Raw genomic sequence first — 72,089 nt, 5'->3', positions numbered from 1 at the left:
CAAGAAGCTAATCTAGAGTGTGAGATCTCATCTATCTTCAACTTGTTCTTGTTGCTTTGCTTTCTTGTCGGCTAACGCTTTCCTCTGATGCCCTTATTTTGTGAACTTTGGAGATGATGCCGGTTCTTCACCTTTTCTGAATGTCAGTTCTCATCACTTTGCTTGGTTTGCTGGGAACATGGCTTTCTTCTTTAAATCTTTCAATGGTTTCTTCAGTGGTATGGCTTTTCATCAGAATTGTTATGTTGGGCATGCCATAACGTTCTCAAACTGCTTCTTTTGAGATGCGTTCCTTCTTCCTTTTGAATCGCGCGCTTGCCTTTGCAGCCTTCTGCTTCTTGGTGCTGGGGATTTTATTGTTTCCTGCTTGGGGATCTCTGTTGTAACCTTCCGTCTTCAGGTGGGGGGCTACTGATTCCAAAATCTAGAGCTAAAAAGTATTCCCGCATTTTACTGGTGGGCGACCTAGAACTTAAATGTATTCCCGCATTATACTGGTGGGCGACCTAGAATTTAAATGTATTCCCGCATTATACTGGTGGGCGACCTAGAACTTAAATGTATTCCCGCATTATACTGGTGGGCGACCTAGAACTTAAATGTATTCCCGCATTATACTGGTGGGCGACCTAGAACTTAAATGTATTCCCGCATTATACTGGTGGGCGACCTAGAACTTAAATGTATTCCTGCATTATACTGGTGGGCGACCTAGAACTTAAAAGTATTCCCGCATTATACTGGTGGGCGACCTAGAACTTAAATGTATTCCCGCATTATACTGGTGGGCGACCTAGAACTTAAATGTATTCCCGCATTATACTGGTGGGCGACCTAGAACTTAAAAGTATTCCCGCATTATACTGGTGGGCGACCTAGAACTTAAATGTATTCCCGCATTATACTGGTGGGCGACCTAGAACTTAAAAGTATTCCCGCATTATACTGGTGGGCGACCTAGAACTTAAAAGTATTCCCGCATTATACTGGTGGGCGACCTAGAACTTAAATGTATTCCCGCATTATACTGGTGGGCAACCTAGAACTTAAAAGTATTCCCGCATTATATTGGTGGGCGACCTAGAACTTAAAAGTATTCTCGCATTATACTGGTGGGCGACCTAGAACTTAAATGTATTCCCGCATTATATTGGTGGGCGACCTAGAACTTAAATGTATTCCCGCATTATACTGGTGGGCGACCTAGATCTTAAATGTATTCCCGCATTATACTGGTGGGCGACCTAGAACTTAAAAGTATTCCCGCATTATACTGGTGGGCGACCTAGAACTTAAAAGTATTCCCGCATTATACTGGTGGGCAACCTAGAACTTAAATGTATTCCCGCATTATACTGGTGGGCGACCTAGAACTTAAAAGTATTCCCGCATTATACTGGTGGGCGACCTAGAACTTAAATGTATTCCCGCATTATACTGGTGGGCGACCTAGAACTTAAAAGTATTGAAATTGTTTCCCCGTTCTTCCGAGAAAATTTTCGACAATTGGCAGAAAATTTTCTGCCTCGGTTCTTTGGTGATTTCCCTGGCGTTGTGTTTTGCTGCCCTTATCAATCCTTTGTTTTCCTGCAGCAGATAAAAGGATTTAGTTAGTTTTGATCGTGGTGGTAGAGGGTGCCTTTCCGGCGGATGATTTTTCCCTCTCTTCCCCTTTTCTTGCTCTATGTCCCCATAATTGGTTGGCGGGCAAAGTTGCCTATTGGGGGGTCTCTAGCCTGCTGGGGATTGGTTTTCAATTTATCCCCTTTTCTGCTTTCTCTTTAAGCACATGCTGTGGGAGTCTGCTTTTGACTCCCGAAACCACTCCCTTTAGGAGCGTACTTCCTCCAAAATTGCCGGGCCCGAACATTGCATTGCCTGGGATCGGCCTCTAAGACTGTTTGTTTTATCCTGCATTGGATGAATTCCCCTCCGGTTTCTGGTAGTAAGCTTTGAAAAATCCTTTTCAAGACAAATTTTAGGAAGAGAAATAACAGCTAGAAAAGGAGAAAATCTTTCTGAACCCATATTTGGTGGGGGAGAAGAAACTCAGAAGAACTTATCTGGAGGACATGATTGGTCCCCGTGATCATGACGTGCACCATAGATTCCCGACCTAGTCTATTTGTATCAATCGATTTGCCCGGTGGTCTGACTTGCTGGGGATGATAAATGACTGTCCATTTCGTTGCAAATGTGGTAGTTTTTTGTTGATCTATCTTGTCGCCTCATAGTGCCCTTTGAGGGGTTTTCACTAATGAGACTCTCTCTTTTCTCTCATCTCCAGGCGCCTTATGGTGCCTGTGAAGGTTTTCACCAATAAGACTCTCTCATTTCATATCCCTCATCTTACATCGCCTCTCGGTGCCTGTGAAGGTTTTCACTAATAAGACTCTCTCATTTTATTTCTTTCGAGGAATCGGGGCGTTGTAGATACGACCCTCTCTTCTGGAGATTCCTTTGACTATCAATTCATTCCCAGTCTTACGATCCTCTTCTTTGCTGGGGATCGGTGTATTATTCTCGGTCTCATTTGCCTGACTCGACATCTCTTGAACATTGATCGGGAGGTCTTTTGGACGTTGATGTTGGTTTTGGTGTGGAGTTAAAGAAAGGCTATGAGATTGAAAATAATTTGATCGGTGATGTGCTACAACTTTTGGAATCAAACCTTTGTTGGAACTTAAAACATAACCTCTGCCCCAGTTTTCTTGCTTGGGGAATTTATTTTTTTACACTTATGTTGCGCTATGTGCGTTACGCACGCTGTGCCTATTATGCACACTATGTACATTATGCATCCTATATTCACTATGATGCATACTATGACCGAGCCGTGAGGCGCCTACATATCCTCTTTGAGGAATCAGGTCAAACGTAGTTCCCAACGGTTTTGTATTTCTTATGATTTTATCTTCTTCTTTTTTCTTTTTCATTTTCTTTTTCTTTTCTTCTTTTTTTTTTCTTTCTTTTCATTTTCTTTTTCTTTTCTTCTTCTCTTTTTTTTCTTTTTTTTTCATGCTCTTTTCTTTTCTTTTTCTCTCTTTTTTTCATGTCTTTTCCATTAGTGATTCCAAAAGAGGGGTATGAAAGAATAACTTTAAGCTCAAAGGGGGAAACAAGGGTTAAAAAGTGTTTGGATAGAAGAAAGAATTGCCTCCGTCATCTCATTATCCAATAAATGCCAAATACAAACAAGTAAACCAAAAATTGCCATAATTAAATAAATTACGCATAATATCTCTTGACCGTATCTGAATTGATAGCCATGTCGACACATCTACCTTCGACATCTGTCAAACACAAAGCACCGTTGGACAATACTCTGGTCACGATATAAGGCCCTTGCCAATTTGGGGCGAATTTGCCTTTTGCCTCGACCTGATGTGGGAGGATCTTCTTCAATACCTGCTGCCCTACTTCAAACTTCCTGGGGCGCACCTTCTTATTATATGTTCTTGCCATTCTCTTCTAGTACAGCTGACCATGACACACTGCTGCCAATCTTTTCTCATCTATCAGGCTCAACTGTTCCAATCGAGCTTTTACCCATTCATTATCATCAATCCCGGCTTCAGCGATAATTCGGAGGGATGGAATTTCGACCTCTGCCGGTAGTACGGCTTCAGTTCCGTACACCAACAAATAAGGGGTTGTGCCTATGGAAGTTCGGACCGTAGTGCGGTAACCCAACAAAGCAAAGGGTAATCTCTCGTGCCATTGTCTGGACCCTTCCACCATTTTTCGCAGTATCTTCTTGATATTCTTATTGGCTGCTTCGACTGCTCCATTTGCCTTGGGACGATATGGGGTGGAATTGCGGTGTGTAATCTTGAATTGTTGGCATACTTCTCTCATCAAGCTGCTATTAAGATTCGCACCGTTATCCGTGATGATCACTTTTGGGATCCCAAATCTGCAGATGATATGGGAGTGAACAAAGTCCACCACTGCCTTCTTGGTTACTGATTTGAAGGTTTTAGCCTCAACCCATTTGGTGAAGTAATCAATGGTCACTAGAATGAACCTATGACCGTTGGATGCTGCCGGCTCGATGGGCCCAATGACATCCCTGCCCCATGCCACAAACGGCCAGGGTGCTGACATCGTATGTAACTCTGTTGGCGGAGAATGAATCAAATCTCCATGTATCTGGCACTGATGGCATTTCCTCACGAAAGTGATACAATCGTGTTCCATGGTGAGCCAATAACACCCTGTTCGAAGGATCTTTCTTGCCAATACATATCCGCTCATGTGTGGCCCACAAACTCCAGCATGTACCTCTGTCATAACCTTTGCTGCTTGACTGGCATCTATGCATCTCAACAGTCCCAAATTCGGGGTTCTTTTGTACAGTATTCCTCCGCTGAGGAAGAAACCATTCGACAAACGCCGAAGGGCTCTTTTTTGGTCTCCAGAGGCATGTTCTGGATATATCCCCATTCTGAGGTATTCCTTGATATCATGAAACCAGGGTTCGCCATCTGCTTCTTCTTCTACGGCATTGCAGTAGGCGTGCTGATCACGGACCTGGATGTGCAGAGGATCAACATACATTTTGTCAGGGTGGTGCAACATTGATGCTAAGGTGGCCAAGGCATCCGCAACCTCATTGTGAACTCTCGGGATGTGTTTGAACTTTACCGATCGAAATTGCTTGCTCAGATCATGCAAGCATTGTCGGTATGGTATGAGTTTTAGATCTCGTGTTTCCCATTCACCCTGAATTTGATGTACCAAGAGGTCCGAGTCTCCCAAGACCAAGACGTCTTGGACATCCATGTCAGCAGCCAAGCGTAGACCCAGAATGCAAGCCTCATACTCGGCCATATTGTTGGTGCAATAGAAGCGTAGTTGAGCCGTGACAGGATAATGCCGTCCTGTTTCAGAAATGAGTATTGCTCCTATTCCAACCCCTTTTGCGTTTGCAGCTCCATCGAAGAAAAGTTTCCAACCCGGTTCCTCAGGTAATTCCACCTCATTTGTATGCATCACCTCTTCGTTAGGAAAATACGTTCTTAAGGGCTCGTATTTTTCATCAACGGGATTCTCTGCCAAATGGTCTGCCAGCGCCTGGGCTTTCATGGTCGTCCTCGTTACATAGACGATATCAAACTCTGTGAGCAGAATTTGCCATTTTGCTAACTTTCCCGTGGGCATAGGTTTCTGAAAGATATACTTCAATGGGTCTAAACGGGATATGAGATAAGTAGTATATGAAGACAGGTAGTGCTTCAACTTCTGAGCTACCCAAGTTAGGGCGCAGCATGTTTACTCGAGTTGAGTGTACTTGACCTCATGCACTGTGAATTTCTTGCTAAGATAGTAGATGGCTTGCTCCTTCCTTCTTGTGTCGTCATGTTGCCCCAACACACAACCAAATGAATTTTCCAAGACCGTCAGGTAAAGAATTAGGGGCTTCCCGGGCTTAGGCGGGACCAATACGGGTGGATTAGACAGATACCCTTTGATTCGATCGAAAGCCTCCTGACACTCTGCCGTCTAACCTACCGCAACATCCTTTCTCAGCAACCGAAATATGGGCTCGCAAGTTGCTGTGAGTTGAGCGATGAACCTGCTGATGTAATTGAGTCTACCCAGCAAACTCATTACCTCTGTTTTGTTCCTTGGCGGTGGCAAATCTCGGATGGATTCAATTTTGGATGGGTCTAGCTCAATCCCCCATCGACTGACGATGAATCCTAGCAACTTTCCTGATGGAACCCCGAATGCGCATTTGGCCGGGTTAAGCTTGATATCATACCTCCGGAGTCTTTGGAAAAATCTCCTTAGGTCTGCTACATGGTCCTCCTGACGCCAAGATTTGATGATCACATCATCGACGTACACCTCGATTTCTTTGTGTATCATGTCGTGAAACACAGCAGTCATTGCTCGCATGTACGTTGCCCCGGCGTTCTTTAATCCGAACGGCATTACCCGATAGCAGTAGGTTCCCCATGGCGTAATAAACGCTGTCTTCTCAGCATCCTCCTCGTCCATTAGGATTTGATGATAACCCGCATAGCAATCCACAAAGGATCCGATCTCGCGCCCAGCGCAATTATCGATCAGGATATGAATGTTGGGTAGCGGAAAATTGTCCTTGGGACTTGCTTTGTTGAGGTTGCGGTAGTCAACGCACACCCTGATTTTTCCATCCTTCTTTGGGACTGGTACCACATTAGCCAACCACTCGGGATACCGAGTGACCCGAATGACCTTCGATTGCAACTGCTTAATCACTTCTTCTTTGATCTTTACACTCATTTCTGTTTTAAATTTCCTTAGTTTTTGCTTGACCGGAGGGTATGCCGGGTCAGTGGGCAATTTGTGAATCACTAAATTGGTGCTTAATCCAGGCATATCATCATATGACCATGCAAAAACATCTTTGAATTCCATGAGAGTTTTGATCAATTCTGCTCTGACATTCGGCTCAATGTGGATGCTAATTTTGGTCTCTTGGACGTTATCAGCGTCTCCTAGATTCACACCGTCGGTGTCATTTAGGTTAGGCTTGGGTTTCTTTTCAAATTGGCACAGTTCTCGGTTTATTTCTTCGAAGGCTTCACCTTCGTCTCATTATTCATCGTCACAAACGACCTCTTGCATCATTGAGTCAGATTCAGATTGATTTATTAGACTAGGTCGAGGATACGCTGTGCATGCCATGTCATTAGAACCAGTAAAAAGAGAACTGTTCAGAAAGAAAAAGAACAAAACAAAATTAAAATGGTACAAAGGAAAAGAACTTTATTAAACTTGCGGGATAAAAAGGGTTCACACTTTTACAAAAACGAAAGTAAAATTTGGATTACACCCTTGAATAATCCGGACAAAACAAAACACACAAAACATAAATCAAAGCCTACTACCAAGACTCCCCTCGGACAGGAAGAGGAGTAACCGTCCAATTGTTGGTCTTGGCCTCAGGCCCCACAAACTGTATCTCTGCTCTGCTGGAACCTTCTCCAGCTTCCACCATACTGACATCCGCGAATAGTCTCTCAAAACTCTGATTCAGGTCTTCATTTATACCGATCAAAGGTCCTCGAATCTTTGGGACCGGCGACCCCTTGGCACTTGCTTTGACAAAAGACTTTGAGAGGCGTGGCACTGGTTTAGGCAGAAACCAGACCCTCTTCTTCATTTTTCGCGCTTGCTTCCTGTCTGCTGCGGTTGGTTTGAACCCCAATCCGAAAGTTTCCAGATTCTTAGGAAGGGATACAGGTTGGACTATCCCTTGAAGCTCGACTCCCAGGCCTTTTCCCGGCACGAATCCGTTTCCCAGCATTTCTGAAACCATCATGACTGTTGCGGCAGCTACCCTAGGGTGCGGGATGATTTCTCCTTCAGAAATTTTGTTGGCCGACCCTGTATTGAAAATCTGGTAGACCCAAGGACCTTTGTCATCAGCGGTCTCTATGAAAGGTACAATGGTTCCGCCCATGGTGCAAGTTGTATCCTCGCCGTGTAACACGACCTCTTGTCTTTCACACTCAAACTTCACCGTCTGATGTAGGGTGGAAGGCACTGCTTTGGCTGCATGAATCCAGGGTCGTCCTAACAGCAGGTTATAAGAAACTGTGGCATCTAATATCTGGAATTCCATGGTAAACAGGACTGGACCAATGGTCAGTTCAAGTACAACATCCCCCACAGTGGCTGTTCCATTTCCGTCAAACCCCCGGACACAGATGCTATTCTTCCTGATTCTTCCGCGGTCGATCTTTAACTGGTCCAGAGTGGATAATGGACAAATATTGGCGCTTGAGCCGTTATCCACCAATACTCGAGTTACCACCGAGTCTTCACATTTGACAGCTAGGTATAGAGCTTTGTTATGCTCCGTACCTTCCACCGGCAGGTCATCATCTGAGAATGTTACCCTGTTCACCTCGAAAATCTTGCTGGCAATGGTTTCCAGGTGGTTTACAGAAATCTCACTGGGTACATGAGCCTCGTTCAATATCTTCAACAGGGCCCGACGATGTTCCTCAGAATGGAGGAGTAATGACAACAGTGAGATCTGGGCCGGTGTTTTTCTCAGCTGCTCGACCACAGAATAGTCCTGTACTTTCATTTTCCTCAGGAATTCTTCAGCCTCTTCTTCGGACACTGGCTTCTTGGTTGCCACTGGGTTGGTTTTTCTTAGCTCCACCGGAGCAAAACATCGACCTGATCGAGTCAGCCCTTGCGCTTCACAACTGACTTCTTCCACCTGCTTTCCTTTGTACATCACCACCGCCTTTTCATATTTCCAAGGCACAGCCCTGCTGTCAATCATTGGCAGCTGGACCACAGGCTTTATGGTCACCCGTTCTCTACACACCCTTTTCAATACGACTGCCGGTGAGGGCGAGATCCCTGGTATTACCAACTTGCTTGGCTCGGGTTTGCTTGTCATGGCGGACGGGCTCTTTCCCAATATCACTACCGGCTTGATGCCTTCTCCCTGCGACTGTACACTCGTTCTTCTATTGGTTAAGACTTCTTTCGGGGCGGCCTGGATCATCATCACTGTTTGTGAGGGTTTTCTTAATTCTCCTCCCTCACACACCAACTCAATCATGTGAGTTTCGTGGTGCGCTGGCAGTGGGTTTTGGTTGATGTTAGGAGCCTCCGGTGTCTAGACCTTGATCTTATTGGTGTCAATAAGATCTTGTATGGCATGCCTTAATTTCCAGCACTTCTCGGTATCATGCCCGAGCATCCCTGAACAGTATTCACAACTGATTGATCGATCCAAATTCTGAGGTGGGGGATTTGGTTCTCGAGTCTGGACAGGACTAACCAAACCCAATTGCCGCAGCTTGTGGAACAAAGCGGTGTAGGTTTCTCCCAGCTCTGTGAAGGTTCTCTGCTTCCGCAACCTGTCATTCCTAGCATCTGGATTTCCCCGAAAGCCTATCCCTGAAGGGTTTCTATATGCCCTTGGTGGAGGGTAGGTGTTTTGCGGTGGGTAGTTATTATGTGGAGCTGGGTATGTGTTGTGGGGGGCCGGTGCGCGCCATTGTGGGCGAACCGGAGGCTGAGTGTATGCCTGGGCTTGGTGTACGGAACAATGTGGTTCTCGAGGTGGATAGAAATTTTGTGGTGGGCTGTATGGGTATTCTGACCTGTGAGGTCTGGGTTGGTTGTAGTGTGGCCTGCCAGCCCTGGACCAACTGCCTGCCTCGATCGTGGCAACCTCTTCTTTCTTTCTTCTCAACGCACCTCCCGTGCCGTTTTGAATGGCCTGGGTTGTGGCCTTGAGTGCCGAATAGTTCAAGATCTTGTCAGACCTCAAACCCTCTTCTATCATGACCCCTATCTTGACCACCTCGTTGAAAGATTTTCCAACTGTTGTCACCAAGTGACCAAAGTAGGTTGGATCCAATGTCTGCAAGAAATAGTCCACCATCTCTCCCACTCTCATGGGAGGATCGACTCTAGCTGCTTGTTCTCTCCAGCGGAACCCGAACTCGCGAAAACTTTTCCCGGGTTTCTTCCCAGTTCTCAACAATGTGAGACGGTCAGGGACTATCTCGAGATTGTACTGGAAATGACCTGCAAAAGCCTGCGCCAGATCATCCCACGTGTACCACCTGCTGAAATCCTGCCTGGTATACCATTCTAGTGCAGATCCGCTCAGACTTTGGCCGAAATAAGCTATCAACAGCTCATCCTTGCCGCCTGCCCCTCTCATTTTGCTACAGAATCCCCGCAAATGTGCCATGGGATCACCGTGCCCTTCATATAAATCAAACTTAGGCATCTTAAAACCAGCCGGGAGTTGGACGTCTGGGAAAGGACACAGATCTTTGTATGCTACACTGATTTGATTGCCCAATCCGTGCAAGTTCCTGAAGGACTGCTCCAGGCTTTTGAACGTTCTCAACACTTCATCTTGTTCAGGGGCCCTAACCGGCTTCTCAACCTCTGCCGGTACTTCCAAATGGGGATTGTAATCCTGTGGTTCGGGTGCATGGAATGTAGGCTCAGGGGGATAGTATTGGGTATCGTGAGCCTGAAACAATGGCTCACTGGTCGTTCTCTGCAAAGGGGCTGATGTGGGTCCCACAAAGATGGGAATATTGGGTGTTGGGAGAGGTTGATGGGGTGGTGGAGCTTGGGAATCATGAGGGCTTCTTTCTTGATGATAAAGGGGATTTGGACGGCTTGTGGAAGGGCCAGAGTGAGGGTATTCCGGCATGTGTCCCAGCGTTTCAGGGCTCTTTTGTGTTTTGGCTAGGGCTAGCTGCATTGCATTCATCTCTAGTCTCATCCTTTCAATCTTTTCCATCGCTTCTTTTAGCAACTGGCCCATTGGCCTTTCTTCCTCATTACTATTCTCTGAAGTAGTCATGCTTGTTGCTACCGGTCCTTTGGATCTGGTTTGGTATGAGTGTGTTGCCAGAGTTTTTTAACAACTAACTTGTCTGAATCAGACAATAACAAACTTCGTTAGCGTTAGAGTTTAACAGATTTGATCATAACACACAGAGGATACAATGCACCTAGGCAGTTAACCGTTTCTACATGCTTTGCTTCAAACAACATGCGTCATCCCGGTTTGCTCATTCGTCCCTTTAAAGTATTTTGGGAAACCCTGCGTTTTATTTTATTTGCATTTTCTTTTCTTTATTTTATTAAAAGCGGTCGAATCTTATGGGGATTGCCTACGTATTACGTCCCCGCATGAATCAGACCAAGCGTAGTTCTGCCACGAAGTAAAGACACATAGAAATTCTTCCGGAGTTGCTTAATTTCATTATCAAAATTTGCTATTACACATTGCTTTAAACAAAATAGCAACAGTACAGATTCCACGGTTTTAAACTTGGTTTGAGGAAAAGAAAACAACATATGGGGAAACAACAAACAAAACGACCAGGACTCGATCAACAACTAATTTTCCAACTTAGGGACCCACGAGGCATCTTTCGGCCCTTTTGCGGCCCTAGGTGTAAGGTCTCTTTGCAAGCTCTTCAACTCGTTCATAATCCGGTGGACGCAGCCCATGATGGAAGCAATGAGGGTTTCCCGAGGCGTTTGCTCGCATGCCAAACATTTTATGTAGATGTAATGCCCGATTTTGTCAATTCTTGCTCGAATATTGTCCCTTTCTGCGAACAACTGCCTTATCTGTCGGCTCTTTAATCCTAGCGTTTGTGCATTGGTGGCGAGCTGATCCTGGAACATATCCATTTGCCTTTCCATCTTTGTTATTGTATTGTAATAGCGTCTCCTGTCGGTTTGGGCATCTTGTGTTTTCTTGAAGATCCGCTCTTGCAGGGCGGAATTTGTTTCCTTCGCTGCTTTGATGCTCAGTTCACAATTCCTCATGACTTGCTGTAGGCGCTTCCTCCGGGCCATTGTACCTTCTGCCCATTTGACCCTCATCCTTGCTATGCAAGCCTCTGATTGGTCTAATTCTTCTTGGCTCTGGATGACCTGATTTCTCAAACTGGCTATCAATCTTTCGTCGGAGCAGCGCTTCTGTCGGTCGATGTTATTCTTACTGGCTTGTCAAAGGCGGGCCTTCAGGGTTTGGTTCTCTTGGGCTAGCTTGTCTTTTTCAGCCTGCTCTTGGGCGACTTGCACGTTGTTTTCGAATACAATCCTTTCAACTTGTCGCTTCAGCTTCCTGATTTCAACCAGGTAACCTTCTTCTCTTGCGAGCCAGTCCCATTGTTCTTGCGATGACTCAACAAATTCTTGGAGGTGAGGCCGTTTGGTGGGCCGTTTCGCAATGTTCTTCTTGTTACGCCAAGTGAGATAGGCCGGCGAGACTTCACCCCTAGACACATCATTTACCCGGGTATTTGCCGTCAAGTACTGGCATTCACTCCATATGCAACGAACTGTCTTTTCAGGAAATTGGCCGTCACTGCTGACCTCGACTGCATAAGTGCTGAGATCTTCGTCCGGGTGTAGTACTTGACATCTTCCCAACTGTCTCATTACCCTGTAAGGGGCATAAGGTTGAATACCCCTGAGTCCCATCAAGAGGAAGTAAGGACCAGTGGCGGGCATGTATATGATTTCTTCCACAGAAAGCCAACCCAAAGTCCAGTTTATTTGGTCTGCGGTGATGACCCGGAGATAGGATATCCATTATTCAAACCCTCCCAGTGATCGGAAACCTGAAACCCTTAGGCTATAACCCTCGATGCAGCCCCCATTTGTAGACATGTAGCGCATAAATAGGTGCTTTTTCTACGTTGTTTACCTTAGTTACTGGGGGCTTGTATGAATCGTTATTGGTTTGATACCAATAATGGTAGTCGTTTCAGTATCTTAAGGATACATATGTATCCACAATTGAAAATAAATTGATAGTACTATATATCCTGTTACTGAGGATGGTGACACAAGTGTTCGATCATCCACATCTGTAACAACAAGTTGCACCCTTCGAAGAAGTCTGCTCCGGCCTTACAAGCCGTGAGAGCTCGGTATATTTCTGACATTATCATAGGAGCAAGGATGCTTTTATCGTTGGTAATCAGGATTTTGACGATTCCAGCCACCTTCAGGTCGATATTTCTATCTTTTCGGGGAAACACCACAAGGCCCAAAAATGCCACCATAAAAGCGAACCGCCTATGCTCATTCCATTTTACCAGATTTCCCCTGCTGCAAATACCACTTTCTGGATCATTAAATCCTCCTTTGCTCCCGTACCTCTGGTATATGAATTGTAGGGTAGAAAAACCTCTATCCAGTTCAGCGTATGGGACTCCTTTGCTTATCTTCAACAGATCCATGAATTTGTGTGAATTCACAGCCCTTGGAGCGATCAGGTATTTGTGTCTCAAACCTTCAGTGACGTCCATGTAACCCGCCATTTCTTCTAAGGTTGGGGTGAGTTCAAAATCTGAGAAACGAAACACGTTGTGGGCCGGATCCCAAAATGTAACCAAAGCCTTTATGATGTCGCACCGAGGCCTGACTTTCAACAAATCAACCAAACCTCCCAGGTGCAGTTTGACCTTGTCTTGCTCTGACTTTTCCAAATCCTCCCACCATAATCGCACTTCCAGGGGGATTTTGCTTCTAACTGTTACCGGCAAACTTGGACTCATGCTCATTCTGCATGTTTATTGGGGTGATTAAGCAAAGATCCAGACTCATTGGACTCAAATACACAAATTGACACACTATTTTTCTAGAAAAACGAAATTTTGGTTGTTTCTGAAAAGTACGATGTTACCTTAAAAACTTTCGTTATTTGGATTGTACCTATATTTTGAAAAACAAGTTGAGCCCGATGGGGGTTGCCTACGTATCTTGCACCCTGCGAGAATCGAACTGACGTAGTTCAGGCATAAGCCGAAATTTGGAGACACACTATTTTTCTCTTAGAAATGAATCAAAGACCCTTACTAAAACAAATTAATAAGACACACATTTTTTTTTTCAAAATTCTGGCAGAGTTTTAACCATTTTCTGGGTATTGATCTTTCAAAAATAATTATCTCCTTATCCGTTATTTAGAAACCGGTCAGCATGCAAGCCTTGAAACAAGTAAATGCATAAAGCAAGCAGGATGCAGCAGGATGGTCTTTTCATATCAGGTTGCTAGTCCTAGACGGACCCAACCCCTGTGTTGAGTCCCCTAAGTCAAATGCACATGATGCAAATAAACGTTCCTACTAGGGATCCTGGCATGTGGCTTTGTTATACTAAGTTCAGAACCTGGGTGTTTGTTCTAGACCTGGCTTACCCGAGCGGACAACTCGAGCCAAGGATGGGAGCTGTGTACCGGTAACCAAAAGGCCATCCGATTTTGCAACTCCTCCGAATCCTCGTTCTATTTTGGCATATGACACTAACAGAAAGAAGCCACGACCAGCGTGCGCTCCTCAAGAGAGAAGAGAAGGGTTTCGGCACAGTTTATATATACAGTCCAAATAATATCAAAGCAGTAAAAGCAGCATTTAGCACATTAGGCTCAAACACGAAAAAAACCAGATAATAAATAAAGCCAAATAATAACAATTATTTCAAGCTCGAATTCTTAACCCTGAACCAGTGGTTCTGGGTTACCGATCCCCAGCAGAGTCGTCAGAGCTGTCACACCTCCTTTTTACGCACCCGCGGGGGCGCAGGGAGTTTTTTCCAATTAAAGGACAATCGAAACGGAATTGGTTTAATTATTTCAGAGTCGCCACTTGGGAGATTTAGGGTGTCCCAAGTCACCAATTTTAATCCCGAATCGAGGAAAAGAATGACTCTATATTACAGTCTGCGTACCAAAAATCCGGATAAGGAATTCTGTTAACCCGGGAGAAGGTGTTAGGCATTCCCGAGTTCCGTGGTTCTAGCACGGTCGCTCAACTGTTATATTTGGCTTATTTATCTGATTTTAAATACAATATGAACTTATGTGCAAACTTTATCTTTCAACCGCTTTTATCATTTACTGTTATTTTTTATCAAGAATTGCAACGTTATAAAATGTATCTCGAACTGCGTTACAATCAATGTACCCGTGGTCATCGACACACTTTGACTCTGTTGAGATTTGGATTTGGGTCACATCAATGTGCACCCGAGTTTAAGCAAATTAAATTATTAAAGACGCGCTTAAAGCGACTAGCGTATTTATTTTGGGTAGGACCGTGGAATTTTACTAAAACGGTCCATCCCGACGTCTAAACAATTTTAAAGCAAATGTTTACTGAGGGCCCCGCAATTTGGCGAGGCTCACCTCATTCTTGTTTTTAAAAGGAATTTGCGATGTCATGGACGTGCATTCCGAACCACGTCACAATCACTGTACCCGTGATTAGAAACACATTTCGAATCCGTCGAGATTTGGATTTGGGTCATATAAATGCGCACCCGAATTTAAGAAGGTAAAATTATTAGGTACGCGCTTAAAGAGACTATCGCGTTATTATTCTGGGAAGGTCGTGAGATTTGCTAAACGACCCACCTTGGGGACTGAATGCTTCAATATATACATTTAACGAGGGCCCCGCAATTTGTACGCTTTTCTTTATTTTTGTCGAGGCTCATCTCGTCCTTATTTTACAAGGATATCCTATAGCAACTACGTTTCTTGTTGCGTTTGTCTCTACTAGTTGAAAACAGTATATAGTCCTAGTAAATTATGTGCTTGCAAGTTATCTATAACAACATTCAGAAAAGCTTGAAAATCAGAAATGAGGCTGCATGTACAGTCAGCCGAACAAATAATCCCGGGCCCAAATCCAGCCCATGCGTAATAGGCCAGACCTGGGCCACTGCTCGTTCGATGCGGGCCCGCCTGGTCTGTTTTGACCTGGGCTCGACCTTTATGAGGTTGAGGCCCTGAATTTGTGTTTTTTGTTTTAAAGGTGTGGCTTATCAATTATAATGAGGCAGTTTATCAAAAGAAATGAACTTAGCTAACAATGGATGGCTTCATGCTTAGCATGTATTAAAGAATATGCTACACGATTATACTAAGTCTAAGATACAACCCAACACATTGAGAATACTAGCAGCATACGTATACAAACTGATATTCAATTACCATGCATTGATATCTACTAGGCGTGCAAGCTACTTCCAGCATCCAAACAAGAATAAAATTATTCTACATTACATGATATTTAATGCAACAATCTATGTATAAAAGACATTCTTCAGGTTTTCTCATTTGTATTCATCCTCAATTTTCCAATTACATCTGACAGTGTATTAGGTGTGTACCTGGTATAGAGAACAAAAGAAGAAAGGAATGGTCAGTCGAGCAGTATGCCACAAACACAGCAGCAGCAGATGCACAGCAATAGCACAGCAACAAACCAACAACCAAAATTGTTTTCCACAGTCCACAAACAACCAACAATAATTCCCAGAACAAAAGAAACCAGCAGATAGTCGAGCACCAAACAAACAATCCCAGGAAAGAGTAAGGAAACAACAGGAGGGACAAAGTGTTCAATGCAGCAGACCAACAGTTTGACAATCACAAGCAGCTCAGTCAATGCCAAAGAAACAGAACTTGGCCAAGACAGCTTGACCAATATGAACTCTTATATAGCTCTCAGACAGTGTTTGGTTACAATGTTTTTGAAACTCTCTTATGTTTTCAGTCTTTTTCTTTAAACTCACAAAACCTTTCTCAAGACTAAGAATTCCAGCCTCAAGACTCAAAATTCTCCTCCCCCCTTATGTTCTGAAACAGCTTCTTTATAGGCTAATCGACCTAGTGCAGCTAAACTGCCTGCCCTGCCAATTGGCAGACTGCCCATACCCTTTAAGCCCATGCCTAAGCATCTTTTGGTGCCAACCATTTGCTCCCCATGCCTGGTTTATTCTTTAATCCAGGATTATGGGCTTATTTTAGTATTCCTTTTAAACCCATGCCCTCATGTTTTGTTCCCCATTGTCACTAGGTTACTCATATTTTAATTACCACTTGACATATTCTGAAATTATCCCCTAATCAGACCTTGTCTTATGCCAAGATTACCCTTATACCTTGCATATTACTGTATTACCCTAACTCTTAATAGTTAGTATATAAACCTTTCTGATTTCAGCCAATACCTGAATACTAGCTAATTAAACTCAAACTGCTTTCAGGCTGATTTGTTAGATTCCTAAAGCTAATTTCCAATTCTCTGCCTGAGTTCAGGCAATGATTCAAACTTTAAGCAAACAGGGGTGCCAATTAAATGGTATGAGTTGGCCACATTGGGAGCCAAGCCTGACCAACTCACAACCAATTGATCCAATATGCAGTCAAGGGTGTAAACTATAATCGACGTGCTACTATATCAGGCTTACAAACAACATCATAAAATAAAAGAAACAGGCACAGTAATCGTACTGAAATGTAGACTCCTGATTTTTCAATCTTTCAAGTGAATTCAGTTGACGACACTTATTTAGATGACTACACAAACTATAATATACAGCAAACAACCAATAAAACCAACAAACAAACTCATCATTAACTTAAAACGGACACAAACATGGACAGATGAGTCACAAAACAAAACAAACCAGAACATGAACGACAGATAGATTTTAGGAGGACAAAAGAAAAAGGAAAAATACCTCAGGGGAATGAAACTAAGATCGACACAAGCTCGAACTTGGACCAGGTTATTTGGGGTCTAATGGAATTTAACCGAAGTGTTCTCAACTGAGAACACTTTGGTAAAAGTCTGCTAGACCCTGATCCTGCCACTGATTCGAACAAAACCCATAGATCTGAATCCTAGGGCTCTTGAGGTTCGATTTGGGAACCGTTCAATTCCAGTCAGATTCGAACGGAACCAAAGCCACTCAGGGGGTGAGGGAGGTCAGGAGGGGCTGTGGTGTGAGTTTGGGGTCAATCGGTGTAGATCTAGTTTTTGCTCGAATCTTCGTTTGAAGATTCGAGAAGCTACGGGTTGATTCGAGGTGAGCGGTTAACGGATTTGTGTTCAGGGTGGCTGGGTGCATCGGGGATGTTATTTTGGTGGTCATCGGAACTGTAGTTACCGGGCTCATGGGGGAAAAACCTAGGCTGCTAGGGGTTTGAGAGGAAAGGGGTCCTGGGGAAGATGGTGAACAGTGGCTGAAGGGGGATGTGGCTTGGGGCGTGGGGGTAAGGGGTCAGGTTTATATACGGGGAGGGTGACTCAATCCTGGCCGTTGGATTGATCACAATTGATTGTCAGGATTGGGGAGGCTTATCAATACGGTGCCATTTTGGTTAAGTAGGGGGTTGGTTAAAATGGGAGTGGGTCGGGTCATGAGGGCTAATAAGGGCCATCGGATCACTGGAAATGAACGGCTCAGATTAATCATCCCTGAAACGACGTAGTTTTGGTGTTGAACTACGTCGTTTTGATGGCCTGGGGAATGGGTCGCTTGGGCTGCTTTTGGGCTTAGAATATTCAAAACAAACAGGCCCAAATCCGGTTAATTTTGCACTCTTTTCTTTTTGTTCCTTTTTTCTAATTTTAAAATTAAATAAATAGAAATAATAAAAACTGACATTAAAACAATCATTAATTTAAACCTTTAACACAGTTATCACTCACATATTGAAATATTCAAGTAGGTTTAAATCACCACCTAGATGCATTTCATATTTTTGTGGATTTTCTTTTAACGACCGAATTATGATTTTAATTACCCTGACATACATGCTTTGTATTTTGATCGGTAAGATTAGATGCAAAATGGACAGACCCACAAATGATTAACAACACATGTCACGGAAAACTCGAAACATTGTATAGCGCAGTCATTTGTCACTATTTTTATTTTCTTTTGGAGCGACTGCTGGTAAAGCAAAAATCACGTGCTTACAGACGCAACAAAGCAACAGGAACGATCAAGGTCACCAAACCGACCGTCATTTCCGAACTAACAATTGTTCTTTGTCTGAAAAGTTGAAACAGGTATAATCCAAGACAACCGTGTAAGAAGCAGGTGTCGCCCAAAGAAGAAGGTACATGGGTACAAGAAATATTTTGACAATAAGGAATTCACTCGAAAGGTAAGTTTCTACGAGACTCCCTTTTATCTGCTACTAAAACAAGAAAATCCAAAAAAAAGAGGCTAGCTAGCATTCTCGAACTTTACCCCCCAACCAGTCAGCATTAGGGTTTTAAACCCTAAACTGAACTTTTCCCTTTCAGTCAGCATTAGGGTTTTAAACCCTAAACTAAACTTTTCCATTTAGTCAGCATCAGGGTTTTAAACCCTGAACTGAACTCTTTCATTCAGTCAACATTAGGGTTTTAAACCCTAAACTGAACTTTTTCCTTTAGTCAGCATTAGGGTTTTAAACCCTAGACTGAACTTTTTCCTTTAATCAGCATTAGGGTTTTAAACCCTAAACTGAACTTTTTCCTTTAATCAGCATTAGGGTTTTAAACCCTAAACTGAACTTTTCCTTTAGTCAGCATTAGGGTTTTAAACCCTAAACTGAACTTTTTCCATTCAGCCATCATTAGGGTTTTAAACCCTAAACTGAGCTTTTCCATGCAGTCAGCATTAGGGTTTTAAACCCTAAACTGAATTTTCCCTTTAGTCAGCATTAGGGTTTTAAACCCTAAACTGAACTTTTTCCATTCAGCCAGCATTAGGGTTTTAAACCCTAAACTGAGCTTTTCCATACAGTCAGCATTAGGGTTTTAAACCCTAAACTGAATTTTTCCTTTTAGTCAGCATTAGGGTTTTAAACCCTAAACTGAACTTTTCCTTTACTCAGCATTAGGGTTTTAAATCCTAAACTGAACTCTTTCATTCAGCCAGCATTAGGGTTTTAAACCCTAAACTGAGCTTTTCCATGCAGTCAACATTAGGGTTTTAAACCCTAAACTGAATTTTCCCTTTAGTCAGCATTAGGGTTTTAAACCCTAAACTGAACTTTTCCTTTAGTCAGCATTAGGGTTTTAAACCCTAAACTGAATTTTTCCATTAGTCAGCATTAGGGTTTTAAACCCTAAACTGAACTTTTTTCCATTCAGCCAGCATTAGGGTTTTAAACCCTAAACTGAGCTTTTCCATGCAATCAGCATTAGGGTTTTAAACCCTAAACTGAATATTTCCTTTAGTCAGCATTAGGGTTTTAAACCCTAAACTGAATTTTTTTTCCATTCAGTCAGCATTAGGGTTTTAAACCCTAAACTGAACTCTTTCCTTTCAGTCAGCATTAGGGTTTTAAACCCTAAACTGAACTTTTCCTTTAGTCAGCATTAGGGTTTTAAACCCTAAACTGAACTTTTTCCTTTAGTCAGCATTAGGGTTTTAAACCCTAAACTGAACTCTTTCCTTTCAGTCAGCATTAGGGTTTTAAACCCTAAACTGAACTTTTCCTTTAGTCAGCATTAGGGTTTTAAACCCTAAACTGAACTTTTTCCATTTAGTCAGCATTAGGGTTTTAAACCCTAAACTGAATTTTTCCTTTAGTCAGCATTAGGGTTTTAAACCCTAAACTGAACTTTTCCTTTAGTCAGCATTAGGGTTTTAAACCCTAAACTGATTTTTTTCTTTAATCAGCATTAGGGTTTTAAATCCTAAACTGAACTTTTTCCATTCAATCAGCATTAGGGTTTTAAACCCTAAACTGAATTTTTCCTTTAGTCAGCATTAGGGTTTTAAACCCTAAACTGAACTTTTTTCCATTCAGCCAGCATTAGGGTTTTAAACCCTAAACTGAGCTTTTCCATGCAATCAGCATTAGGGTTTTAAACCCTAAACTGAATTTTTTCTTTAGTCAGCATTAGGGTTTTAAACCCTAAACTGAACTTTTTTCCATTCAGCCAGCATTAGGGTTTTAAACCCTAAACTGAGCTTTTCCATGCAATCAGCATTAGGGTTTTAAACCCTAAACTGAATTTTTCCATGCAATCAGCATTAGGGTTTTAAACCCTAAACTGAATTTTTCCTTTAGTCAGCATTAGGGTTTTAAACCCTAAACTGAATTTTTTCCCATTCAGTCAGCATTAGGGTTTTATACCCTAAACTGAACTTTTTTCCATTCAGCCAGCATTAGGGTTTTAAACCCTAAACTAAGCTTTTCCATGCAATCAGCATTAGGGTTTTAAACCCTAAACTGAATTTTTCCTTTAGTCAGCATTAGGGTTTTAAACCCTAAACTGAACTTTTTTCCTTTAGTCAGCATTAGGGTTTTAAACCCTAAACTGAGCTTTTCCATGCAATCAGCATTAGGGTTTTAAACCCTAAACTGAACTCTTTCCTTTCAGTCAGCATTAGGGTTTTAAACCCTAAACTGAATTTTTCCTTTAGTCAGCATTAGGGTTTTAAACCCTAAACTGAACTTTTTTCCATTCAGCCAGCATTAGGGTTTTAAACCCTAAACTGAGCTTTTCCATGCAATCAGCATTAGGGTTTTAAACCCTAGACTGAACTTTTTCCATTCAGCCAGCATTAGGGTTTTAAACCCTAAACTGAGCTTTTCCATGCAATCAGCATTATGGTTTTAAACCCTAAACTGAACTCTTTCCTTTCAGTCAACATTAGGGTTTTAAACCCTAAACTGAACTTTTCCTTTAGTCAGCATTAGGGTTTTAAACCCTAAACTGAACTCTTTCCTTTCAGTCAGCATTAGGGTTTTAAACCCTAAACTGAACTTTTTTCCTTTAGTCAGCATTAGGGTTTTAAACCCTAAACTGAACTTTTCCTTTAGTCAGCATTAGGGCCCCAACCCTAAACTAAACTTTTCCCCAGTTGGTCAGTATTAGAGTTTCAACTCTAAAACTGAACTTCTCCCCAGCTAGTTGGTATTAGGGCTTCAATTCTGAACTAAGCATTCATATCTTCTTTCATCAATTTTATGAACTTCTTGGCGAATAATTCACGAAATTTTCCTAGTGAAACTGGGGCAAAAAATTTCGTTCGTTTGTTTTTCCCGCAGGTCTAACCTCGAGCCACACGGATCGAAATGACCCACGAGATGAGTCTCAACTTAGAATCTAAGAAGAAAAAGACAAAAAGAAGATATCCCGAGATATTCGGAAAGGCGAGAGGCGGATCGTTCAAAGGTTTGATCAAGGTCCCGAGTTCTACCAACCCCGTCCTATTCAGTATCGCAGAAATAAATAGGCGCCTACAACTTGCAAGCATCAAGATTCAGATCGGAGTCTACAAGTAGAATCAGCTAAGACCCAAGATCAAGTCGCAAAAGAATCATAGATAGGAATCTTGTAACTAGCAGTTGACATGCATATAAGTGTTTAGTTCAGTTTCAATTTTTCTTTGGTTGTAATAAGGCGGTCAGTAAAGCATCGGTGACAACAGCAACAGCAATAACAACAAGCATTGCAATCCCATGGTAGTCCCAGCTACCCAAAGTTTCCCGAACTACATTAACCTGATTCCCCTTTAGCCAGGGATATGTAGGAAACCTTTGAAGCAGAGGTTTGGTTAAATCTTTTTCAAAAAAAAAATGCTTCACACGGAGTACTCGGATAGGCAAAAATCGCTCACTTTATCTTTGCGCGAAAACCCTTCGTGTCTTCGGGCAAAGAGGGGCAGCTGTAAGCACGTGATTTTTGCCCTATATGAGAAATACTCCCAGAAAATGCAAAATAAAATGATTTTCCTTGGTGTGCAATTTTGAGTATTTTTGTGATATTTTTGAATAATTATTTGTATTTGTCTGTGTTTGCTTATTTGTTAAATTAATAAAAAATATAAAAATATGTCGCATTTTGCATGTAGGATTTCATTCTACAATTGTTAGTAATTAAATTAGTTTTACAAAAATTAAAAATTACAAAAATAGGCATCTTTTGCATTTTTAGCATTTAATGTCCAAATGAATAATTTTATACTTAATTATTACTTAATTGTGCGTTAATTGTTATTGGGAGTTAATTTGCGCTTTTATAACTTAATTTAGTTCTTAATAATAATTTAAGTATTTTTATAATTTAGTTTTAGAAAATAAAAGAAGAAAAGAGAACAAAAATACAAAGAAAAATCGGATTGGGCCACTTCTTCAAAATTCAACCCCAGGCCCAAATATTTGTCCAACCTTCTCCATGACCCAGTCCATCTCCACATGGGTCGACCCGGTCCGCCCCATTAACCCAATCCATAACCCAATACCCCTATCTTGCATTTCAAAGACACAAAACAAAAGAAAAAAAAAGAAAAAGAACAAAAAAAACCTTAAAAAGAGACCTAAACCATCCGCCCCCATTTTTGGGTTTCTTCTTCTCCAAAACACCAAACACCCCAAGCCATCCATGGCTACCTCCCCTTCCGCACGAGCAGCTCCCATGGCTGCCTCCCTATCAACAACACATCCCTCGCATCCAAGTAAACCCCGCGACTGCTGCGTCGACGTTAAGCTTGGGTTTGAAGCTCGACGTCCATGGCAGTCTTTGCCCCCGACCTCGTTCCAGCTTCATCGTTCATGGCTGAGTTGCATGTGTTTACTTGGACGCAAGTTGCATCTGTTCCAGCTCGTCGTCCATGGATTCTTCACGAGCGAACGCACCCAGCTGCTCCTGTTTCGCGTCATCCATGGCTGCCGTAGCTGCTCCTTCTGCTTTTAGCTTTCGTCGTCCAAACGAACCTCCGGGGTTGCGTCGTCTGCCTCGCCAAACTTCGTCGTCTACAAGCAAGCCGAACGCACCCCAGCTGATCCTGTTTCATCCCTTCCGTTGCGCCGAACTGCTGTTACTGCTTCGGCGCTGCTTGGTTCGCTCCTTAAATTCGTTCATCGTCGTGTGGTCGAACTTTGGCCGAGGTTCGTCGAGTCAGTCCATACACTCTTCGTTTCAGTCCGGTTAGTAGTTTTTGAGTTTTATGTTTGTCCGTATTTCGTTTTGATATTTCTCGAATCTAAAATCGTTAGAAATGATTTTTTTTTTGTTTTGTTCATGTTCATGTGTTCTTGTTAAATTAATTTTTTCAGATTTTAAATGAAAGATTAATTAATTTGAATCATGCATATTGTTGTTTGTATTATTGTCTCTTTGTTCATCCATTAATGGTCTAAATTAACCAGGATTGGTTCCTGATATGGTTGATTTATTTCCATTAATTTGGAGTTTGTGTTGTTCATCATGTTCATGTAAATTGTTGTTGAAGATTGTTGAGAAATTGGTCATCTTGACTATATTTTGGTTGAGTTATGATTAATTGATTGTTTAGAGCAGAGGGGTAATTTGGTAAATTGTATTGCATTCGGGGGTAGATTTGTAATTGCAATAAGGTCGGAGGGGTAGTTTGGTAATTGAACATTATTTTGATTCTTTATGTTAAGCATGGGGGACAAATATAATGGGGTGGGGTTTTTGATGTACTTGTTTAATATAATGGGGGACAAGACAAAACATAATGGGGAGGAATCTTGTACTTGTTTAATGTAGGCATGGGGGACATATTGTAATGGGTTGGTAATGTGGCATTTATTTAATGTAGGCATGGGGGACAAAGTTTTAAAATAAAGAAGACATTTGATAGTGGGACAAAGCATGCCATTGGGGGAATAATTTGGGGGTTGGGAATTGAAGACTTGTCTTGCTACATTGGGGGGAGACTTGAGAGTTTTAAGAGAGATTTTTTGGGGGGAGAGAAAAAGAGTTGAATATTATTGAGAGGATTTTTAGAGAGAGTTGACAGATTCTTTTTACACTTGAGAGTTGACATACTTTTATACTGGGAGAGAGTTTGTGATAGTAAAAGAGAAAGACAATTTGAACTTTCACTCGAACAATTCTGTTTGCTCTTCTTCGAGTGTCATTCAAAAGTCAGAAACTACTGCATCTCGTATCTTTTCTCTCTTCTGCTTTGACTGCGATTGTACTTTTGCACTGCTGAGTTTTCAATCTGTTACTGGGTTATTCTACTGGTTTTTACTGGTTTTGCGGTGTTGCTGAACCTGCTGTTGCCGCGTTATTATTGTCGCTGACTCCTACTTCTTTTGTTCTTGTACTGCTGTTTCCAGGTACACATTTGTACACTCTTGGCTTGAAGCGAAAAATGAAATTAATCAGGCTTTGTTCCTGTTGAATCCGAACTGTTTAGATTTGTTGTTTGAATATAATTTTCCTTTCTTTATATAAAAATGTAGTCGATTTATTAATAAGTAATGGATTGCATATGTATAACTTCTTCATCTAATAATGTTAGTTGAATTAATCTGTTTTTGATATTATTGTGTATCTATCTCATGCTCTAGTATTAGTAAATAATAGAATGTAGAATTAAAGCAGTTTTTCCTTGTACAAACGCGATCGCAATTTTCCGTTCACATTAGTCGTAACTTAATAAATAAGTTACGTTTTTCAGCATGTAAATAATTAAGAAATTTTCTTTTATTTTAGAGATGAACTTAATAGAAAATATAGTCACTGTAGGTTTATCCTTTTAAATAAAAATGAGACGAGCCTCGACAAACAAAAATGCACAAGCTGCGGGGCCCTCTAAATGTATATATTAAAATACTTAGAATTCGGGACAGGCCGTTTAGCGAATTTTACGGCCTTCCCAAAATAACAATACGCTAGTTGCTTTAGGCGCACCTTTAATAATTTAACCTTCTTAAACACGGGTGCACATTGATGTGACCCAAATCCGAATCTCAACGGAGTCAAAATGTGTCGACGACCACGGGTGCATTGATTGTGACGTGGTTCGAGATGCATTTTCACTACGTTGCAATTCTATAAAAATAAATGATAATAATAAAAGCAGTTTAAACTTAATAAAAGCACGTAAGTCATAACATATATTTAAATCAGATATTTAGCCATTATACCAATTTAAGCGACCGTGCTAGAACCACGGGATTCGAGGGTGCCTAACACCTTCCCTCGGGTCAACAAAATTCCTTACTTAGAATTTCTGGTTCGCAGACTTCATTTGGAAAAGTCGAATATTTTCCTCGATTTGGGATTCAAGATAAACCGGTGACTTGGGACACCAAAAGCCAAACCTTTCCCAAGTGGCGACTCTGAATTAAATAAATAATCCCATTTCGAATATTGTCACTTAAATTGGAAAAACTCCCTCGCGCATTTAACCCTTTGGGGCGGGCGCGCAAAAAGGAGGTGTGACAAAATAAAAAGTATTTTTAATTATTAAAATTCAGACATTATTATTGAGAACAATAGAATAAAATGTGAAATAAAAATAACATTTGAAGAGTAATAAAATATATATCTTCTATTACATTACAAAATGAAAGCAGTAGATAAAACTATTAAATAAAGTAATATGCTAATAAAATATTTCATTAACAATACAATTATACTAAATATTGGATAATGTAATAAAGAAAAATACATAACAAAAAGTTATTCGATGCCTATATAAGCCCCTTTAATTTAATAGAGATTTTATTCATTAAGATTTAGATAATTATTGCAAATAATAGAATAAAATTTAAAATAAACAAATATTTCAAGAGTAATAAAATATATATCTTCTACTATATTACAAAAAGAAAATAGAAAACAAAAATATTAAACAAAGTAATATACTAATAAAAACTTCTATTAACAATGCAATAATTCTAAATATTTGACAATATAATAAAAAGTACAGAAAAAGTTATTCGATGCCTATATAAGTCCATTTGATTTATATAGATTTTATTCATTAAATTTAGATAATGTTATTTAGAACAATAGAATAAAATTTAAAATAAAAAAATACTTAAAGAGTAATAAAATATATGTCTTCTATTATATTACAAAAAGAAAGTAGTAGCCAAAAATATTAAATAAAGTAATATGCTAATAATTTGTTTAGTAACAATGTAATAATACTAAACATTCGATAACGTAATAAAGAAAATATAAAACCAAAAAGTTATTTGATGACTATATAAGTTTCTTTGACTTAATTGAGATTTTATTTATTAAAATTTAGATAATATTATTGAGAACAATAAAAAATAATTTCAAGAGTAACAAAATATATATCTTCTATTATATTACAAAAAGAAAGTAGCAAACAAAAATATTAAACAAAGCAATATACTAATAAAATTTTCTATTAACAATGTAATAATACTAAATATTGGATAATATAATAAAAAATATAAAACAAAAGAGTTATTCGATGCCTATATTTTCTTTTTTAAAATAAAAAGTTTGTTTATTCATTAAAATTCAATCAATATTATTGAGAAAATAGAATAAACTTTAAAATAAAAAATATTTCAAGAGTAATAAAATATATATCTTCTATTATATTACAAAAAGAAAGTAGCAGACAAAAATATTAAACAAAGTAATATGCTAATAAAAATCTTTATTAACAATGAAATAATACTAAATATTGGATAATATAATTTAAAAAAGTACAAAACAAAAACGTTATTCGATGCTTATATAAGTTTGTCTATTATCTGAATTTTAATGAATAAAATCTCATATTTATAAATATGATGAAATTAATATTTATTAAAATAATACGATCTAATATGTTCAAACAAACCCGATCATAATTTAATTTAATTTATATTTTTTAACATTGACCGTGTACGACTACTAGTTATTACGGAGAAGGTATGTTTGATTGGGAATTGGCGTGGCTCTCGACTATGTACATGTTCTATTTTGAGAATTTTTTTAAAAATCACTATTGTTTAGTGACTATTAACTTGTTATAGCTATCATTTGCTTAATTACTTCCTATAACTATCTTTTCAATTGTTATGGGATGTATTCGATGTATTCAAGTTACTGTATTCACGAATACAATAGCAAAACTAGACAAAAAAGGGCATGTCAGCTATCATCCGCTGTATTTATATGTATTTGCGAGATGTATTCATGAAAACAACGTAAAAATAGGCATCCCCAACTGTTTAAAAATAGAAAGTGAATCAATTAATGTGTTAGACTTCTAATATAACTCAACAAACTCAATTATAACACGCAAAATTACTAATCCAATTAAGGAAAAGATTTCTCATATGGATAACACCCAAAAAACAGAGCAATATTCAAAGATTTAGTTCATCCTTTTTTCGTGGTATATACTTACAACCTGTTCACCAATTTGTTGTATCCAACTGTATGGATATGTATTCTGGCTAGTTGTATAATGTATTCATGGTAGAATTTTAAAAACTACAGCATGTATAATGTTGTATTCATGATATATGTTTCTCTAAAATCTAAATACATCTAAAAATCACTGTCTACAATCTAAATACGTTTCAGTGGTTGTATTTGTTGATTTTCTATTTATATTGAGAGTATTTTGTTGTATTGTTGTTTTAAATACAGATGAATACAGTTAGGTTGAAAATACAAATGAATACTGTTAGAACTAATAATGTATTTAAAAATATTGTTGTATGAACTCAAATACATATAAATACATCCAAATATAACAGTAAAAAATTACTATACAAAATAAAAATCAGTGTATGGCTTATCGAATATATATAAACACATCTGAATATAAGAATAACTCTTCCGTTGGAATTGTCAACCGGCCGCAAGGGGGCAAAGAAAATCAAAAAGTACTGCCTCCCTTGCTCCCAGAACCAACTTTGCGATGTCGTCTTGAATTAGACTTCCTTTCACCTCTTCCACGCTTTAGATTTCTTCTCACTGGAGATTTAATAGAAAAATGATCACAAACCAACGTGGGTGGACATCCAAATTTTCCCCATCAAGAATATTATCGGATAATTCGTCCAAATCTGCCAGGAACGTATCAGCAAGAGTTGCCATCTGAGAATGAAGCAAATTAGTTTGATCAATAAGAAACGAACATACTCTAGGGTTTAATAAGGCGGTAGTTTTATTTTATTTTATATAAAGAATGTGAGAGAAAAATATTAGAGAGTTTTTAATGGCTTAATTGTAGGAAGTAACCATAAATACATATTTTACTATAAAAACTAAAAGGTAACTATAGAAAATATATATTAAAAGGATTTTTATTTATAATAAATTGGGTGTAAAGCTTTGCTATATAAGGTAAAATTTCCAAATTGAAAATAGCCAGATTTACAAGTGGCCATTCAAAAATAGCCACAGTTTCAAAAGTAATCAAAATTGGGCCACTTTTCATGTAAAGATAAATCTGAACAAAAATACTGTTCAAAATTCGAAAAATACTCCAGCATAAGTATACTGAAACTTCAGTATATTATAATAGAGTTCCAGCATAAGTATACTGGAACTCCAGCATAATATACTGGAGTACCAGTGTAATATATCGGTCCAGTATAATATGCTGGAAGTTCATACACAGGTGCTTCAATATCAAGTATATTATGCTGGAACTTTCCGCGTGTTGGAGTTACAACATAATATGCTGGAAGTTCATACACAGGTGCACCGATCTCCAGTATATTATGCTGGATCGGTCCCTGTTACAGCAAATAGTGACTATTTTTCAATAATTTTACAAACGCTGGCTATTTTTAAATCACCGGTCCGAAAAACTGCCTAACCCGTGCTATTTTTACTATTTTTGCTCGTCTCCAGCCCACATCTAATTTAAAGCCCAACTACACATGATTGGGCATCCAGCCCATCCACTAGTCACAATATCCAATCATATAAATACATCTCTTTTGCATAAACAAGTCGTCTAGGGTTTAGGTTTCTATATCACAGGCATTTCCGCAGCTCCAATCCCCTTGATTCGAAAATGGTGAAGGGACGCCAAGGAGAACGTGTCAGGCTATACGTCAGGGGAACTGTTCTTGGATACAAAAGGTAAACTTGTCTCTGATTTTTAGATATTGTGATCTATCAAAATTTTACTGTTAAATTTTGTTGTTGTTGTTGGTGTAGGTCGAAATCGAACCAGTATCCAAGTACTTCACTGATTCAGATTGAGGGAGTGAACACTAAGGAAGAGGTGGACTGGTACCTCGGGAAGCGAATGGCCTACGTTTACAAGGCAAAGACAAAGAAGAATAACTCACACTATCGCTGCATTTGGGGTAAAGTTTGTAGGCCCCATGGAAACAGTGGCGTTGTTAGAGCTAAGTTCAAGTCCAATTTGCCTCCTAAGTCCATGGTACATTTTGATTATATATGTTATTCCTTAATGTTATTGAGCTGTTTATGGTATTAGGAGAGGAAACCAATTGTTTTTTTCCAACTGTTGTTTAATTTTGGTTGCCTAATTCTTGCAGGGAGCTAAGGTTAGGGTTTTCATGTACCCAAGCAACATTTAAGGTAACTTCTTTAGCTGTTTGGTCATATGTATTTATCCTTATGTTTAAAAAATTTGTTAAATCATGGATCCATTGAGTTTTGTGCCGTCTATGTTCTATGTTTTGACACAACTTGGGCTTGATATAGTACATTATTGCTTTATAAACAAAGAGTTGTTTAGGAAATTCCCAGCGTCAATGATTGTCTTTGTATCTGCAAATTCCTAGATATGTTTTGGATACAACCTTTTGTCTTTTGGTTGTCTAGCACAAGCCTCTCAGTGTCCAAGATAAGAAAGGATTTGAAGAATCTCTTATAGAACAGTCAGTGAACTATGCTTCAACCCTACTATGTGGTGTTACTACTTATTCGTGAAAATTGCATGTAATTTAGGTTTATCTAGAAGCACAAGTTCATTTCTTGTGAAGCTATTAGTTGGTATTTAAAAATTTGTTTAGTTGATTGCATACCTTAGTTATGACAAATTAAGCTCCTAGATACAGGGAATGGTACATATCATTGCTGTTCTGAATTAGTTCTAGGATTCTTTATTGGCATATTTTCCATCCAAAATAGTTCCAAATTGTTTTGTGGGAAAAGTGGCTTTAAGTGGAAGACCATTTTCAATATACCATGCTTGACTGTGTACAGAAACTTGTTTAAACTGTTAATCCTCAATGCCAGTAGGTGGTGTGTTGAAACATGTTTTCCATAGCATTGTATGTTGCATATGCAAATGAACTTGAGCTTCTTCTTTTTTTTTCTCTCTTAATGATGGTGGTGTCTTGAGCCATCTTTTGCAAATCTTGACTAGTGGGTGCCTGCAACCCCCACTAGTGTAGGTATTGTGCAGCTCCGTACCCCAAGTTTTAGGCAGATGCAAAGAAATCACCTAGTGTTTTTCCCCTCTCTTATTATGATTCGAACTTGATACATGGTTCTCCTCCCACTTCATTGATTTTTCTATTTTGTCAAATTGTTGTGAGTTTGTCCCTTTATTTGAAGGGGAAGTTGCTCTAGCTGTTATTTGGTGACTGAAGTCTTGATCTTGTGACTATTTGCATTTGCTTTTTCTTACATCCTACATCTTGATATTATTTGAAGTTGCTAAACTTGATCTCTTACTTCTGCAGTGGGGTGCTTAGATGTCATGGATGTGGATTGAAGTCATTGGTTGCTTTGGGGGAGGCATTAGTGTCTCATATCAAGGTTTTAAATGATGTAGAATCTTCATCTTTAAAAGTAGTTAGTTAAACTGTAATGTGCTTTGTGGAGTTATTTATATTTGTTTTTATAATTTCCGGGTAATACCAGGGATTAAACATCTGATTAGATGTGGCTAATTTTGCTCATGGAACCTTTTTCTGTACGACTATTCAGCTGTGTCTTTGCTTTAATTATTTTTTTCACCTTCTACCAACTTTTATTGATTTACATTTCCAAATGAATGGCTATGCTTGTTAGAAATTAGTTGATTAAGCTGAAATCATCTTTGAAATTGCCCAGTGTTGGCCTATTTATTAAATACTTTGGTTCAGTTTGTTTTGGACTTGCTTGAATTTTGCTGCAAAGCATTGTCCTCGAGGGGTTTGAGGGATACCTTTAAATGAAATGTGGGGTAATTGAGAGTGTCTCCTATTTTGTCCTTGATGACTCTATATTTGTCGGACTCCTGTTTACTGAAGTTGCATTTGTGCCTCAAGGCTTAAATGCTGTTGAATTGACATCTCACAAGCAGGATTCTGGAAATTAAACTTGTATGAGTGGTGATACAGAACACAAGTCCATAAGTCTGCATAGGCAATGAACCCAGAAACCATTACTTTCTCCATAGGATTTTGTTGGTAACTAATACGTTTTTGTTCACTTTGGATATTATTCCTCCACAAATGAAGGAGAGGTTAAAGCTTTCAGCTGTCTTGGCGGCAACATAGGGTAACAGCTTGCTTCAAAAATGAAAGAAACGATGATTGATAAACAAATTGCAGATAGAAAACATCGACTCCAACTCCAAGTAACCCATGTACTACCACCACGTAAGCCAGCAAATTAGCCTACTCGTTTTATTTTCTGTTTACTTTGGCGTTTACTAAAATACAAGTTCTGCTACGCACATTAAATCTGGCAGACTTCCATTATATGCATAGAAACAACTGGAAAAGCAAATTTGGTTTAACTTTTAGAATTTACTAGTGATATATATCACGAAGAATGGTAAAACTTAGAGGTATTCAAAAAGTCAACAAAGTGGCCCTTTGATTTAAAACTACAAATCTGTGAAGTTGTTCCATGAGACCAACCTGGAGCAGTAAGTTTTTTTTTTAGCAATCCAGTAGGCAAGTGCCTAGAGCTAGATTTTATATATATCTCTCAAAAAAACAAAACAAACTAGTGACAGGAGGTCTTACAATGTGAAAGAAATAAAATTTGACGAATACATATCCCCTATTATCAATGTTGAGCGAGGTGCTCAACAATGATATTACAAAATGTAATCTAGTAAATCCAAAATATGGAGTTATAAAAACTAGCCTTGCTAAGTCACTATTATTTTTTAAAAACTAGTCTTTATCAACTTTATCTTCAAACATAATTATTTTTTAATTTTGACCAAATATTATTCATAGTCAAATAATTGTTTTTTTAAACTACGATTTAACAGAGTACTTTTAAATATTACAAATTTATGAAAAAACTGTTGATTACCATCACGTTAATACTCATTTAATGCATTCACAACCAGTTCAAATTTACGGGGGTGTTAGACTCCCTCCGTTTCAAATTAGATGAGGTAGTTTCTTCGGTACCGTTCCAAAAAGAATGACATATTTTTATATTTAGAAATAATTTAACTTTAAACTTTTTATTCTATCAACTTTACCCTTAATAAGAAGTATTTATAGTCACACAAGTATCATGGTCCCACAAAACCTTTATTCCTTAAACTTTTAGCAACACATGTTTCAAAAGACTTGGTATTTCTAACTAAGTCGGAAGGAGGGCTTTGGGCAAAGAGCAACGGTGTTGTGGGTGTCAGTCTTCTAATGTCAGCTCTCTGCCATGCCAATTGATCTCTGCTTGATTAGCCGTAATTGTATGATCGATCTGATGATTGCGACAACAACGGACCCCTTAACTAGATTTTTTACTAATACTAACTAATAGGTTTTCAAAAGTTTTTCCACACAAAGAGGGGAGGAAGTGTTTGCTGCCAACTAGCCAATGAGTGGACATCTGAGCTCAAGGGCATTGTATATAGTTAGAACCGGGCTCGCTTATTGTGTGACCAATCGAGACTGAAACGTGACAGGTTAAAGCTCGATCTTGGCTTATATCAAACCGAGGTACGAAGTTACATTGTTGAGCTCGTGACCCCGGGACTGAACAAGATCGAGACCAAACAAGACAGAGAAATTTGTTGAGCAGAATAACAGAAGGCCGAAATATCCGCGATCGGTTGGAGATCACGGCGAAAAACTTGGCACGTATCAAGGAGAAGCCGATTAGTTAGCAAATCATGAGATTTTTTACCTTGTATAGAATTATATCAAGAGTAGTGCACCCCTACTATATAAAGGGAATCTGATCATTTGTAACAGACATTGTAGCACGTACAAAGAAAGCAATATACTGATCATTTCTAGTTCTTATCATCTTGTTTTTCTGTTCTAACATTAGTTGAGACGTTTCTTGGCTCGAGGGTGATTAAACTCAGAGGCTAAGACTGTTCAATTTGTGTGGTTTGTATTTATTTTCTTAGCGTTAATTTCAATATTAATTCATCTTCTTAATTTGTATTAAGTCATATCCCATATCCTTAAAGTTGCATACAAAATTAATTGTTATCCAATTTTAAAGGCAAACAATTTGGCGCCCACAGTGGGGCTAAGGATAATAGTGTTTACCTGGTACAAACTTTCATAACAAACACTATTTTACACATGTTTTTTGGAGTATCTTTGATTCCGGGACCAAAATGTTGAAATCTTAGTCTGCACCCCTACTCGTTGATAATGATTTCGGCTACCACAGCGAAAATGATAACATAGCACCAGTGAACGACGTACCCTCGGTTGGCCTCGATGGAGTTCCCCATGTAGATCCAATCGATGTCAGCTCACATGTAGCCATCAATGCAAATTTGGCCGTCGATCCCGAGGGCAGCGTGCGTGGGGATGTTCGATCAGCCGCTCAAAGCACTCATAGCGGTGAAGATGGCAAGATCAGCCGGCGGGTGATCTTCGAAATGTTGCAGGCTCAACGGGCAATGATAGCCCAACTCCAAAACAAGAATCACCCACCGAGTAGGATCGAACCCGAGCCGTCCTAGGAAGTTGTCCACAGGGGCAAATCGGTTTCAAGGAAATCGAACGAGAAAGAATTGGAGACCAATCTTGCAATCATGAAGATGCTCGAAGAACTGACAAAACGAATTGAGTCGAGGGAAAGAAGATCGAGGCAAATGACAAGAAGGTGGAAACTTACAACTCCAGGGTCGATCAAATCCCAGGGGCACCACCGATGTTGAAGGGTCTGGACGCTAAAGAGTTCGTGCAAAAACCTTTCCTCCTGAGCGCGGCTCCCAAGCCAATCCCCAAGAAGTTTCGCATGCCTGATATTCCTAAATACAATGGATCGACCGAACCGAACGAGCACGTCACCTTTTACACATGTGCTATCAAAGGGAATGATCTAGAGGATGACAAGATTGAATCTGTCTTGCTAAAGAGATTCGGAGAAATCATGTCAAAAAGAGCTATGATATGATACCACAATTTACCATTTAATTCTATTGAATCATTTGCTATGCTTGCAGATTCTTTTGTAAACGCATATGCCGGAGCCATCAAGGTTGAAATCAGGAAGTCAGACCTTTTCAAGGTAAGGCAGAAGGACAACGAAATGCTCAGAGAATTCGTGTCTCGGTTCCAAATGGAACGGATAGACCTGCTACCGGTCGTTGATGATTGGGTTGTTCAAGCTTTCACCCAAGGACTCAATGTTCGAAACTCAGTGGCTTTGCAACAGTTGAAGCAGAATCTAATAGAATACCCAGATGTTATTTGGGCTGATATGCATAATCGGTATCAATCAAAGATCAGTGTCGAAGACGATCAACTTGGAGCTCCTTCCGGGTCCATTTATCCTATCAGACCCATCGATAGAATCAAGAGGGATATTGACTGAGAACCAAGGTTGAACAGAGATCGATATCAGCCGTAATGGAGGTCATGGGAGCAACAAGTCTTGGCGAAATTCTGCACGAAATGAAAGGAGAAGTGATCGAGGCCAGAGCTCTCGAGGGTTCATGACCAAGAACAGATTCGACAAACCTATCAGACCTAAAGAAGAACCACGATTATCAGAGTACAACTTTAATGTTGATGCAACTGCCATCGTATCAGCTATCGAACGCATCAAAGATACCAAATGGCCTCGGCCTTTACAAACCGATCTATCCCAAAGGGATCCCAACCAAATATGCAAATATCATGGAACCCATGGCCACATAATGGAGGATTTTCGACAATCGAGAGAAGAAGTATCCCGGTTATTCAATAACGGGCACCTTCGAGAATTTCTGAGCGACCGAGCTAAGAATCATTTCAGAAATAGGGATTTTAATAAACAAAAAGAGAAAGACGAACCTCAACATGTCATTCATATGATCATCGGAAGGGTCGAAGTTCCTCAAGGTCCGATGTTAAAGCGCACCAAAGTATTAATCACACGGGAAAAACGGACCCGAGATTACATAGTAGAAGGAACTTTATCTTTCAACGACGAGGATGCAGAAGGAATCATGCAGCCTCATAATGATGCACTGTTACTATCTGTACTCATGAATAAAACTCGAGTTAAACGTGTGTTTATGTGATCGAAGGAGACATGAGGTACAATGCCCTTCGGGAGGCCATGGATCCACAACATGAGGGATGTGCCCTCGACCCTTCACCAGGTATTAAAATTTTCAACACCAAAAGGGATAAAGACGGTTTACGGGGAGCAACCCTCCGCAAAGGAGATGTTTTCCATCGATGAAGTAATTCTGATATCAACACTCTCATTGACAAAGGACTCAGGTTCGAAAGCTAAAAAAGGAAGCCAAATAGCAATCATCAATGCCATCCTCGAAACAATCGGATAAGCAAGGGATTGACGAAGATGATGATTACGGGGTTCCTCGATCCTTTATAGTTCCCGATGATTCTGATACTACCAAATAAACGGTCGAAGAGCTGGAATAGGTCGTACTGATCGAACATCTGCCCGATCAGAAGGTATACCTGGGCACAGGGTTAACTCCCGAGCTAAGGAAAAATCTCATTCAATTTCTTATAGATAACATGCATTAATTTGCTTGGTCCCATCTCGATATGATAGATATCCCATCGGAGATCACTACTCACAAGTTGAGCCTGGATCCAAATTCCATCTGGTCAAGCAGAAAAGGAGACCCCAGTTCGAGATCAAGCATGTTTTCATCAAGGACAATTTAACTAAACTCCTTAAAATAGGGTCCATCTGGGAGGTCAAATACCCGGAATGGTTAGCAAACGTAGTAGTAGTCCCTAAAAAAGGGAACAAACTGAGAATGTGTATGGATGATAAAGATTTAAATAAGGCATGCCCCAAAGACTCTTTCCCTTTGCCTAACATCGATCGCATGATCGATGCCACGACCGGCCATGAGATCCCCAGTTTTCTCGATGCCTACTCCAGGTACAACCAAATACGGATGACCCAGATGATCAAGAAAAGACCTCCTTCATCACTAAGTAGGACATATACTACTATAACATAATTCCATTTGGATTAAAAAATGCCAGTGCCACTCTAGTAAATCAAATGTTCGAAGAATAAATAGGAAAATGCATGGAAGTTTACATTGACGATATGTTAATTAAGTCCCTACGAGCACATGACCTTTAAAGCATTTGCAGAAAACCTTCAGTATTTGAAGAAGTACAGCATGAAGCTGAATTAGAAAAGTGCGCGTTCGGAGTCGGATTAGGTAAATTTCTCGGGTTCATGGTGTCCAATCGAGATCAACCCCAACAAGATCAAAACTATCCAGGATATCACGGTAGTGGGTAATGTGAAGGCCGTACAAAGGCTAATCGAGCATATTTCTGCCCTGGGGCGATTCATCTTGAGATCCTTCGATGAGAGCCATCGATTTTTCTCGTTACTGTAGAAGAAAAACAACTTCACATGGACCCCGGAATGCCAACAGGCCTAAAAAGAACTTAAGTGATATCTATCGAGCCTGCCACTACTTCATACACCGAGGGAAGACGAACGATTATACTTGTATTTGGTAGTATCAGAAATAGCGGTAAGTGGAGTCCTAGTTTGAGATGAACAATGTACGCAATTTCTAATTTATTTTGTTAGCAGGATCTTAGGTGAGGCCGAAACTAGATATCCTCACCTAGAAAAGTTGGCTCTCGATTTGCTAAGTGCCTCTAGAAAACTGAAAGCATATTTTCAGTGCCATCATATATGTGTTGTAACAACCTACCAATTACAAAATATAATGCATAAACCTGAACTCTCGGGACGATTGGCCAAATGGGTTGTAGAAATCAGCAGGTACGATATCGAATATCAACCGGGGACAACCATTAAATCTCAAATTTTGGCAGATTTCATGGCCAACATTACACTGGCCCTAATACCCAAAGTCGAAAGAGAGTTGTTGGTAAACTCGGGGATGTCTTCGAGAATCTAGACCCTCTTTACGAATGATGCCTCGAATGCAAAGGGGTCCGGACTTGGCATCGTACTGAAGCCACCCACAGGCGATACCCACAAGTAATATCGTTAGACAGTCTATTAGAATTGTGAAATTGAATAACAACGAGGCCGAATATAAGGCCATGATTGCAGGTTTTGAACTGGCAAAAAGCTTGGGGGCGGAGGTGATCGAAGCTAAGTGTGACTCCCTCCTTGTGGTGAACTAAGTCAACAGAACGTTCGAAGTTAGAAGAACGAATGCAAAGGTACCTAGATAAGTTACAGGTAACATTACATTGGTTCAAAGAGTGGACATTGCAGTACGTGCCTCAAGATCAAAATAGTGAGGCCGATGCCCTTGCAAACTTAGGGTCTTCGTCGAAGACGATGAGCTCAACTCAGGGGCAGTCATATAACTCATAAGGTTGGTAGTGGAAGAAGGTCACGCCGAAATAAACTCCACAAGCTTAACCTGGGATTGGAGAAATAAATACGTAGAGTATTTGAAGACCGGGAAACTTCCCTCAGATCCAAAAGAATCGAGGTCCCTATGCACAAAGGCAACCCAATTCAGCTTGTCCGAGGACGGAACCTTGTTCAGAATAATGTTCAATGGCCCGCTAGAAATATGTCTGGGACCGGGAAATACCGAGTATGTTCTGAGGAAAGTTCACGAGGGCACCTGCGGAAATCATTCAGGCACCGAATCATTGGTTCAAAAGATGATCAGAGCCGGCTATTACTGGATAGATATGGAAAAGGATGCAAAGGAGTTCGTACGAAAATGTGACAAGTGCCAAAGATATGCTCCGGTGATTCACCAACCTGGGGAACTATTGCATTCGGTCTTGTTGCCATAGTCATTCATGAAGTGGGGAATGGATATCGTCGGCCCTCTTCCATGGGAAAAGAGTAAGTCTCAATTTATCTTATTTATGACTAACTATTTTTCTAAGTGGGTTGAAGCACAAGCATACGAGAAGGTCAGGGAGAAGGAAGTTATCGACTTTATTTGGGACCACATCATATGTCGGTTCGGGATGCCATCCGAAATTGTATGTGACAACGGGAAATAATTTATCGGCAGCAAAATGACCAAGTTTCTTGAAGATCATAAGATCAAAAGAATATTATCGACACCTTATCACCCTAGTGGGAATGGATAAGCCTAATAGACCAACAAAACCATAATCCAAAACCTTAAGAAAAGGTTGACCGACTCCAAGGGAAAATGGAAGGAGAACCTACCCGAAGTTCTTTGGGCATATCGCACAACCTCGAAGTCTAGTACCGGGGCTACCCCGTTCTTATTAGTTTATGGCACCGAAGCTCTAATACCGGTCGAAGTTGGGGAACCAAGTATCAGGTTCCAATATGTCACGAAGGAATCAAATGACGAGGCCATGAATACGAGCCTGGAGCTATTGGATGAAAGGCGTGAAGCCACCCTTGTTCGATTGGCCGCCCAAAAGCAACAGATAGATAGGTATTACAATCGAAAGGCCAAACTTTGATACTTCAATATCGTGGAATTAGTACTGAGGAAGGCCGCACTAAATAGCCAAAATTCTAACAAAGGGAAGTTGGGTTCGAATCGGGAAGGACCTTACCAGATTCTCGAGGTCACCGGGAAAGGATCCTATAAGCTCGGAATGATGAACGGATAACAACTACCAAACAATTGGAATGTAACTCACCTAAAATGATATTACTGCTAAGGTACGACCCCATTTAGTTTCCTTTTATTTTCGGACTAAAACATGCAAGTGGTCGACAAGAAGCAACATGAAGTTTTTAGGTCTGAAAGTACGCGTTGCACTCTTTTTTCCTTGGTCCGGTTTTGTTTCAAATGGTTTTTCAGCAAGGTTTTTAACGAGGCAACAATGGATCGTGCTAACTTAGAATTAAAGACCGATCACGAATCGATGTCGAAGATCGCATTAACAGTATCCGAGGTTCCTCTACAATCAACCTTGAATACTGGGGGGCATTACTCTCGGATATACATTACCCTCGGATATCAACTTTAATTTAGCAAGGAAATTACTTTGTAAAAAAAGGGTCTCGATAGGTAGGATTTATTGTAAGGGCCAAATGGTCAAACGAACCGTGCCCACATAGATAGCTTGATCCTTGGCATAAAACATGTACACATGTATAACTGTTTTGCACAAGAATAAAGAGAAGTACTTTCCTTGCAATCATCTTATGTTTTAAAAAATTTCTCTTTACATCCCTTAAAGAATTTCGTACTTCCGATCACCTAAAGGTAACAAGCTCAAGGTCCGTTTATAACCAGAGTTTGAATGATCACTCCCTCACTCGGGAACTGCCGTCCAAAAACAAACTCAAACTGCCCAAGTCACTGGGCCTCGGGGGCATAAAACCTATTAGGCAACCCGTGGATTTTAAAGGCCATGGCCACCCCGCTCGGGGACTGTTATCTTGGTCAAGCCCGGATAGCTAGGGAAAGCAAGTCCAATGGGAAAATCCCGAAATAAAATGTTACGACCATATTAACATGGCTCAGAGATGTCCGAAACCCGTAACAAAAACTAGGCCTTCAAAAAAGAAAATTTATTCATAATCGGTTCTAAAGGCTACCCTCGGCGAACTATAATCTCGGCTACCTACTGTGGGAAAAAGTTTCCGGTGACACCGAACCCCCAAGATGCCTTAAAATGGAGTAATGTAAAGGCGAGGCTTGTTTGAACTTTCGAACATAACCTAAGTTATTTTATGCTAAGGCTTTCGGGCCCTCGTGAATACAAGTAATAAGGCAAGGGGAAAATCTGAAATCCGAAAGGGAAAGAAAGCCTTATATATATATATATATATCCAATAATCGTTTTACAAAGGCCAGAATGGCCCGATACAGAAATCTACAATGGCCAAAACGACCTAAAAAGGATGCAAAAAACAAAAAATAAAAACATCTAAAGGCCTAAGTGGATTGGTCCCCATCGGAGGTAGAATCTTCATCCCCGGGATCTTCCCTGCCTTCAGACTCGCTTAAGCTCTTAGAATCTTCCTTGGGAAAAGCCAGTTTCCAAGCCCTTGCTTCTTCAACTTTAGCATTCTCGATTTCAGCTAGTATGTCGAAGTTCTAAGCATGAACTCCCTCGAGGGCTTCCCTTTGAGCTTGCCACATTGCATGCTCCACCATACTTTTAGCCTGCGCCTGAATCTCCTCGATATTAACCTTGAACTGGGCCACTTTAGAATCAGCCTCGGTCTTGGCCACAACAACCTCTGATTTGGCCACCTCGAGTTCCTTGGCCAAATTCTCTTGACTAGAAATAGCCGAGTTTAGATGAGATTAGAGCTCCTCGATCTTTTTGGCTTGCACCAAGATTTTCTTTTTGCAGCCCAGAGCTGGGGCTCGGCCGAGGCCAGTTATGCTTGGACAACTTCCTTTTTCGAGGCTAAGATGTCCATATTTTTCTTGAACTTCTCGACCTCAACTTGTATCGTGTTTTCACCTACGCTTGGAGCTTCCCGATTTGTTCAAGCCTCTGTCAGACCTGCAAGATTGGATCGTTAACCACTATGTCCAATTCGTCGTCACTATCTTGAAGTACTCGATTTACCTGCTCGGCCCTTTTGGCATGCTCCCTCCGAGCCGCTTCTAACTCGACCTGCAGTTTCTCACTAAGAAACTTGTAGGTGTCCCTCTTCTCAGTAAGATTCCAAACCTCGACCTCGTATTGGGTTAACTCCTCCCGGTATCGGAGGAAAGTCTCATGGTACAGTACCTAAGCCTGCAAGCATAAAGGAAGGTGTTATGATTATTTACAACTTTAAGTTTAAAATACATAATAAAAAAGACACTCGAAGTTACCCGATTCAACGCCTGTTGAGATTCAATGAATAGGAAGGGGGTTTCCACTTTGTCCATCACGACCTGATCCTCTTCGGTCACCAAACATCGAAGATAGCTGGCAACCCCCACGAGGGAAGAGAAAATCTGGGCATTCTCCGGGATAGAGAAAACTATTGACCGCTTTCGGTCAGGATCAATACTCGGGGCCGGGAACTGGTTCGCTAACTTTGGGCTCGAAGAATACCCACTTGCTCCCGGTGATGGTACCTTATTTGGCACCGTTAAATCTCCGAACCTAGTGACTCCTCCCAGGCATTAGATTCTAAGCCTGCAAAGAAATAATTGATATCTGCCTCCCCATAAGGCCCCTCGTGTGGACGCTCTTTTAGCATACCGACCTCATTGATCATGGAGTCGGAGAACACAGGAGACCCGCACATCTTTCGAGGCACTTTCCCCTGCTCGACATCAGCCTCAGTTTCTTTTTCGACCCCTCTAGCTTGAGGCAGAGTGGCCTCACTCCCCTCTGGTTCGGGAGCTTCGGCTAAAGTTCTCCCATCGATATCCTCAAGTCGAGGCGGTTCAATTTTAACACCCGTCAGTTCGGAGGCCTCTCGTATCAAGACACCTACCCGCACGCGGGCAACCAACTTGGATTTATCTTTTTCTTCTTCTTTGGACTCATCCCTTAGTCGGTGGACTAAGTTCGAGGATAGAGCGCCGGTTCTTCCCTTGGGTTTACGTGCCAACCTCCTCTTTAGTTTTTTCTTTTACGAGTCTGAAGAATTCGGAACCCTTTTCCTTTTCTTCTCGTTACCCTACCTCGGAGCAGGGGACTTGAGAGGCACATCCTCATCACCAGATGGAGGCCTCATAATAACATCTTTGGGGAGACCTACAAAAGAAAATAGAACCGATAAGAATTCGACAGCACAAGGAGTAAATCAAACATTATTAAATTAGAAAAGAAAACTTATCATGATTACGGGCCTCCCACCGACCCTTCGACAGTTTGCGCCATGCATGCTTGGAATATGGTCTATGTGACACAAAATCCTCGACCCACTCCTTGAGTCGAGGAACTGCATCTGGCATCCAAGCCACAATTCCACCACAAAACGCCAATAAGAAGGGAGGGAAGGGGAAAATAATAAGTAAAATCTTTAGGCGAAGTTATACTTACGCTTCATGTTCCATTTCTCGGGAAATGACATGTCCTCTACAGGGATCAAGTCTGAGGTCTTCACTTGAACAAATCAGCCTATCTAGTCTCGGTCCCGGTCCTCATCTATACTCGAGAACGGGGCCTTATTGGCCCGACGAGTAAGTTTTATTAATCCCCCTCGGTAGATTCGGAGATTGTACAGACGCATGAGATGATCGAGGGTGAAGGGACGCCCCTCAATTTTGCTTACAAAAAAGTAGAGAAGAATCACTATCCTCCAGAAAGAGTATTGATTTGACCGAGGGTCACTTCATACCTCTTGCAGAAGACAATAATGATATGGTCTAAGGGAGCCAACGTGAAGGGGTAAGTGTAAACACTTAAAAAACCCTCCACGTGGGTAGTAAATACTTCCTCAGACGAGGGCACCATCACGTATTTATCGGCCTAATTACAATCCTCTTTGACCTTGGGGAGGAGATCATTGGTGATCGTACATATATATCCCGAGACCGGCTTGCATCAACCCGGTATCGAGGAAGTTTTTTCGATCTTGAAATCAACACCGATCGGGCACCCTCATAGAACAAACTCTTTAGGGTATTGCTCTGTCGGGGTCCCGTCGTCGGCAAGACGTGATGGAGAGGCTGTCTTTTTTTGTGGAACAATCTTAGAGTTTTCGCCATTTAAAGCAGAGACGAAGAAAAGGAAATTAAGAAGGTACGCTTAGTGGTTGCAAAGGGTTCAAGAAATCTGGATACAAAAGTTGGAGAGTGAATAGATTCTTAAAGAACAAGAGAAGAAGAAGCTTTTGAACACAAAGTTTGAATGAATGAAAGTTGAGATATTTATAGTTTGCTAATGACGGTTCAAAACCAGTAGTGGCCGACCAACAACTGGCACACATTTAATGCCTTGGAGACTGGACCGACGGGACGTTTAGGTTACCTTTTGTCGCTTACGTTATGATCTATCGAAGCGAGATTCGGAAATTCATATCCTTTCTCGTCATCTTCTCTCCGAAAACGAGGGGACTATCTGTATACGGTCAGAACCAGGTTCACTTATCGTATGACCAATCCAGACTGAAACGTGACAGGTTAAAGCTCGATCTCGGCTTATATCAAACTGAGGTGCGAAGTTGCATTGTTGAGCTCGTGACGCCGAGATCGAACAAGATCGAGGAAAATTTCGATCCGAATAACAAAAGACCGAAATATCCGCAATTGGTTGGAGACCACGGCGGAAATCTCGGCACGTATCAAGGAGAGGCCGATTAATTGGCAAATCATGAGATTTTTTACCTTGTATAGAATTGTATCAAGAGTAGGACACCCCTACTATATAAAGAGGGGTCTGATCATTTGTAACATACATTGTAACACGCACAAAGAAAGCAATATGCTGATCATTTCTAGTTCTTATCATCTTGTTCTGTTCTAACATTAGGAGACATTTCTTGGCTCAAGGGTGATTAAATTCAGAGGCTAAAGTTGTTCAATTTGTGTGGTTTGCATTTATTTTCTTATCGTTAATTTCAATATTAATTCGTCTTCTTAATTTGTATCAAGTCATATCACGTATCCTTAAAACCGCGTATAAATTTAATTGTTATCCTATTTTAAAGGTAAACATGTATTTTAATAATAGGTTCTATAGGAACCTATTTTCGCGTTGAGGAAGGATATGTATTTTAACGCGAAAACTCAACTAGTTATCCTATTTGGTCACAAAAAGCAAGCTCTGTCTTCCTTTCTTTCTTAAATTTTGTGCCTAAGTAAAACAACCTCATCTTAATTGAAGTTGAGGAAGGATATGTTAAGCATTGTACTCCCAATCGGCAATTCTATTTGCTGGAAAGAAATACTAACGCGAAAACTCAACTAGTTTTACTACGCAACACTTCGCCTCCGTTTCGCTCGCGTTTACCTTTCTCTTTTGTATTCTCTGCAAATTCTGCGTCCGCCTACCGTGTTCTCAAACTCCACCCTATTTCTCTCTCCTCTTTTACCCTTTTCCGATTTTTATTAGTTTCCTACCTCTCTTCGAATGTACTTGTCAAACAACATCTTTTCTCCCCTTTAGTTATTTATGAAATTGTGTGGGATACATTGATGTCAAAAATTCACCTCTTCTTCGTTCTTTTATAGTCTTAGGCTTTATGGTTTAATTTGGTGAATTATTTGGGATTAATTTATAATGAAAACATCCGGCAAATTCTTCACGATAGCGCTGGTAGCAGCATGGTATTCATCAAACATTGGGGTTTTATTACTGAACAAGTATTTGCTAAGCAATTATGGTTTCAAATACCCAATTTTCCTCACAATGTGTCATATGACTGCTTGCTCTTTATTCAGCTACATAGCCATTGCTTGGATGAAAATTGTTCCAATGCAAACTATGAGATCTAGGGTTCAGTTTATGAAGATCTCTGCTTTGAGCCTCGTCTTCTGTGGCTCTGTGGTTAGTGGCAACATTTCACTTAGGTACTTGCCTGTTTCATTCAATCAGGCTATTGGTGCTACTACGCCTTTTTTTACTGCTGTTTTTGCCTATTTGATGACAATGAGGAGGGAATCCTGGTTGACTTATGCTACTCTCCTTCCTGTTGTCGCCGGCGTTATCATTGCCAGTGGGGTATGTATTTTTCTTATGCATATTTCGTATAACTCTTAGCTTGAATTATGGTACAATGCCTAATGAATTGGGACAGCTTAAATTGTTTTTTAATCAATTAGAGTTCATGGCTTCGGTCTAGTGGCAAGAGCACGTGAAGTGTCGGTTAGGCAAACCGTGCGCCACTGGCCTATGGGATTTCTCGATTGTTTAAAAATAAAATTAGAGTTCAAGTTTATGTTTTATTAAAGAAACTGCCATGATTTTTATCCCTAGATGGGATAGCTTAGTGAGTGAGGCATGGGAGTAACAACCTGTATATCCTTGGAATCCGAGGTACAACAATTGTTGTGAGCAAGGATCAACTTGACAACCTGTGCTTATGGGCTAGACATGACATGTTACCTATTGGATTAGTCGAGATGCATACTAACTGGCCTAGATACCAAAAAAAAAAGGAATAGTTCAAATTTGTATGATTTCTTTTGCAATGTAGCCCCCCTCCTTCCACCCTTTTTGTTGAGAGGATGTATTAAGAGAGAGGACCATTATGTTTGAGCTATGTGAAGATATAAATCATGTCTACGTTATAACCATCAGATAGCCGGCTTTAAGATGAATGAACTTTTTAAAGATAAATGCTTTGAGTATTATTCCTTTCAGATTTAGTTGAATATTTGGGTAAGAACAATTTTTTGTTGTAGATTAGATTTGTCAATCGCAACCCAATATTTAAGCTTGTGTAAGTTGTGTTAAAGGATATAGCTGTGAAGCCTAGTGTGATACCCGCCATGTCATCATGCCACATAGGCGCCATTTGGCATATATTAATGCCATGTGGAAGCTTACATAAGAAGAATGCTAGCATTTGTGAGAAGATTCTAGAGAGGTATGGACATTTCCTTAGGAAGAACCTAGATCCTTATGGATTTGCTAGGAAAGTCCTTGGAATCTTCTAGGCTTGTAGAGAATTCTAGAAAAAGCCCTTATCTTGTAAATATCAAGGACTTGTGCAATAATTAATATTTACACACTAGCCCCTAGAAAACTAGTATATAAAGGGGGCCATTCATTTGTAATTCATCAAGCAAACAATTCAAGTTCTCCCTAATAAAAAGCTTCCTTTAACAATTCTCTTGTGTTCTTTCTTCCATTCTCTTAGCGATCTTGAGTGTAGCAAGGCTGACTTGACATAACAAGAACGTGAGTAAGTTGTGCAAGATCGTGAATGAGCTGTCAAGTGCCGCACGTGTACTTGGTTAACAACTAAGGACGTGACACTAGGCTATGGAAAGGGCTCACTAATACTCAAGATGACGAAATTGTGCTGGCAATTAGTTTTGGTGGTACAATGCTGTGGGAATAAATCCATCTTGCTTCTGATTCATAGTTGTATTTCTTTTTAGGGTGAGCCAAGTTTTCACTTATTTGGTTTCATCATGTGTATTGGTGCAACAGCTGCTAGGGCACTCAAATCTGTGCTTCAAGGGATTTTGCTGTCATCGGAAGGGTAATGGTTACATGCATTTATGTGTTCTATATTTCAGTCAATCTGTTGCCAAATTTTGCACATTTGGACATAGGATAGGATTCTGAAATATATTCCGTTTATCAAGGGAGAAGCTGAATTCCATGAACCTTCTACTCTACATGGCTCCTATAGCAGTTGTACTTCTATTACCCGTGACAGTAATGATGGAAGAAAATGTAGTTGGTATCACTTTGGCACTTGCAAGAGATGATATTACAATCGTCTGGTTGTTGCTATTCAATTCAGCCCTTGCATATTTTGTAAACTTGACCAACTTTCTCGTCACTAAACACACTAGTGCTCTGACACTTCAGGTATTCTTTCTTGATTCTCTACTCAAGATACTCACTACATATTTTTATAGTCCTTGATTTTGTCGGATGAGATGAGTTGTGCTTGTATTTGAATTCAGAAATCAGTGGTGTTATCACATAATCCCTATGTTCTTTTATCTATAGTCTGGATATGTTCATGTCTTGATTTGTAACAAGTCCACAAAGTATGTACAAAATATGAAGATCCTATTTTACTTATTTGATTTTCCTGGCTTTTCATGCTCTTCATCAAATATAGCTGTCTTAGTTTGTCATTTGCTTTCGAGGAAGCACTTTCATTCTTTTCCATTTAATTTTGAGAAAAAGGTTCTGGAAAATGATTTGTCTACATTTAAAAGCTTTTACACCCCCCCCCCCCCCTCCCCCCCTTTTTTTTTTGAAATGATTTAGTATGCTTGGAAAGTGTATGGATCTCGCCGTCTTTGGTCTACGGGTAAGAACGGATCGCATGATGTATATGTTAGGCGTGCGTCACGGGTTCGAGCCCTGCTGTAGAAAAGCCTGATACTTAAGTGGAGAAGGATAGAGGGCAGGCCCATCATCCACTGAGTTTCGAACCTACCTTGTGTCGCTGGACCTCGAGATTTCTCAGTTATTATAAAAAGTTAATGGATCTCCTACTATGCAGTTGCTGGTGCCTGGTAGTATCAACTTTTACAGCTAATGATGTTTTTCAGATATTTCGTACTGATTCTCATCCATCTGTAATCTATACATTATGGATTCATTCTCTGTGTTCTGTCTTTTGTTGACTGATCTGGACTCTAGCGCGAGTAGTTCATTTTTTAACTCAATGGATATGTGCAACTGTATGGAATATTCATATTCCCTGATCCTCATGGAGACCAATGAATTGCATGAGGCTGTTTAATTGTACTTTGGAGAGTTGCACAAATAGCTAAGTAAAAATTGAACCTTGTAAGAAGTACAAGGTTTCACTTGAAGCTTTGGGAGGATTAGATACGTAGATGTGCTCAAAGCCATACATAGGAGATTTCTTTTAATTTGAGCAGCTATTTGATGAACAGAAGAACCCAATAAGACATGCCCCTCTGGTTAGCACATATATTCCATATGAAAGAACATGATCCCCTTTGATTAGCACATAGGATAGGTTAAGCAAATAAAGTTTGAATTATTCATCAAATTATGGGTTGAGATATGTTGGAAAGAGCAGCCATAATGTGTGTAAGCATACAGTTTGTAATTATGTTTCCTGTTTAAAAATATAGGTATCTTATCGCTTGTTATGAAGAAGTGGCATCAAGGCTAAACTATTATAGAGCATTATAGTTTTCATTCCGAATCTGGATGTCGATGTTGGACTTTGATCTAAGCCGAAAATGGTTATTGGTTAATAGTAATTGGGGAAACATAAGTTATTGTCGTGTTGCTTGTATTGGCTTTTGTGGTTATGTAGTATGTTGTCTTGGGAAGTAGAGATTCTATGATATAGATGGACGAGTTGAAAGTTGATTTACAGAGGGTTTAACATTATTGTACAATCACTTACACTTTTGGAGATGGAGAGGTGTAGTCTACTTATAGTATGTTCCTTCTATTTTTATGTGTTCCTTTTGTTCTTTCATTGGCCTTTTGATGCATAGTGCTTTACATTTATTTTTTGGGGGTGGTTTGAGTGAGGAGAGATGTATCTCTTCTGTTGTTGCTGTTTTCTTTAACAAGCTCTCTTGCCTTTACAGGTCCTGGGAAATGCAAAAGGAGCTGTAGCTGTTGTTGTCTCCATCTTAATATTTAGAAATCCGGTATCAGTAACGGGGATGCTTGGCTATACATTCACAGTTTTTGGGGTCATACTGTATAGTGAAGTAAAGAAACACAGTAAATGAACTATGGACCTGGAAATTCCACTGTGACTTATGATTAGAATTGATTGTTGTTCAAGGGGAGATTCAGCCTTCAAGAGGCAAGTCAGGTCATGCTCTTGTTGATGGGATCTTGGATTTTTCCAGGAAACGGGCTTCCATCTGTATCAGCCAAGAGCCGCAATATATCATATAATAGAAAATCGTAACAGGCAACATGATTTGTCTATCCATTCTACCCTACATGAGGTTATAGAAAGAAAGGTCTTTATTTTTGCAGGAAATATTGTACAATTAAGACCGCAATATGTTATACTACAGTATTCTTACTGATTTATCACATAAAAGGAACTGAAAGTTACAGATCTGCAAATGACTTGTACAAATCCAGATTTGGTTTAGCTGCATTGAAATGTTCATACTTTTGTGAAGTCTTTAAAGTTTCTTATGTCCCTATGTTTTAGCATGGATTCTATGCTTCTTGTCGCCGATCTGAAATGTGTCACGCAGAAGATTAGCTGCTACTGAAGTCCACCAAAAGCAACAATTGCTTGAACTCAAAATGCTCAGACATTTCAGTGTGTTGCTAAATGAAACTATACTAACTACGAACCTACGCATGGAAGTCTTAGTTTGTTAACTATATCCACATGTTCTACTCAATCTTGTCAACTATGCATGTGGCGCTCCTTTAGTCATTGAGCATCTGGACTCTAGCTTACTACAAAACAACTGGAAACCAGACGTGAGTTAAGACAAGCCTTTGCTGGTGTGGATTTCTGTAATAGAATCATGTACCTTCGAAATGAAAATGTCTGGAAACTAAATTAACTAATGCATGCATTTAAAAAAAAAGAAAAAAAATCGAGGAAATGTGCACATAGAAGGACCTTTCAGGACCAGAAACACAGTTAATAACAAAAGAATGCTTTTGATGTAAAATACTTGTGTCTTACGGAAAGAATAGATAGTCAGAACTTTCAAAATAAGTTGTCCAAAGGATCAAAGAGTAGAAGATGATGTAAAATTTGAATGAAACCTTGTCCATTGAAATATGAAAGAGAAGACAAACCTTGTCCACTGAATGTAACGATCTGATTGGTCGTTTTGAGCTCTAGCACGTCTTTCGGCGGTTTGAGGCATTTAGTAACTTCACATCATGTATTATGACTTGTACGTGTGGTCGGAATTGAATTTTGGGAAGTTCGGAGTTGATTTGGAAGGAAAATTCTCAATTCGGAAGCTTTAAGTTGGAAGAGTTGACCAAGGCTTGACTTTTCAGTAAGTGACCTTGGAGTAGGGATTTGAAAGTTCCAATAGGTTCGTATGATGATTTTGAACTTGGGAGTATATTCGGGTTGAGTATCGGATGGTCCGGAAACATTTCTGCGCTCATTGTGGAAAGTTGGCATTTTGAAGATTTTTGAATTTTCTAAGTTTGATTTGAAGTGGACTTTGGTGTTATTGATGTCCATTTGGGATTTCGAGCCTGGGACTGAGTTCATATAGTGATTTGTGACTTATACGCAAAGTTTGGCGTTATTCTGGAATGTTTAAGTATGATTCGGACGCGTTCAACGAGGTTTGAGTGTTCGAAAGATAAAAGAAGGATTTTGATCATGGATTTGGGATTTTGATGTTATTCGTGTCATTTCGAGCCTTTGGATAAGTTTGAATAAGGTATTGAGACTTGTTGGTATGATTGGATGGGATCCTAGGGGCCTCAGGTATGTTTCAGGATGGTTTCAAACCATTTCTCTATGTATTGCAGCTGCTGGTTTCTGGTATTGTTTGGTATATATCGCGATCGCGGAAGAAGGGTCACGATCGCGAAGAGTAAAGTGGACTGGTGGAGACTTTGTTCAGACATTTCTTGCACGATTAAGAGAATGGTCAATAACATACATTATAAGGGAAGAAAATGTGGATGTAGATACGTTGGACAATTTGGGGTCATCCACAGAGATGAAAGGATCTGATTCTGGTACGGTCGTCCAACTCCTACATTTGGTGTTGGATGTGGATGGCTACAACGAGGTAAATTTGACCAACCTTGTCGAGGACTGGAGGAACGAGTGTATCAAATACCTCAAACATGGTAAATTACCTAAGGACCCAAAGGCGTCCCGGGCATTGCATACCAAGGAGGCTCACTACTGCCTCGTAGATGGACAGTTATATAGGAGGTCATTCCAAGGACCATTGGCCCGGCGTTGAGGGTCCTCGGAGGCGGACTACGTGATGGGGGAAGTCCACGAAGGAGTTTGTGGGAATCATTCTGGTACAGACTCATTAGTTCTAAAGCTGATTAGGGTAGGTTACTATTGGCCCTTGATGGAACATGACCCAAAGGCATTCGTTCAAAAGTGTGAAAAATGTCAACGTCATGCACAATTGGTGCACCAACCATCAGAACTTTTGCATTCGGTGTTGTACTTATGGCTGGTCATGAAATGGGGGATGGACATAGTTGGTCCTCTACTACTGGCCCCCGGGAAGGTAAGGTTTCTTTTAGTTTTAATTGCTTGCTTTACTAAATGGGTTGTAGCAGGACCTTACCAAAAGATAGGTGAACACAAAGTGGTCGACTTCCTATGGGATCACATAATCTTGTCGACATGGAATGCCGAAGGAAATCACTTATGACAACGGACAACAGTTCCTAGGTTCAAAAGTTACAAATTTTTTGGAAGGATTAAAAATCAATAGAATTACATATTCGCCATACCATCCAAGTGCTAACGGACAGGCGGAATCAACCAACAAGGTAATTATTCAGAACCATAAGAAGAAGTTAGAAGATGCCAAAAGTAAGTGGACTGATGAGCTACCGGGAGTGTTATGGGCATATCGGACAATGACGAAGTTGAGCACGGGAGAAACACCTTTCTCTCTCACATAAATTGCAGAAGTTCTGATACTGGTGGAAGTAGGAGAACCAACTTTGAGGTTTTCCCGAGAAAATAAAGAAAAAACAATGAAGCAGTGCTGATAAAGCTGGTTTTGCTCGATGAACATCAGGACTTGGCGTACGTAAGGATGGTGGCTCAAAGTAAAGGATGGAAAGACATTATAATCGCAGGTCCAATCTCCGTTATTTCAAAGTAGGAGATTTGGTTTTGAGGAAGGAAACTCAGAGCACTCGGGAAGTCAATGCCGAGAAGTTGGGACCAACCCCAAGAACTTACCGTAACCAACCCTGAACGCACTTTCGATCTCAAAGGAGTGTCATCTCCTCTCCAGGCCGGTGGAGCTTGCAACTATATGAAGCCGCTGGCTTCGACAAAGGATTGGAAGAAAATGGCCCCCTATCCGGGGAGTGTTTGATAAACAACAACATGCATAGTACGACACATGTATCATACTAGTTTCCTCCTATCTTCTTTTTTGCTTACATATTGCAATGGAAATCCTAACTTCAATCTTCTCTTTTATAGGTTAACCATCTTTCTTTTGAAGACATGCAGAGGTTGATCCTTGATAAACAAGGACTTGCTTCCGAGTAGGATCAACTTTTAGCTGAAAGGAACTAGCTTGCCGCGCCCTTCCCGGTGCTGGAGGCAAAAGTTGCAGAAATGGATGAGCTCGAGGCTTGGTTATAGCATAGAGAACAAGATAAGTTAGCCCACAACCAAGAAGCTGATCAACTGCACAAAGAACTTAGAGAGGCTAAAGCTAAGTGGATCAAACTTCAGCATGCTGTAATTGCCGCTGTCGAGCATAAGTCTGCCTTCGAGGAAAAAGTTAATAATATAAAGGCCGACTTGTGCTCCAAAACCAAGGAGGACAATGCTGTCGAGGAGAAGAGGTCTCGAATAGAAGAGAGGTTGTAGAAGACCATGGAGCAAAATTGGCTTCACTCAACTACCAATATTGAACTTGACTCCCACCTCAGCGCCATAAAAGCATAAAGAGAAGGTCTCCAAGATGAAATTGATAAACTCTAAGCAAAACTCCAGGACCAAGCCGGGCACATTGAGAGGAGATTCCTTCGGTGGCTCGGAAGATCCACAAGCTCTATTCCGAGCAACGACATTTTGCAATACTGTAAAGACCCGTAAAATTCTTAACCAAAACTCAGGATTTTATTGTGCCGAGTTGGTTCCCGCGTTATTAGCTCACCGCGGTTTGAACCTTTTGGATTGAGAAACACCCTGCAGACTTAGAGGAAAATGTTTCTCAAAAGAACGCATTTCTGCGGCCCATTATGCGGCCGCATAATCACTCTGGGGACCGCATAATGGCTGCAGAGTGAAACAGAAAGTTGGCCAATTTTGAGGCTTGTTATGCAGACCAATTGTGCGATCACATAATCGCTATGTGGGCTGCATGTTGATTGCATATCTGCCTTGAATTTTTACGGAGGGAATTTCTGCGGTGCATTATGCGACCGCAGAATAGATATACAGACCGCATACCGGTCGCATACTCAGTCAAAAACCTTAACTTCCTGAGGCTCTTTCTGTGCTCACTTTGTGGACCGCATAACTATTATGTGACCTGTGTCGCGGCACCTATTTTCTTAATATAAAACCCGACCCCCATTCCGTTAAAACACCCCCCTTAGGCCATTTTCAGCATATTTCTCTGATAATTAGAGTAAGAGAGAAGGATCAAAGAGAGGGGAATAATGTCTCCACCAGATGTTCATCAAATCCTATCCTAAACATCTTGAAGACTAACAATCAAGGCACCTAGGTCTCCCTTCCAAGAGGTAAGCTTCTATCACCAAGCTCTCAATCCCATATGGTAGCTAAAATGGACCATTAATGAGGTAATGCATGGGAATTAGGGTGGTTACCTTGCATGCATGTGATCCTAAGGTATGTGGGGGAGTGCTATAACAAAGATAAGAAAGAATGAGAAATGGGTTGGGGGAATCTTCCAATAAAAAAGGGCCATGAGACCCTAACAAACACATAATGTTTGATATAATGCTCAAGTGAGCTAGGGCTATGATCAATTTTGTAATAATGAGTTCAATTGTGCTACATTGTTAAATAGATTGAAGGTGCCAAAGGTTACGAAACTTGTCGTAGGAATTAGGGGAAGACTCAATTAAGGTATATATGGCTAACCCTCTTCTTCTTAGTGTAGAACTCTTGGTGTCCGAATAATTGGCGTGAGTTCCGAGTTGATCATACTAGATGGATTGCCTTAATGTGTTTGGGTTGAAGATTTTTGTTCCATAATTGTTCTAAGTGTTTACCCTGAAATCATGCTATTTGAAAATGTGATTATGTTCTCCAAGATTTTCTTTTTTGTTCCTTATGTGTGCATGCCTTATATGATAGCACTTATTGACATGGATGATGAAGTTATTTGAACAAATATTAAAGGGAAAGACTTGAATTATAAAATGCGTCCAAGTGCCAAGAACTACCTAATAAATGGGGCTATTTGTGCCATGTAATGGAAGATGGAAAGAAAAGTGAATTAAATGAAAAATTGAAAGAGGTTATGTCCCAAGAAAGTGAGATGGCTTAGCCGATTGGGCCGAGATCGGACGTCATGCTGTACACATGGTGGCATTTACGTTGGATTTCTGATTATCATTGTAAATTTGTATATGTCTCACTTGGGAAGGCTTAGTCGGTTGGGCCGAGAACACGATGGCATTATGACTTGTGGCACTTGGCACTAGAGATTATTAACCTAAAGAGATGGAAAGATTGAACCGGAACTATGTGATCCTTATTTGGTGTTTCCTTATAATGCTGTGAAGTACTTGTCGATTCTTATAACTGCCTTCTATTTGTTTAACTGTTCATCCTTCTAAGATTTGTGTTTTCCTTGAATACTAGTACTATTCGACAGTACTAACGCCCCTTTTGCTGGGGGCGCTACATCTTTGAATGGATGTAGGTGGTTCTATTGCAGATAGCACCAATCACAGATAGTGGTGCTCTCTTTCTCTCCTCACAGCAGTCTTGGTGAGCCCCCATTTCTCCCAGGGGTTATGTAGTTCTTCTTTTGTATAAATTTCACATTTTGAGGTATAGTCGGGGCCTTGTTGCCGGTATTATCATGTTGGTCTTTTGTATCCTTAGAGGTTCGTAGACGTTTATGTGGGTCATGTATGGGTGTCGGGGTGGTCACTGGATTACGTTGTATTTTGAAACTCTTCTCCACTAGATTGTTAACTGTATGTACTTTTGAGAACTTAACCATGGCATATTGTGTTTAAGTAAAAATGAACTAGCAATGTTTACATATTTATATATCTGATCTCTCCCTGTTTAACAAATGGTGATGCATTTCCTTTTCGGGTTATGAATGAGTCGGGTAGGAAATGATAGATAAGCTTGCTCGACCGGGTTCACTCGGTTGGGCGCTGGTTGCACTCCCGAGGTTGGGGCGTAACAAATACCCTCTTGGCCTCCTCGGGGCCATCTAAGGCGTCGACTTTGGGGCAGGCGATGGAGCCCCTCGGAAGCCCTGTAATAGGAAAAATGGAGTTAGCAATCTATCTATTCAAAAGATTATTTGCGTTCGAATGAGGATAAAAGAAAGGGTGTTTTAACTTACCATGGTTCTTGGCCTTCCACCCGTATTTGGGGGCCATTTCCTTCCACCGGCGGGATCCTAGAGTCGTGATTTCCAGAATTTTCTGAATCCAATGGTCCAGGCCATTAACCTTGGCGGTTCCCATCGGGTAGCTGAAACAAAAGAAACAAGAAAACCAGCAATAACACGAAATGATCTTTTCGCGAAGAAAGGAAGCAGATAACCGAAAACTTATGAAAAAGGTTCCACGACTCGGGGAAGGCTGGAGTTGTGATCGGGAAGATATCCATGGTAGCAATAATGATGAATTGTTCTGTCCATCCACGATTGTTGTCGCCGTCTACACTGGTGAGGAGGGCATGGTGACCATGCTTGCTGAAGTTTATTACTCCCCCACAGAAAATCTTGGGAGAGTAAAGATTCATTATGTGTGCAAGAGTTAGAGTTTTACCGGTCTATGCACAACTGACGAAGGCATGCCACCATCCGCCATATAGATGACCCCATTTATGCTAAACAGACTTGATGCCAGTGGCAGAACTCCAAAATTATTGGGTCGAGCCCTTCACTCGATCCCAAAGAGAATGGACCCAAGGTGAATGGATATGTATAAATATACATAAACCCCTAATTGGAGTATGTAACTCACACTACCATACTGGGGCGAGAATTTCAATATTTGGGCTGTTGCAGTCCTCTTTCACCGTTGGGTTACCGGAAGGGTGAATAGAGGAGGGATACTTACGAACTGGCCAAGATCGACTGCCTTGAGAAGATGAGGAAGGAGCTTTTTCTTGGAGGTCATTTGCAGTGTTTAGTTGAAGAGGTATGATGGTTCTAACAGTTGGAGGATCAGACTCAACATTAACCTCCTTTTTTTTTGTTTTTCTTCGGGCCTCCACTGAAGAAAAAACCGGTATTACCGTAGAAAACAGTGTATGAGGCATGATGGTATGAGGTTTGTAAAAGAAAAATTCTTGCCGAGAAAGTTGAAGGAAGTAAAAAAATTTCTAAGCAAATGTAGAATGAAGAAAGACTAATGTAAATTGTGAAAGTGGAGAAGTAAAAATGATGAGTAACAGAGAAGTTATAGATGACAAAAATTATGGTCATGATTACCTCGAAAATCGGCCAAAATATTTGCTGAATCGCGGGGCAACACGTGTTTGGGGTATTAAATGTGAGAAGACGTGCGTCCTTTCAAGTGTCAGAGACTGTTCATGAACTTTCTCGCTAAGAAAGGAATCTTCACCTACTTCCCGTTAACACTAAGTTATGTCACCGAAAAGTAGAGAGACTATCTGTATGGGTAAAATTAGTTTATAACAGATGGTTGAATGGTAACATGACACATGAAACTAAAGATAGGCAAAGGAGGAGTCGGGAAACAATCAATACTGGATACAACGAGTGTAACCGATATCGAGTAAATCCCAAAGGGAGCATAGTCGGTGGTAGAAGTTCAAAGATCTATCGTCGGAGAGCATTCAATAAGAGAACATTCACTAATAATAATTGAGCGACCATTGCAGAGAATATTTGCATTCAAGACCAGCCGTTACATGTTCATCTATGACTCTTTTATTATCATTTAAGAGGATCTTGATCCTAGGATTTTGTTTTCCTAGGTAGAGCTATAAATAATGGGATCAACAACCATTGTAGGCACATGAAACTTTCTCCATACCATAGCTTTATTTTACTATTTTGCTCTCAATTCAACAACTTTCTTTGCTTTTTATTGTTATTTTCACTTTTGCTCTCGGAGACGTTGAGTTTGGAGCCAGACTTGTTATCTTCTTTAATTTCAATTGCTAAATCTTAATTTTAGTCATATCTCTTTATTATTTTTAGATCAAATCAATTCACTTGTCTATAAACTACGTATTAAATTTGAACTGTACCATTTTGCGGGTAAACAACTTCACATATATGTGTGAAGTTAGGTTTGAAAGTTTCCTTTCAGACATAAATATCTGAAGTTAGGCTTAAGTATTCTGACTTCAGACATATAAGAACTTGTACTGGGCTCGACAATTGAGAGCTTCAGTGGAATCATCATCGAGAGCACTTCTAGATGTGCTATTCAAGGACCAAGAATGAAGAATCTGCTGCCACAAAGCGGTCGTTGTTGTTAAATTAACCTTCACCGCTAAGTATGCACTGACGGCATAAGGATGAAATTGTCTTTTCAACTTCATGTTAGCACTAGTATTTTGTGCACAATAATTAAAATATGGGTATACTTTAAATGTGAGGGTACAAATAAGGCATACAATGAAATTGTTACAATTTAGCCAAATGATCAAAGTTATGTTACATTCTCAAAACGGGTTGCATGAACTCAACTTAGTCCAATTCTAACAGGCTACAATTCAATAGTCCTATCGTACTCAACTCTTCGCTTAAAAGAGGCTTTTGGCAGGGGCGGATCTAGTGTATTAGTTACGGGTTCTCGTAAACCCAGTAAGTTTTGTTTAAATTTAGTATTTGTATTGAAAAATTCATTAAATATATAAAAATATTTAGCTTGGAATCCAATTCGTTAATTCATTTATTATTGTATATTAACTTGAAATTTTTGTAGGAATCCATAAACTAAAAATTTTGGATCCACCTCTTACTTTTGGAGTGCTAGCTCACCCGGGCCTAAGTGGACTGCGACTAGCCCTTCATCTTCTTTTTTTTCCCCAAAATATCTATTCAAAATTTTCAATTACCGCTTCGATGTCATTTATATGGCAACAAGCAGTTCTGTTGTAAATCTTTTAACATAGGAATTTCTTGAACAAATCATACTCCTTCGTATATGTTAGGAGGAGTCCCGGGAAAGAGTTAATTTTATTTATGGTCATTGAACTTTTGTATTTGTTATTCAAAAGTCACTTTTCTTTTTTTGTTACGTAAAAATTATTTAACTTTGTGTTCATTATACAAAAGTCACTTTTCTTTTTTTGTTACACAAAAATCATTTTACTTTGCTCTAGTTATCACAAAAGTCACATTTTTACTTTAAAAGTCTATTATGCCCTTGATATTATATAAACCTTCATATTTATGTAATATCTTCTATATTATATACTATATAATATATTTTTACCTATGTATTTTATTTATAAATAAAATAACTTAATATTATTTTATTTATTATTTTTATAATATATTCGTATATTTAATTTTTTCTTAACGTTAATTTTCAAGATATATTAATAGCGTTATAAAACAACTTTTTTCAGCAATTTTTTTTGAATTAATTGACCGACCAAAGTTGGTCGGTAATTTCCGACCAACTTTGGTCGGTATGCCCTTCCGACCTTCAAAATACCGACCACACATTAATGGTCGCGTTTTGGACGGTTATTGGCCATTACCGACCAGCTTTGGTCGGTTTTTTTGGACAGTTTTTCCCGAATTTCTAGTAGTGTAATTTCCCAAATAACCAATTGCCCAGATAAATCCCCAAAAAAATATCCTCAGCTAAATTCGCATGTAGTACCTAGGGATTTTCCTTTAGATTAACATATGATTTTTTCCTCATTTTCTTTGTTTGTTTACCTACGAATTTTCTCATGGAAATGTACTTGCCGATTTATTTTTTTACTAATATATATTAACGTTACTGATAAATTTAATAACACTACTAATATATTTTGAAAATTAACGTTAAAAAAAATTAAATATACAAATATATTATAAAAATAACAAATAAAATAATATTAAGTTATTTTATTTATAAATAAAATACATAGTTAAAATTATATAGTATATAATATAGAAGGTATTACATAAATATGAATGCTTATATAATATCAAGGGCATAATAGACTTTTCAAGTAAAAATATGACTTTTATGATAACTAGAGCAAAGTAATGAGTTTTGTGTAACAAAAGAAATAAAAGAGATTTTTGTGTAATGAACACAAAGTTAAATAATTTTTACGTAACAAAAAAAGAAAAGAAAAGTAACTTTTGGGTAACAAACACAAAAGTTCAATGACCATCGATAAAGTTAACACGCTGGGAAAAGACAATTATCCATTTTTTCACCATTTTAAAAAGACAAGACCGAAAAAGAAAAATTATTGAAATTCAACACGATATACAAATAATGTTACTTTTAAATAGAATGAAAAATACAAGTTTGTAAAGCAGGATGTGTTCCTGGCATCATTAGCCATTAAGTTCTATAAAAGATTTAAAAGTGCTCACTCTTTTGGTTCATATACCCATTTCTCTAATTATGGATTAGATTATACTTTAAAAAGTTGATTTAAAAGTTTTCTTAAGAGAGTCAAAAGTTTATAAAGATGAATTCAACGATATCAAATTTACAGTGTAATTCAACGTCGAAATTGATTTCTCGTTTCAGCTACAAAAGTATGACAACCGGTAAATATACAGTAATGTGATAGTTTAGAGGTACATATGGCTATTATGTTTGTCCACTGTGACAAACGTCAGAATTAAGCTGGACTTAACCGTAAGAGGAAAAGGCAAATATTAGATAAACTTAACTGTGCAGGGTTTACATGGACCAAAAGGTAAATATAAGACAAATCAAATATTTCAGGAGTAAATTTGAATTTTTTTTCAAAAGGACAAAAAAAAAGAGAGTTTTGTTTATGCTAACATAAAAGTGTGAACTTTTTACTTTTAGGGTGTGTTTGGTACGAGGGAAAATATTTTTCGGAAAATAGTTTGTTATTTTTTACTGTTTGGCTGCACAAAATAGTTTGAAAAATATTTTTCTAGATATCATATTTTCTTGAAATTGGAGGAAAATGACTTCCTTACAAAAGTTAGGAAAACATTTTTCAAAAACTCCATCTACCCTCACATCTAACCCCAACCCCCTCCAACTTCAATTTTCTATTTTTTTTTGTTTTTATGCACCACCACCCAGCCTAGCCCAGCCCGTCACCCCCTGCGCGGCAAAAAAAAACTATTTTTTGTTTTACTTTTTTTTTTTTTTTTCGTATTTTCAATTATTTGTTTTTTCGTTTTTCCGAACCCCCACCCCTCTCCCAAACAATAAACAGTTTATGACTTTATGTTTATTGTATCTAAATTATTTATGAATACTTTTGATAAATTATTTTTCTTAATTTGCGTACCAAATACCGGAAAATGAGTAAGATTACTACTTATTTTCCAAGAAAATTTTCCGACATACCAAACACACCCTTAATGGCTAAACCACAGTTTGCTAGCAGCCGCATTAACCTTAAAACAGGTCTTGTAATATTTATGAGGAAATAAACGTGTAACCAGGGGCGGATTTATAGGCTTAATTATGGGGCACGTGAACCCATGGTCTTTCCGTAAAATTAGATATTTTATGTACAATTTTTTTAAAATTGATATAATAGTAACTGCTGACACTCATGCTCCAAGAAGGTTGAATGGTGCACTTAGTTGAATGTTTTATCTTTTTTTTTTTGTAATGCACCCATGTACTAGAAATCCTAGATCCGCACGTGACATGTAATATTAGATACATATGTCGAATCTCATGACTGGTGGACACCAAGCGTCTTTCGATGTCTCTTTTTTATTACTACGTATTTTCTTTCAACTCGTCATTTCATATAATTAATCCAACCACGATTCACTGATACATCACAAATCTGCTGCCACTGTCATTTGGTATACTGATTCCCATCAGCTTCCTTCAAACTCCATCATTTTCCTATATCTTCTCTCATTCTGTTGTCTGAAAGGTCTTAATTTCATTACATCTTCTTAACTTCTTTTGGGAATAAGTTCTTTCCAAGAAAATTCATTAGCTTAAACTCTTTCTAGAGTTCTCAGTTGGACTTTTCTATATTTCCAAGATTCTTTTGAATCTTTCACTAAATTCTCTAATCCATGAAAAGGGTATTCTTATTCCCAGTATACGATTCTGAATTAAATACCACAATATCCTTTTGGGTGTCATAAAAATCTCATCCTCTAGTCATTTGCACATCAAGTCCTTGTATTGTCCTGACGTTGTGGAAATGGAAACTATATTTCCTACTTCATCAAGTTGGATGAACAAGAGCTCAATATGGACTAAAGAAGAGAACAAACTGTTCGAAAGTGCTATTGCGATATACGATGAGAATACTCCGAATAGGTGGTTTCAGGTGGCAGATATGATCCCTGGAAAGTCAGTGCTTGATGTGATGATGCAATATCAGGAACTAGCTGCAGATGTTTGTGACATCGAAGCTGGATTGGTTCCAAATCCTGGTTATTTCGCGTCTTCTGATTGTGGATTACAAACATTTAGAAAGAGAGGCAGGTCTTCTGATCAAGAAAGAAAGAAAGGAGTACCATGGACAGAGGAAGAACACAGGTGCATATATTGTTTTTGGTTTGTTCTTAGCACCCTTTTTTCTTAAATTGGTTAATAAAAGTTTTTGTTTATTTGATCGATATAGGCGATTTCTAATGGGTTTAGACAAGTATGGAAAAGGGGACTGGAGGAATATATCCAAGAAAATGGTAATCTCAAGAACACCAACACAAGTAGCAAGTCATGCTCAGAAATACTACCAGAGACAGCTCTCAGGATGCAAAGATAAGAGGAGACCCAGTATCCATGACATTACCACTTTCCATTTCGTGGCCGACGACACATCTCAAAACAACATCAATTCTCTCTCTAAAGAAAAGTTGCACAAATTCACAACTACAACAGATGTAGTGAAATACTGGAATAGCTCAAGTGATGAACATCTTATGGATTTTGGATCGTCTTATGGAAGTTCAATTGTGGCATACCCGTATGAGCTTTCTTCACAATCTTGGGATGGACATGGAGCTATATGGGATTGATGAGGGGCAGGGTTGAAAAATTTCCAACTAGCTCTGATTCTGTTTTATGTTCTTGTTGTAATATAAATCAAGTTTAGTTTGTTATAGTGTACCAGTCTAGTTTCTTTGGCCTGAATTTCAGTCTTCGACTAATAAAGTCTCCTGAATTTCAGTCTTGTTTCACTTGATCATGTAAGCATATGCGTCTGCCCAAAGGAGAACGAGTGTACTAGTCGCTGCTTATGTTTGTAGTCACGACTATTGTCATAGTTAATGTCTAATTACTATAAACTAGTGAATCTTTGTTTCCTTTATGAACATTATATTATCTGGTTTATTTCAGCATTGGAAGCTGTCAAAGGTTCTGTTACTCTCATTTTGTGTATGTAGTGATGGAACTATTGGTTCTTGATTAATTTCCTAGCCAAACACAAAAGTGTAAAAAAAGTTTCTGTTTTCTTTTGAATAATTTCCAAACAATTCCATATTGAACTTTCTGACAATTACTTCGGCTCGAGGTTTCCACTAGCTAATAATACTAGTACCACTTTTGGAATAGTGCAGGAACCTTTTTTCTTTTTCTTCTTTTTATTAACTATTGGCAAAAACGGGGACCTCTTGGCTTGTGTTGTGCATACATAAACCTTGCCCTTATTTTGTCCATTTCTTAAATTGACTCCAAAACAATGAAACATTAGGCAAGAAGCCAAAGCAGAGACCAATCCAGCTCACTCAGGCTATCTGTCACTCTGCATTATTTGAAACCGGAGAGGTATACTCTTTAATATGGTATGATACTGTTTTATTTGAGTTAAAATCGCAAAGTTTTCTCCAAAGGTCATGCACAATCAAAAGATATTTTATATACCTTATATATACTCCTTTTTTTATAGGAAAAAAGATGCAATTTGGCCAAGTTGACTGGGTTTGATCCTGCAAGTCACTTTTTGTTGAGGTTGCATTCCACTAATTTCAGAATCACCCCTTTTTGGTCGGAATCATTTTGTTCACATTAGGATTTACTACTCAAGAGTATTACCATTGCTGATTTCGTCCGCTTTTTCCTATTACTGTAGTACTATTCTTACGCTATACCATTTCACATCTAGTTTAAACAATTATTTTGAAGAGCTGCCCTCAAATTCAAACAAGAAACTAGTATACCGACATTTTTCTTCTTTTACTGAGAAAATTAAACCCGTCCTTTGCAAGATTAAACTTATAAACTTTGTTATCTTCTATATGTCTATCGAGCAAAAGGAAGTCTTGAAGCAACAGTAAAGTTGTTCCTGTTTAACCTATAAGTCACAGATTCGAGTAGTGGAATCAACCACTAATACTTAGGCTGCCTATATCACACCTTCTTGGGATGCAGCCCTTTTCCCGCATCCTGTATGAATTCGAAATGCTTCGTGCACCAGGCTGCCCTTACACATATATCTAGCACATTACCCCATAAAGCACATAGAATTTACGTCACATGTATGTTAGGTAGTATTTACTAGTCAATGTTAGAATATGTGTAGCCGAGACAAGCAGACAATCCAGGTATCACAAACATGTAAACTAGACAATGATATAATTCGGAGATTAGAAGCACTAACCTCTTAAAAAATGTTGCACAAATCCTCCACAGAGCAAGAATCCAAGGCTGCAGTTTTTTGCTATGCTCCTTCTAAGACCTTGGACAAAGTTGTTTTGAGTGGGCAAAACAATACAACTCTAAACTATCTTTCTTAGGTCAAAAATAGTCTTCCTTTAATAATTTCGAAAGCCACAATAGGGGGTCAAAAACATGTAGGATTCTGCAAGTGAAAGTAGAATCCTACTCTAACTCAGAAGGATAACTTTTTTCCCAAGTCTGCCCATGTTTTTACTAAGTATAGCAGGGACCACAGAAACAATAAGAGATTACCAATTACAATATTAATTTGAAATTCGGATGAATTAAATCCTACTATAATTAATTACAGTTTATTCTATTAAAAAACTGTAATTGAACTCCTCAATATAAATTTCGAAATTCATTAACTCTTATTTTTAACTCCCCATAAATAGTAGTTAATTAAACTAAATCACTGATAATTTAGTTTAATCAACTAATTAAATCCATTATAATTCCGCTTAAACTATTTCATGTGACGGAAACAAAATTCACCGGCCGGGTTTTCACATGAAAACTTATAAGCTTACATAAAGGAGTATCATCAAACTCAAAACCGAGCCACAGATTCTATCAACTAATTAATATTTCACAAATGTTGTTCGTTATTGTCCAATCTATTAGGCATACACTAACTCTAAATATATTTGTACCTTTTGATAAATCAAACAATAAACAAATCACATTGATCATAATAACTATATCAAGATTAGGGGTATAACCTCATTTAATGAATTAGAGAAAATATTTTATATATATTCAGTACAAAACATCTTTTCTCTACTTGGTCTGTTCAATATACACTAAGTATACTAGCACAAGAACTTGGAACAAAACCACTCTCATAATCAAGATAAATTATACTTTAATCTTGTGCTACAATCATCAAGATATTTTGCCCAACAATATCTTCGATTGTGAACATAGTTTATTAATTATGAGAACCGATAATTTAATTTTCTATGCATGAGCCAAGACTCCATACACTAAATTTTCTACTACATAACCAAAGGACACACATGTAACAAATTATCTATTTAAAATAATACTTTATTAAACTGAATAAATCACATAAACAGTTGTTCCATAAAGAATAAAACATAATACTATATCCAAGCCGCATGGTTAACAATATATCCCAACAATCTCCCACTTGGACTCATAATCATGTGTCTACAACTGTAATGCCCATTCCTCCTATATGCTTGTCAAAAATCTTCTGTGGCAAGCTCTTTGTAAATGGGTCTGCCAAATTGTTCTCTAACACAATCTTCAATACTTTTGCATCACCTCTCTAAGTTATGTCCCGAATTAAATGATATTTACGCTCAATATGCTTACTCCTTTTATGGCTTCTTAGTTCCTTTGAGTTTTCAACTGCACCACTATTGTCACAATAAAGTACAATTGGTGCTTGAACCGAAGGAACTACATTAAGCTCTTTTAGAATGTTCCCGAGCCAAACAACCTCTTTAGTTGCCTCAGAAGCAACCATATATTTGGCTTCCATGGTGGAATCAACAACATATGATTGCTTGATACTTCTCCAACTTATGGCTTCATCTCACAAGGTAAAAACATATCCTGAGGTAGATTTTTTAGAATCTCTATCTGACTGGAAATCTGAATCAGTATAGCCAATTGGTGCAAGATCACCTGAGTGATAAATCAACATATAATCCCTAGTCCTTTTCAGGTACTTGATTATATGTTTAACAACAGTCCAGTGTTCTCGTCCAGGATTAGACTGAAATCTACTAATCACGCCAACAATAAAGCAGATATCACGTGTAGTACATAACATAACATACATGAGACTCCCTACAGCAGAAACATAAACGACCGCCTTCATATTTTCTATCTCATCGGTTGTTTTTGGGGACTGATCTTTTGACAGAGAGATTCCATGCCTGAAAAAAAAACCTTTTCTTGGAATCTTGCATACTAAACCTGGTGAGAATAGTATCAATATAAAGTGCTTGGGATAAGCCTAATATCCTTTGCTTGCGTTCTCGCATAAGCTTGATCCCAAGGATATGTGTTGTTTGTCCTAAGTCTTTCATATCAAAATGTGAGGAAAACCATACCTTTATTGAATTCAACGTGCTCACATTATTATCTATGAGCAAAATATCATCTATGTACAAAATAAAAAATGTAACTTTATCTCCATCTCACTTCTTATAGACACAAGACTCGTTTTCACATTGATCAAAACTGAAGGTTTTAATCGATGTTTCAAAACAAGTATTCCATGCTCTAGAAGCATGTTTCAATCCATAAATGAATTTTTTAAATTTACACAACATGTGCTAATTGCCACTTTTTATGAAACCAATTGGTTGTGCCATATAGATGCACTCATCAAGACTTCCATTAAGAAAAGCCGTCATTATATCCATTTGCCAAATCTCATAATTGTAATGAACAGCAATGGATAAGAGAATCCTAATGGATTTAAGTATAGCTATTGGCAAAAAAACGTTTCCTCATAATCGATCCCTTCTTTTTGAGTAGACCCTTTTGCAACAAACCTAGCTTTAAAAGTTTACACTTTTCCATTCACTCCTCTATTTTTCTTATAGATCCATCTACAACTAATGAGTTTGATTCAAGTAGGTGGTTGTACAAGATCCCAGACGTGATTGGAGTACATGGACTCCATTTTAGATTTCATAGCCACAACCCTTTATCAGCGTCTATATCCTGTAGTGCTTCGTCGTAATTAAGAGGTTCTGTATCAGGCTCTTCAGGGATTCTATCATAAGATTCTCCCAAGAGCACAAACCGGAGAGTTTTTTTAATAATTATCCCACTACGACTAGTCACTAAAGGTGTAGTTTGATTTTGTTGTTGAACCACAACATCATTTTTCGGAACTGAAGCCTCAATGTTATCCTCCATGCATTGCGGTGCCAGGATATCATTAACTTCTTCTGGGAGTGCCGGCTGCATAATAATTTCAGGTTGCTCAACATGACTCTCACTACTTTGGGGTAAAGAGATGTCAGGTAATTGCTCTTGTGCGTTCTGCTGCCTATTGACATTTCTCCCACTACGATAATATAGTGGTATGTCAATGCTAACTTTTGGTATACGTTCCTAAGATGAGTCATTAGTTATTCCGTTGCTTAATTCCTGCAAAACTAGTTTACTTCTATTAATATAGTCATTAAATAGTCCTCTTCTAAAAATCTGGTATTTGTCATAACAATTACCTTTTTTTATTTAGGACAATAAAACAAACCTTCTTTCGTTTCCTTTGGATATCCAATAAAAATGCACATTTCTGTCCTCGATTCCAATTTATCTGCTTTCCCTCTCAGCACATGTGCTGGACAACCCCAAACTCGAATATGATGTAAACTGGGCTTGTGCCCAGTCCATAATTCTGCTGGGGTTGAAGGTACTACTTTGAATGAACCAGATTTAGAATGCAATTTGTTGTTTCTAAAGCATATTCCCAAAAGGAAGAAGGCAAATCGGAATAACTTAATATTGATCTAACTATTTCCATAAAGGGTTCTATTTCTTCTTTCTGCCACACCATTTTGTTGTGGTGTTCCTGGGACCGATAATTGAGATGTAATTCTACAATCTGATAAGTATTTAATGAATTTTGCAGAAAGGTATTCACCACCACGGTCAGATCGCAATGTTTTGATATGTTTATCATGTCGTTTCTCCGTTTCCGTCTTAAATTCTTTGAATTTCTCAAAGCATTCAGACTTACGGCGCAACAGATAAATGTATCCATATTTTGAGTAATTATCTATGAAAGTCACAAAATACTCAAAATCACCTCTTGCTTGTATATTCATAGGGCCACACAAATCATAGTGAATTAATTCTAACTTATCGCTAGCTCTATTTCCTTTTGAGGGAAAAAGTATCTTCGTCATTTTACCTTCTAAACAGGATTCGCATGTTGGCAGTGCCTCCACTTTCAATGAACTCAAAGGCTCATCTGAAACGAACCTCAAAATTTCATTTAGATTTATATGACCTAGACGTAAGTACCACAAATAAGTTTGGCTCAATTCAGAAATACATTTTCTTTTATGTGGCAGATTAATGTTATTTAATTTTTTTAGTTGTAGCACATGAGGAGATATATCAAGAATAAGAAGATCACGTACTCTAGCAACAGTGTAGATAAAACGTTTATTAAATTAATAACAACAGAGTTTTTAGCAAACTAAACATTATAACTAGCATCCATCACTTTCGAAACCGAAATCAAATTCCTTCTATTAGAAGGTACATAGAGAACATCTTTCAAAAATAAAACTCTATCACTACTAAATGAAACTCTAATATCTCCTAATGCTAAAGCTAGTGCTGGCTCGCCATTGGCTTGAAAAAAGCAAACTTCATTCTCACTTAGCCGCCGCGTTGCCTGAAACCCCTGCAAAGTAGTGCAGATATGATTAGTGGCTCCTGAATCTACACACCAAAACATGATAGAGATAGCCGCTACACAAGTTTCAACGATATTTAAATTTGAAATACCTTGCTTATTCAACTTTTCCAGATAGGCAGAACATTGCTTTTTGTGATGCGCAGGTTGCTTGCAATGATAGCACTTTCCTTTGAGTTTTTTCACACTAGAAGCCGCACCTCTAGGTGCCAAAACCTTTTGAGACTTCTTTTTTTTTTTTCCTACCGCCTTTCGACTTAGAAATCGAAGCTTTCTCAACATTCAGTGCCACAACTGGAGCTTGTTGTTTGATAATAGATTCTGAGGCTTGCAGTTTATTCAACAATTTTGCTAGAGACAAATTCATTTTGTTCATATTATAGTTCAAGGGAAATTTTTGAAAATTGTCAGGCAAAGTCTGCAGGACCATCTCAACTTGAGATTCCTTATCAATCACAGCTCCAAAAACCTCTAATTCATTTAGAAGACTCGTTATCTTCATAACATGCTCCCTAACCGATAATCCTTCAGTCATCTTGGCATTCAAAAGGGCTTTCATGGCTATTTGCTTAGCCGCACGATTTTGCTCACCTAACATCTCTTTGAGACTTTCGAGCATGTCATAAGCAGACCTCATAGACTGAAGCTAATATTGCAAAACATTCGCCATAGAGGCAAGAATATAACATCACACCATCTCATTAGCCTTAACCCATTTGTTATAGGCCTTAACCTGATCATCAATAGCATCTTCAGAAGGTTTTTCTCGGCACTCATTAGTGATTACGAATTTGTAACCTTCAGTAGTTAGTACAATATCAAGGTTCCTTTTCCAATCAACATGATTCAGTCCTTCTAACTTGTTTTGGTTCGAATAGATAATTGGTTGAATGAATACATGATTAATCAGAGAGATATTCACATTAAATAGATCATTAATTATGTAATTAGAATAATGAAATTCAAAATAGCACATTACACATATAATCATGCTCATTGAACAGTTAGATTCGTTAGAGAAACTTAACTATTCATGCAAAATATATATGAGTTATGTGAGATATTTACCCCATAAATTAAAGCAGGACCAACTCAGATGGAGAGTAAACGGTTAATTTAAGATAGGTAAATATTACTATTATAAACTCTAGTTTCATTGAATCAATATGTAACTTAGTTGGAGAGTTAATACAAGTAATCAAATAACTAGAGGCAAAACTACAGTAATCATCTATAATGAACTTATCCGATGTGGAAGAAGACCTATGTCAACATATAAATTCATTATATTACTGTAAAACATGATTGGAAACCATGAGAATTGAACCCTACCATCACTGTTTTCTTAAAAAAAGAATTATTAAAAAAAATTCCAAAAATAGAAAAATGGCCAAAAACCCATCTAAACAACTCTGAATGCCCGAAAAATGATGTAAATCATGAGCAAAGCTGATGCGTATTGCTCACTGGGTCATTGCCGATAAATCTACCAAATTTGAGGTCAATCAGAGTTTTCATAATTCCAAATTCATGACCTGTTTGCAAAATCTATTTTTTTGCGCTTTTTTAGGGTTTTGATTATTTTGATTCGTTCATATCGCATAACATACTTATGTATGCTAATCCATAATTTCAGAACTCAAAATATTATTATAACAGTGTGATATATATATATATATATATATATATTGTTATGGAATAAAGACAACAAACATGGGTAAAACAATACTATTTTCATGAAATAGAACACCACGTGTTCATGCTTATGTATGTTAATCCATAATTTCAGAACTGAAATAGTATTCAAAATAGTCACGTTTTTATTAAAGAAACAACACTATTATCATGGATAAAAATGCAACAAAACATGGAAAAAACAGCAATATCATGAAAAAGAACACCACTGTTTATGCTTATGTATGTTAATCCATAATTTCAGAATTAAAATACTACTTAAAACTGTCATATTTTTTTTAGAAAACACCACTGTTTTCATAGAACAATAACACCAAACATATATAATTTAACAACAGGTTTTAACGTTACTCTATTCATTCTGTATTATATTATCTAGTTAGATGTAAGACGACGCTCTGATATCAATTGTTAGAACATGTGCAATGGAAGCAAGTAGACAATCCATATATCACAAATATTTAAACTAGAAAATGATACAATTTGGAGATTAGAAGCACTAACCTCTTAAAAACGTTGCACATGTCCTCCACAGAGCAAGAATCCAGGGTTGCAGTCTTCTGCTATGCTCCTTGTACGACCTTGGATGAAATTGTTCTGAGTGGGCAAAACAATACAACTATGAACTGTCTTTCTTAGGTAAAAAACAGTCTTCCTTTAGTAATTCAGAAATTAAGCCACAATAGGGGCTCAAAAAAACGTGTAGGATTCTGCTAGTGCAAGCAGAATCGTAATCTAATTCAAAAGGATGACTTTTCTCCCAAGTTACTTTTTACCCAAGTCTGTCTAGGTTTTACTAGGTATAGCAGGGACCAAAGAAATAATAAGAGACTACCAATTATAGTATTAATTCGAAATTCAGATGAATTAAATCTTACTATAATTAATTTCAGTTTATTTCACTAAAAAACTGCAATTGAAGGCACTGCCTAGTGGATTGCTTAAAAATATATATATAAATTTCGAAATTCATTAACTCTTATTTTTAACTCCCCATAAATAGTAGTTAATTAAACTAAATCACTGACAATTTAATTTAATCAACTAATTAAATCCTTTATAATTTCGCTTAAACTATTTCAGGTGACGGATACAAAATACAGCGGCCAGATTTTCACATGAAAACTTATAAACTTACATAAATGGGTATCATCAAACTCAAAATCGAGTCACGGATTCTATCAACTAATTATTATTTCACAAATGTTATTCGTTATTGTCCAATCTATTAGACATACACTAACTCTGAATAGAGTTGTACCTTTTGATAAATCAAAACAATAATCACCTTGATCATAATAACTATATCAAGATTAGGAGTATAAGCTCATTTAATGAATTAGAGAAAATAATTTTTATATATACAATACAAAATATCTTTCTCTGCTTGGTCCGTTCAATATACACTAAGTAAACTAGCACAAGTAGTTGGAGCAAAACCACTCCCATAATCAAGATAAATTATACTTTAATCTTGTGCTACAATCATCAAGATATTTTGCCCAATAATATCTTCGATTGTGAACATAATTTATTAATTATGAGAAGCGACAATTTAATTTTCTATGCATGAGCCAAGATTACATACACTAAATTGTCTACTACATAACCAAAAGACACACATGTAGCAAATGATCTATTTAAAATAATATTATATTGAATTGAATAAATCAAATAAATAATTGTTCCATAAAAATAAAATATAATTTATATCTAAACCCCATGATTAATAGTATATCCCAACAGTCAACACAATAAGATCTTACTTAGAGGAGATCACCATCTCACCAATGTTACTGTCAAAGTTAAGGTCTCTTGCGAATTCCATATTATAAAGTAAGTATAGCTCCACCAGTTGGGGAGATTCGTATCCAGGAAAGGTCCAATGATTCTGATTGATTGTCCATTACATTGATGGGTTCAATATAGACTACTCAACTTTGGTAAATGACAAGAGACGGACTACTATTACAAGAGCATCAGCACCTTTTGCAAGTTGCAAAATAAAGAAGCACAACAGGGAATTCCTTTTTAAATTTGATCAAACTTTTAAGGAGATTTAGACCCCATCATTTGGAAATAAATTCTCATACTTTTGCTTTCGTTTTCCTTCAGGTAAAAGAATGGAAAGGAGACTTTTTTTTTTCGCGTAAATTTAATAGGTGATATTCCCACTAATGATTTATTGCAGAGGAGTACCTAAATCAAATTTTGTAACTAGAATATACCTAAAATACAACTAACCGGAATCCAATTGATCTTGACTACTTATAAGCATTTTTTTGTGTTATTTTGAAATGCATAAATGAGCGCATATAAACTGATTTAATACACCCTGTAAGTATTTTTTGCAGTGCT

At 38.7% G+C, this 72,089-nt stretch overlaps 3 protein-coding genes across 3 annotated transcripts; all 3 read left to right on the top strand.

Moving 5' to 3' along the window:
* The first annotated feature begins 29,002 nt into the window (after positions 1 to 29,002).
* LOC107799355 (large ribosomal subunit protein eL33y) lies at positions 29,003 to 31,020 on the top strand. The gene is made up of 4 exons (XM_016622458.2): positions 29,003 to 29,159; positions 29,238 to 29,466; positions 29,585 to 29,627; positions 30,740 to 31,020. The coding sequence occupies exons 1-3, from the start codon at positions 29,092 to 29,094 to the stop codon at positions 29,624 to 29,626; spliced, it is 339 nt and encodes a 112-aa protein (XP_016477944.1). The 5' UTR covers positions 29,003 to 29,091; the 3' UTR covers position 29,627; positions 30,740 to 31,020.
* A 13,039-nt stretch (positions 31,021 to 44,059) lies between these two features.
* LOC107819463 (putative sugar phosphate/phosphate translocator At3g11320) lies at positions 44,060 to 49,080 on the top strand. The gene is made up of 4 exons (XM_016645568.2): positions 44,060 to 44,974; positions 46,360 to 46,463; positions 46,570 to 46,798; positions 48,523 to 49,080. The coding sequence occupies exons 1-4, from the start codon at positions 44,534 to 44,536 to the stop codon at positions 48,667 to 48,669; spliced, it is 921 nt and encodes a 306-aa protein (XP_016501054.1). The 5' UTR covers positions 44,060 to 44,533; the 3' UTR covers positions 48,670 to 49,080.
* An 11,656-nt stretch (positions 49,081 to 60,736) lies between these two features.
* On the top strand, positions 60,737 to 62,271 carry LOC107819472 (transcription factor DIVARICATA). Its single transcript, XM_016645575.2, has 2 exons — positions 60,737 to 61,492; positions 61,578 to 62,271. The coding sequence occupies exons 1-2, from the start codon at positions 61,152 to 61,154 to the stop codon at positions 61,972 to 61,974; spliced, it is 738 nt and encodes a 245-aa protein (XP_016501061.1). The 5' UTR covers positions 60,737 to 61,151; the 3' UTR covers positions 61,975 to 62,271.
* Positions 62,272 to 72,089: the final 9,818 nt, after the last annotated feature.

Source organism: Nicotiana tabacum, chromosome 11 (genome assembly GCF_000715075.1).
Source record: "Nicotiana tabacum cultivar K326 chromosome 11, ASM71507v2, whole genome shotgun sequence".
Classification (NCBI taxonomy): domain Eukaryota; kingdom Viridiplantae; phylum Streptophyta; class Magnoliopsida; order Solanales; family Solanaceae; genus Nicotiana; species Nicotiana tabacum.
The sequence above is the reverse complement of the archived record's forward strand: the minus strand, read 5'-3'. Positions and strand labels throughout refer to the sequence as shown.

What these genes read in the sequence shown, in the direction of transcription:
- LOC107799355 (XM_016622458.2), top strand. Translation starts at nt 29,092, where the DNA reads ATGGTGAAGGGACGCCAAGGAGAACGTGTCAGGCTATACGTCAGGGGA. An exon ending in ACTGTTCTTGGATACAAAAG is followed by an intron (nt 29,160 to 29,237) that starts GTAAACTTGTCT and finishes TTGTTGGTGTAG; the next exon opens with GTCGAAATCGAACCAGTATC. An exon ending in ATTTGCCTCCTAAGTCCATG is followed by an intron (nt 29,467 to 29,584) that starts GTACATTTTGAT and finishes TAATTCTTGCAG; the next exon opens with GGAGCTAAGGTTAGGGTTTT.
- LOC107819463 (XM_016645568.2), top strand. Translation starts at nt 44,534, where the DNA reads ATGAAAACATCCGGCAAATTCTTCACGATAGCGCTGGTAGCAGCATGG. An exon ending in GCGTTATCATTGCCAGTGGG is followed by an intron (nt 44,975 to 46,359) that starts GTATGTATTTTT and finishes ATTTCTTTTTAG; the next exon opens with GGTGAGCCAAGTTTTCACTT. An exon ending in ATTTTGCTGTCATCGGAAGG is followed by an intron (nt 46,464 to 46,569) that starts GTAATGGTTACA and finishes CCGTTTATCAAG; the next exon opens with GGAGAAGCTGAATTCCATGA.
- LOC107819472 (XM_016645575.2), top strand. Translation starts at nt 61,152, where the DNA reads ATGGAAACTATATTTCCTACTTCATCAAGTTGGATGAACAAGAGCTCA. An exon ending in TGGACAGAGGAAGAACACAG is followed by an intron (nt 61,493 to 61,577) that starts GTGCATATATTG and finishes TGATCGATATAG; the next exon opens with GCGATTTCTAATGGGTTTAG.